Raw genomic sequence first — 69,221 nt, forward strand, 5'->3', positions numbered from 1 at the left:
AACACATATGAGAGAAACAGAAGAAGGTCGTGGGGCAGGGAGGTGGGCTGGAGGTCGTGGGGCAGGGAGGTGGGCTGGAGGTCGTGGGGCAGGGAGGTGGGCTGGAGGTCCGGGGGGCAGGTAGGTGGGCTGGAGGTCCGGGGGGCAGGGAGGTGGGCTGGAGGTCCGGGGGGCAGGTAGGTGGGCTGGAGGTCCGGGGGGCAGGGAGGTGGGCTGGAGGTCGTGGGGCAGGAGGTGGGCTGGAGGTCCGGGGGGCAGGGAGGTGGGCTGGAGGTCGTGGGGCAGGAGGTGGGCTGGAAGTCCGGGGGCAGGGAGGTGGGCTGGAGGTCCGGGGGGCAGGGAGGTGGGCTGGAGGTCGTGGGGCAGGGAGGTGGGCTGGAGGTCGTGGGGCAGGGAGGTCGTGGGGCAGGGAGGTGGGCTGCAGGTCGGGGGGCAGGTCGTGGGGCAGGGAGGTGGGCTGGAGGTCGTGGGGCAGGGAGGTGGGCTGCAGGTCGGGGGGCAGGAGGTGGGCTGGAGGTCGTGGGGCAGGGAGGTGGGCTGCAGGTCCGGGGGGGGGGCAGAAATAAGGGCGGCGGGCTCAGCACTCTATCTGGGACTGCAGCTGCCTGCGAAGGGTGAGGGTGCGTCGGTGCAGCTGCTGCATCTGCTGCATGCGGTCCCTCTGCCTCGCCAGGTTCTGGGGCATGGGGTAGCGCTGGCAGCCGTACAGGAAGCGGTAGGGGATGCGGACGTGGCAGGCGGTGGCCCTGCAGCGGGGCTGAGGCATGGGCGGCAGCAGCATCCAGCGCTTCCTCTCTGCACAGTACCGGTAGGCCTCCTTGCGGTACTGCTTGTCCATGTCGTCGCTGTTCTTCCAGCCGCCGATGACAAAAACGTTGTCGTCAAAGTGGCAGATGGCGGCGCCCTCGATGCTGGTCACCTCCGGCGGCAAGCTCTCCAGGATCTCGTCGGGAATGCGGGCGCTGATCTTCAGCTGGGCGGCGTCGTCGCGCACCGCGTAGCTCTTGGGGCAGCAGGAGGCCGTGTGGTAGAAGTTGGTGGCGGCCACGGCCATCTGGAAGACGCAGTAGTTGTCGACGAGGGGCAGGGAGTCGACGTCCTGCCACTGGCGGCTCTCCGTGTCGTAGCGCGTCGTCACCGTCTTCAGCCCGTCGTCGCTGTCCGTGTCGACCGGTGTGCGAGCCGTCACGTAGACGTAGCGGTCCTCCACGCTCACCGCCTTCACGTCCCGTAAGATCTTGGGCGCCGACTCCAGGTTGAGCCACTTGTCCTGCTCGGGCTCGTACACGCTCACGTCTTTGAACCCCGGGCTGAAATTGCCGTGGCCCCCGATGCTGTACAGGGTGTCCTTGATGCACGTGAGGCCGAACGAGTGCTTGCGGGTGGTCAGGTTGCTCACCTGCTCCCAGGTGTTGCGGTTGGGGTTGTAGCGCTCCACCGTCTTGGCGAAGCCCGGCTCCATGGAGCCCGCAACGTAGACGTGAGACTCGGTGGCCGCGATGGCGTGGCCGTCCAGGTGGTTGTGAATGTGCGGCAGGTTGACCCAGCGGTCCTCGTAGATGAAGTAGCCCACGCACTCGCTCAGGTAGTCTCCCCCCTCTGACACCCCCCCTACAACCATGATCACGTCCATGTTCTGGCCGAAGCGTGGCTGGAAAGTAGGCACGTAGGAGGACCAGAACTCCAGGTCGGCTGACTTGAGGTTCTCGAAGCGAATGGCGTGGCCCTCCACGGCCTCGGACACCAGACGGAGGCAGGCCTCGTTGGCTGACACCAGGGCCTCGTTCTTCACCACCCTGGCCAGGTAGGTAGGCTTGATCTGAGGCAGCCTCAGGAGACGGAACAGATCCTCAAAGTATCGTCCTCGCTCCTCCGTGTTCCTCTGCACCCACTTCACCACAGCCTCAAACAGCACTTCCTCGGAGTCCACCGTGATCTCTGCATCCGACAGCCAATCACGCACAAGGTGGAACGGCAGGGTGTAGAACTCTTCATCCTGGATGACCTTGTGAAAGTTGCGACGGATCATGTCTGCAGCCCGCAGGGCTAGCTGGTCCAGAGTGTACATGTGGGCCAGGCTGTGTACCGCTACACAGTTAGCCAGGCTCAGCTTCTTCTTCAGAAATTCGCCACAGAACTCCTTCAGTTGCAGTAAAAGGAACCTGTAGACAGTGGCAATTCAGGGAAAACAATCAGTCAGCATGCCAACAACTCTAAGAATCCACAAACTCCTATAAAACAGGTTTAACAAGTTAAAAGAGTGGGTCAATGCACACAGCGTATCAGGTTTGATTTTTACTAGCTACTGAACAACAGAGAAATAGCATTGCTAACCTGTCAGCGAGCTCCAATACTTCATGCACATTGCAGGTGCTAACCCGTATCTCTCCAGTGTACATGTACTGGATGACACTTTCCACCGTTTCTGCGTCTGGTCCCAATTCCGAACTCCATTCTTTCATTTCAACCCGCCCGGACAGCGACTCTGAGAACTGCCCTCCCAGAAGCGGAGTAAAATAGTCCGTTGCCGCGGCCAGCACGGAACGGTGTGCGGAAAACTGACAGCTTTGAACATTACCAGTTGCCGCGGCACTGCTAAAGGCCAGTGTAACGTCGCAGAACAACCCCTGCTTTCTCTGTTCGTTCTGCCTGCGAGACAGCTCTGAGCAGTGGGAGGAAGATGTAAAATCCTCGGCCTCTTCCGCGTCCCCGTCTCCAGCAAGGACGCTTGCTGTGCTGGTTCCGGTACTGCTTCGAGATGAATCTTCAATGTTCGGGGCTGCAGCTGCCATTCTGTTGCGGGAAGTCAGAATTCGGAATTGCAGTAAACTTGTGTGCGAACGAACACACACGCAGACACACATACATGAACTCAAGAAGACAAATTTACAGTCATGCGCACTGGGGGATGCTAGGGCGTTACCGCTTCTGTTCCGACATGTCCCGCCCACTCAACGTTGACAGACAGACTCGCCTTTTTAACCTACTCACGATTTTGTATTCATACGAATGTGAATTATAATTGAGATTATTATTTTTTTAGGTGTATTCTATTGGTGACTAAAACACCTTGATAAGACTAGAGAAGTAGGCTGACAAACATTTTAGTGTTACGTGATTCCGAAATGAGTGCCTAAATAAAGGCAATGCACTGAAATGAACTCCCCTCATAAATCCTCTTGATTCAAAGTTGAAAGCACCACACTAAGTGGTCAAAAGTAGAATTGAGTATCTAGATAGTTACATTCAGTATCTAGTTGTGCTAAGGTGTTATACTTTCACCGCACAGCCAAGGAAGAAATACATTAAATATAAATACAAATAAAGAATTATATTTGGTGGAATAAACACAAAACAAACTTGCTAATCTAATGACTCATCTTTATTGTATTCCTTCACAAAGCTCTGAAAAATATATGACATTTTAACAGAAGCACGTTGTACATCACATTGGCTTTTCAACGACATCAAAAATGAATGACAACACAGATGAACACAGAAAAATCCCCCTTCAAAACAAACTGGCCTACAGATTAGTGAAATTCTAAGAAAAGAAGGACGAGAAAACAACCCTGTTGCCCTTTGGGGCGGGCACTCTCCTACACTACTTGGTCTGAGGGAACACAAACGACCAACGTGACCAGATGTGCATGTACAGTATATCAAGACAATGATCTATTACATTCTTATAACGTTTACTTACTCTGCAGTTAAAACATCTATACATTAATAAATGACGTAACCCAAATTATTAGGCACTAGCTAACATTATTGCACTATGGCTCACCTCTAATAGCAAGCTCACGGTTTTGATATGGCACCGACAGACACACTCAAGAGAACTGCACAGACACACACACACATTAGTCTGTGATACACAGACACATGCTTTGTAAACTGAGATATGACGAATGGGGCACATATTCAAATATTTCACGGGAATATTAACGTTGACAGCAGCGATGGGAGTAGTAGTGGCAGTGAGTACCAGAATAGGGAGGCTACGTTTCCCAACTGGTCATCTTAGGAGGATGATCTCCCTGATCTCCCCAGGACTGCAGGGTTAGTGTCAACCAGTGAATTAGCTGTCTTCCTCGCCTCCTGTTACAACAGCTTTATCCTTAAATCTCGAGCAGTCTCAGATTATTACCCACCCGTCAAAGAGCTTCACAGTTCTGCAAGCTTTGTTATTATCGGCAAGGTTACAGTATTGTCGATGAACTAGCTAGCTGTTTTTAAAGATTAAAATGGCACCCGGTTAATATGGTCAATTCCACTGTTGAAATGCATGTATTCTAATGATAGTAAAACATCTATGCTACTAATGATAGACTAAGAACCCTCTCCCCAAATCCTCACACAGCATGAGGGTGACAAAGGCAGGGACGCAGCAGAGCAGAGGATGAAGGCTAGAGAGAGGGGGCACAGGGGGCTAGGGGGCACAGGGGGCACGGTCGGTGGTGTTACATGGACATGTGTTCTGGGAGCACATAGGAGATATCATCCCAGGGGTGACGATACAGGCCCTGCTTCAGCCTCTTCTGGTCCAGGTAGTGACCTGGGAGGGAGAGCAGAGAGAGCAGCATCAGCAGTGTCATACGGAGGTCAAGCGTGACCCCACAGGTTTTAGCTTGGCTGGGGTCAGGGGTCAAGACTCCTAACTCACCGATGAATCCCATGCTGCGACCCAGGACGAAGATCCCGTTCAGCGCCCCGATCTCCACAAACTCATCTGCCTCATCCCTGTGGGGGGAAGCGGATTCACGTCAATAACCAGTGCTACTGAGTACAGTACAGTACAGTGCTACTGAGTACAGTACAGTACAGTACAGTACAGTACAGTACAGTACAGTACAGTGCTACTGAGTACAGTACAGTACAGTACAGTACAGTACAGTGCTACTGAGTACAGTACAGTACAGTACAGTGCTACTGAGTACAGTACAGTACAGTACAGTACAGTACAGTGCTACTGAGTACAGTACAGTACAGTACAGTGCTACTGAGTACAGTACAGTACAGTACAGTACAGTGCTACTTTATAAAAGACCAGCCGAGCCCCACGCACTCGTGAGAGGCATAGGAAGAGGGAAGTGTCATGGACGGACGTACCGTGTGAATCCACCACAAGTCCTGAGCAGATCGACGAAGGCCACGCCGATGAAACCGTCCACATTCAGGATCAGGTTGGGTTTCTGAAACGGCAATACAAAAATTAAGTGGACACTTAGATAATGATTCAACCCGATGGGGCAACAGGGTGAATGGTATTCCGATAAGAGGTCTGTTATTGTGAATGTGACCTTGGAGGTGGTGATCTTCTCGACATCCAGGGCATAGTCTAGCAGCTGGGTGGCAGGGAAGTTCTGCTTCACAAAGTCCTTAAGGATCTGGACTCTCATGTCAGGGTTGTTGATCTAGATGCAACACAAACACAGGCATTGTAAAAGGACATTTCAGGAAAGGACCAAAAAAAAACTAAAAACAATATGGCCTGAACTCACTGATTTGACCCTGTGGCCAATGCCCATGATCAGTTTGCCCTCTTTCTTCATCTTGTTGACAAACTCCATGGGCAGCATCCCGCTGTCGAAGGCCTTGCTAAACTGCTTGGCAGCAGCATCCAGAGCGCCTCCAAAGCGGTCGCCCTGACAACCAGACGAGAAAAAAAGGTCTAAAACACTTTGCACCTGCCGCCGCATCCTGAGCGTGTGGTGGACGAGCGGGTGAAGACGACTGTGTGCAGATTAAGGACGGTCTTACGATGGTGAGTAGACCTGACGTGAGACTGGAGATGAGGTCTTTCCCAGCGCGGGCACACACGATGGTGTTGTGGGCACCGGACACAGCCGGTCCGTGGTCGGCCGTGACCATCAGACACATCTCAATGAACTGGCAGGCGTACCTGGGCAACCTGGAGACAGGGGTGGAGGGCTCGACAATCTAAACACAGGGTAGTCACACAGCGTGTGGATATGGATTGTTGATTGTTACATTTACATTTAGTAATTTAGCAGACGCTCTCATCCAGAGCGACTTACAGTAAGTACAGGGACATTCCCCCGAGGCAAGTAGGGTGAAGTGCCTTGCCCAAGGACACAACGTCATTTGGCTCAGCCGGGAATCGAACTGGCGACCTTCAGATTACTAGCCCGATTCCCCACCGCTCAGCCACCTGACTCCCTGATTGTTGTCATGTGTTTGTGAGCGTTGATGTTGAATGTCAGTATTGTGTGACTGGGAGGGTCACCTTCTCTGGAACCAGAGCAGCCCCAAGGTTCCCCCGAGTCCCATCTCTGATTTGAAGACCTCTGTGATGGGCATGCCCGCGTAGATCAGCTCCTGGCCTCTCTCGTCACAGATACTGGTCATGAAGGAGGCCGGCTTACGGATCAGACCCAGCTCCTACAGGGCACAGGAGGAGGGACAGTCACCACAACCTCCCCAGGCAGTGCTCTTCATCTGTTTCAGTTTAACCCAACCCCAAGTGGTTCACTGCAATTTGCCTCGTATGCATGGCAACGGCAAATATTCAGCTACAGAGCCAAAAGGACATTGTGATTCATCGTTACGGTAACTCATACAGGACATGCGTCAGCCTGCTAATGACTGGTTGGAAGACCCACCCGTGCCCAGGAGTAGTCCATTGGCACCGTGGGAGGAGGCACCTCCGTTGCTGGGACGATGACTCCTTTGGCAACAAGGTCATCGTACACTGACCTGCACAGGCGGACAACAAAAGGTCACAACATTTACAGGCCAAAACCCTGTCAAAACAAGAGTCTGGGAAATACCTTCTATCATACCTTTAAACTTGAGAACTCATTACAATCGGTAGAGGACACTTACCCAATGAGTACGCCCAGCTCATCAAAGCTTTTGGGTACAAAGGCTCCAGCGTCCTTCAGGGCTTGGTTCTTTGCCACCGCCGTCTCCGAAGCCTGGTTGGCACAGGCACCAGCATGCCCAAACTGGACCTGGATGAGGAAAAGCAGGAAATGACCCGGTAAACATCTCTCTCTAGCCTGCTCCAGACCTCCATGTCCCACAGCCTTGTCATGGCCGCTCCCTCGTGCCCCGCCCTCTCACCTCCGAGGAGAACATGGTGGCGCAGGTCCCGATACACCAGGACACCACAGGCTTGGTGATGCGACCCTGCTTGATGCCCTGGCAGATCTTGTACTCCTCTGTGCCCCCGATCTAACCGGGTTTCCAAATGGAGCACATTCGCAGTTAGGAATACCAGGACGTCGGATGTCATAAAAATCGAATTGGAATTTGAAAGACAAGGCTCCCTTTTCTAAATGTTAACGTGGATGATTAAAAAGCCTCACCTCTCCCAGCATGACAATCATCTTCACCCCAGGGGTGTCCTGGTACCTCAGCACATGGTCGGTGAACACAGAGCCTGGGTATCTGCAAGAGAGACCAGCAGTGAAAACATGTCCATATTCACACACACACACACACACACACACACACACACACACACACTCACCCACACAGTCCTTACCTGTCTCCACCGATGGCCACCCCCTCATAGACACCGTCGGTGGTGCGGGAGATGATGTTGTTGAGCTCGTTGGACATGCCTCCAGAGCGGGACACGTAGGCCACGCTGCCTGGCCGGTACAGCTTGGAGGCCAGGATGTTGTCCAGCATGCCTCCTGTGTTGCCGATCTTGAAGCACCCAGGCTTGATCCCTCCCACCTGAAGATCAACACGGACACTCAAAAAAATCGGACATGGAAAAACACGACACGAAAATGGAACGACAGAAATCGCAAAGGATGCAAAAGGTGGGGTTGGTAAGAAACCTACCGTTGCCGGGCCAATGATAGTGACACCCTTCTCATCTGCCACCTTAATAATCTTCCTGGTCTGGGCTTCAGGGATGCCCTCGGCTATGATGGCGATGGTGTGGATCTGAGGAGAGAGATGAACCGGAGAGGTTGGAAAGCCATACCTCCAACTTCCACCCGATGCTTATACCTTATGAAGATGTCGTGTGGCCTTTACCTGTGGGTATTGCATGGTTTCCATGGTGCTGTCGAAGGCAGAGCGCAGCGAGGCGAAGCTGATGACCACGTCCACCCCAGGGTGTTTCTTCATGGCGTCGCCCATGTTCTTGTACACAGGCACCAGGATCTCCTTGTGACCCCAGTAGAACTTCTGCTTGTGGTCTCCACTGCAACACACGCCACACCCACCCACACACACACACCGTAAGGATCAGCTAAACACAGGGCCAGACACACACACACACACGACCACCAAAGCCAACTCTCAACCTTTGTGCAGCCGTGTGGCCTTTTCTGTGTCTACGGGTCCACTACTGTGAAAGCACTGAACAGGAAGTGACCTACGTAAAGGGGTAAACCATGGCAGCCACGGACGGCTCCTCCCTGGAGCAGACGTAGTCAAAGTCCAGCATGCCCTGCACCGCCCGCGTCTGCATGCCCCACACGATGGACTTGGTGTGCTTGCTGAAGAGGGTGGTCACCTTGACTGCAGCAGAACAGGATGGAGAGGTGGTTTGGACACATCACACAGGAAAAGGGGGTTTTCAACACACACACACGGCTTCGCCTCCAAAGCTTAGATACCCCGTCAAGCACAGGAGGGAGGCTGTTGAACTAGAGCACACGGACAAGCTTTTCATTTGACTCGATGGAACGTGGTACACAACTCCAACAGGACAGACAGAGCAAGCTGTGACGACACAGAGGGGAAAAGCCACAGCGAGGGATGACACAGCTACACAGGTTTGAACCACCAGGGGTTTGCGAGACCAGTTCAATTGCGCTCTCCAATCCAGAACCCGGTGCTAAGATTGACTTATTCATATTCCAAACAGTATTTAAGAGTTTAGAAAGGTAGCAGAACATCTCTTCCAAAACCCCCAGAAAGGATAGGACTATCCAGGAGGACACAGTCTGTGGAGCCTACCTCCTGTCCTGGCTGACGACGTCTCTCTCTCTGTGTTACACCAGCACACAACAACATACAAAAGCGTTAATGTGGTTAACAAATTAATGGTTAATAGTGGTTAATAAATGACCTGAAATTCCCATTGGGGATAAACAAAGTGAACCTGATCTAAATGGGATGTTTTATGGGATCCTTTATTTAGTAGCTTTATTCATTTAAGGTTTCAAAAGTCGAGGTTCTTTTAAAAAAATCAGAAAGGGCCATGGTTGTGTGTGACTTATGCTGATGTGTGGTTCCGGTGGCTAGGATTAGTTGTTGATGGCGTGCAGTAGCCTTCATGACCCACAGGGGGAGCTATGACACATGATCTGGAGAGCACACAAGGCAGTCTGTGCTCTAGTCTAGTGCATCCTGCAAACGTGGCAGTCATCTTACGTAACCTGGGACACACCAAGTTCTTAGTCTTTATGGTTCGCTGTAAGTGATTCCCACAATCAGTTGTGAGAGTGAGTGAGTGAATATTAGAGGCTTCACCTGGGGGGCCTCCTGGCTTGGGCTTCTTGGCAGGAGAGGCTCCAGATCCAGGCTTGGTCTCCGAGAAGGAGGCCGTCCTGCTGGAAGCTGGCGTCTGCGTTGGAGGGGGAGGACAGAACCGTGTTTTTGACTAATTAGCAGCGTTGAATTCTCGTTTCATTGCTCATCTGAAAAGCACCAAAATGCAAGGAGCTCTCTTGCAGTATTTTCCTGAACTGTACAATGGGGCTTAGTGTTGTAAACCTGCGGTGATGCCAGGGACAAACTGGGGGCTTGTGCCCCGGGGACTTCCATGGTTGACTGGGGACTTCTGTCTGGTGTTTAGACAACAGGGAGTGCATGGTGACACCCCGCATTCAGTACAGAGAGGAGCTATTCAGAGTATGATCCTTGTTTGGCTGGAACTACGGAGGGATATTCTACATGAAGAGTGTATTCCTACCCTGCAGAATGATGCCAAGTCAGAAAGAGCTGTTTCAAACACACACACACGCACGCATTTCTCTGAAAAGCCGGGTGCAGCACATGCTTAATGGACCCCTCCAGGCTGCAGCAGAGTCCCATTGTGCCCTGGGTGCTATTTAAGACCTCAGCATCACAAAGCCCTGCTCTCCACGACACAGTGACCTGCTGGGGACTGGATGGATGGCCTCAGCCAGGGACACCACCAGAGCGCAGTTAGGACAGAAGTGCAGGTCATGGTGACAGTCATGGTGACAGTCATACTGACTGTGGCACACAGCTCTGTTCACTCCTGTATTAAGACGTAAATTAATTCCTAAACTCTGGTCACCACCTCGTGCATAGCAACGCATTCCCCTATCTGGTCAGACTACGTGCACCATGTGACCTACGGATGCGCTGCCGCTGGAGAGCAGGAAGTTGGCAGTGTGGGCGGCAACAGGAGGCTGGTTGGGGATTGGTCGGTGGCCCAACGCCATGCCGACGATGGCAGTCATGTGAGTCTCTGTGCCGAAGACATGGATGGGGATGCCCGTGGTCTTACCTGAGGAAACATGGAGGAGAAGGTCTATGTTCACACAAACAGGACACACATTTGCACGATGCCTCAACGACAATAATCCTAATTCACCCAAAGAGCATCCATCTGAATAAACAGGTAAACAGGGATGGACAGCGGACTCTTGTGGGGGGTGCTTACCCACTTCTCCCATCACTCTAAGGCCCTCTTGGTAATTGGGTCCACCACGACGGACAAAAATCATGACCTCATGCTCCTTTAACGGGCCTTGGTAGTCCCGAATGGCTCTGACAATACCCTAATGAAGAGAGGTGGAGAGGGAGGACAAGAGACAACTTTACTTTTAATCTCAAATACAATGAAACGTCCTGTGTGAGGGGGCCCTGGGGCCGGGCTGACTACATCACTACACCCACCTTAAACGTGGCCGCCACATTGGTGAAGTTAGCGATGCTTCCTCCAATGATCAGGACCTTTCCTGGAAACGAGAACACAGCGTGTTCACAACACTGAACACACCGCCGGTCCACGGTCTGACCTCAACACTCGAGTTCTGTGCGTTACCGTCGGGGTGCTTCTCGCGGGTCATCAGGGAGAGGATGGTCTTGGCGTAGTCGTAGGTCTGCTGTTCGCTCGGAGCTCCAGAGTACTCCCCGTAATTAGCCAGCTCGTCCACCCCGCCCAGGTCACAGATGGTGTCACTGTGGAAGGATCCCATTTGTCAAAAACCGTGATATCGATGAGGACACGGAAAGGGAAAAAACTAAATGGAAACGAGAGGAACATTTGTATAAATCAGTTCAACGCAACACATTACCAAAAAAGAACACTGTGGAAACCGTGCACAACTAAGACACACTCCTCTGCTTAGTCAGTAACACTGAGGCATTCATTAGTCACAGCAGGTGCACCCTGGCGCGACACGCACTACGTCCCTGACAGCCTGGGAAAGCAAGGAGGCGCCAGCTATTCCTCCAGACTCTTGTTAAGACGACATTGTTAGAGAATCTAATTTAACTCTCGGCTGAACAAGCAGCGTGTGGCCAGGATCAATGGGACTGCAGCATCTCTGGAGTACCCTCCTCATGTTCAACCTGATCATCCAGTCCTGTAGCTTTGGAGCCATATGTGGCTACGACAGGGAAGCTGTCTCAGTTCAAGGCAAAGGCACGCCATTGGCTCGTCTACCTGTAGACAACGGAAGCCCCTCCTCCTGCCACCATGGTCCAGATTCGTCCACGGGGGTTGAGCAGGGTGAGTTTGAGACTGGCCCCACTCTTGGCGTCCAGGTCTGCGATGTAGGCCTCCTGTGGGGGACATGGGGAAGGTCAGTCTGAGGTTAAGGACAAGGATCTCTTCACTGCTGCGGTCTAATCAGGTTGGAGCCTGGTTAGAGCACCACTCGCAATGCTGTGCACGTATTTAGGCTTCCTGTCATTGACAGGCGAGGAGCAAGAGTTATGTTTAGCTTCATTCGGGCGGGCATCCTCGCATGTTCCATCTCCCTCATGTTGCATCGACATCGCACATGTTACGAGCTGGTTGGCCAGCAGCGCTTGTGACAGCGAGGAGCACAGCTGGAGACCCAGAGTAAACACATCCAATCAAATACCCCCCCCCCACCCCTCAGCCGCCTAATTAGACTGGCCCGTCTGCTAGCCTCTGTCTAAAACGGGCTCAGTCCAGCGTCAGGCAGACGGCGACAAAGCAGCACATATAAAAACTGCCCCAACTCTAAAACATTTGTAGCAAATATCTACTTCGCATTGATGAGGAGTAACCTAGAGGACGTCCCGGTGTGTCCCTCCCTTCTTAAACGCTCGATCCAGGGTCACCATGGAAACAAGGTGCCATCTCAGGATGAGTCATGGCTGGCTGATTAATGGCCGAGCCGGCCCCTCCCCTTCTTAATCAGTGCCCCACGGTGCAGCTGGGAGAGGGGAAACTGCAAGAGGACCAGGGTAACTGAAACCCTCATATTCCCTAGAACACATGCTGACGTGTCAATTAGCAAACAGGATAAAGGAAGAAGGAAGTTGATCAGCGAGTCAAACCTGCAAGAGAAAGATGAGCAACCACCGGTATTCAGAGTTTGTTTCCACGTGTTGTTGCTTGAGAGGTCATGTGTTGTCTCTGTGGACTCTAATTTGCTGAAAGAAAATTGCCTGTATGACTCATAACTAATCTGTAATACCTCCACGTTATCTTTTACGACTTCTTAGAATCTGCCCTCAATGTCCTACTTCCTTCAATATCCCTATCAACAGACAGATGACTGTGACGTCTCCAGCAGTGGTGTGCTCCCTGTTGCAGCCCTCACCTCGGGGTAGGCCTCCCTGCCGAAGGGGGGGGGGAACTCCACATCCCCCCACTTGGCCTTACAGAGGTAGTCAGCCGTGGCGTCGATCTTGGCCGCCATGTCAAGCACAAACACGCCATCCTTGGTGACAACTACGAGAGAGAGAGAGAGAGAGGCAGAGAGAGAGAGAGACACACACACACACACACAAAGACAGTGTATAAGAGTGAGGCGTCAGCACGGCCAGGAACCACATGTACTTATTGATATTCGCTAACTCACTTGGCTCAGACTGTAATCTAATCATGGCCTCCTCTCCATCTGTGACATCACCGCACTAACATCTTTCAGCCAATGGCTTTACTTCAGATATAGATATGCACGGCTGGTAGGAATGCAAAGAATGTAATGCCAGTGTTTTCATTATCAATGTATGTTCGAAGATTCGCAAGTGTTCATTTGTGAGTATGTGCGAGAGCTTGTTTTCCCCAGACACCTCCCGTCTCCAGCAGGGATGAACTGAAATAGGAGAGAGGGAAGTGGAGAGGCCCGAGCCCACCCCTAGGGGGCGTCCTAACCCCCCCACTCCCTTTGGGGGAGGCAGGAGGGCCGGGGGGGGAGGGGAGGAGACACATCAAAGAGGAGAGGGGCGGTCTCGGTAGCCCTAACCCGTTCCACAGGAACAGATGCCACTGGGCATATACTGGGGCCCAATTACTCCGTTATAAACACACAGCACAGTCATCAAACAGGAGGACTATGAATTATTGAGCCTTTTCCTCCCTCAGCATTAGAATATGTTGCGACGAACTTCTGCAGTGGCTCCATCACCGCAGGATGTCGGCTTTTAAACTTTCTTTCTGATCTCATTCCAAATGTCTTGATCTCATGACAAAATGATTGGTCCGTGCTGGAAGGCTCGAGTCTGAATTTGGGAACAGCGACGTTGAGCATCCTGTTTGGGTGCTTGTGTTGGAGGGTGGTCTGTCAGGACTGGTGCTGGGAGACTGAGAGAACCTACCCACTGGGTTGATTTCCAGGTAGGTGAAGTACAAGTCTTCATACAGGTTGAAGAGTCCAACCACAAAGCTGGCCAGAACCCTGCAGGAAAGACAGGAAAGACAACTCATGTAAAATGACCTTATACTGTATTCTCCTCACCGCAGCAGTTATCAATGTATAACTAGCAAGATTAGTTCGACTGTGACTGCTTCCAGATGGTGCAAAGAAGCATATTTATGTCTACCAGTTATTCCTCCTAGACAGTGAGTCACACTTCTGCAGAAAGAACACTCAACGTAAAAAACATCCGTAAAGGGAAGGAGGAGGGAGGACAAGAATGGAGGAGAGACAGCACTCTAGCTTCCTCGACAACACCTGTAAATTAACTGCCAAACAGACAGCTTGCTACCAAGGAGGAAATCTTGAATTTACTCCTGCCTGCCCCTGTCAAAACAGAGATGAAGTGTGGGGGGAGGGAGCAGTATGTCTTCCTCTCCCCTGCCTGTCAGTGGAGCAGGCAGCTCTGCTGCCCCCCGTGACCATGTCAGTCTCCTGTCAGGAGAGCTGCTTTAGCAGCCAGGAGCCCACTGGCCAACCCAGAGTGACTCAGCACATCCTGACAGGCCCAGCCCCCCCCCACCCTCCTTCTGTTCTGGATCCACACCCAGGAAGGGGGGCAAGGCTTGAGGGAAGTGGGCGAGGCGGAAGGAGAGGCTTTGGCCTGAACCGGGGTGGAGAGCCATCTTCCTCAATGTCAGCCAAGACAGGGGAGTCTAGCCAGACCCCCACCCTGCCGTGAGAGGGGGCCGCCGGGAGAAAGGGAGGGGGGCCACTGTGTTCGACCCATCAAAATAAAACGCCAGGCCCCGAGGACGTGCCTAGAATGGGACAGAGGGGGGAGGACGGGGCGATGGAAGAAAGGCGAGCGGGTGGAGGGAGGGGGTTTGTCATTTGTCTAATGGAACTCAGGCCATCATTCAACCCCCCCCCCCCCCCCCCCCCAGCTCTCCCCCCCTCCCAACCCCCAGCTTAACTGTATTATCTGAAAATGCCTGGCCATCTCTTTCCTCTCCTCCCTCCGTCATCCACACTGTGTTGTGCTAGTCTTTCCTTTCCAGCCTGACCCACGTCCAGAAAAAGTCCCTTCCCCAGCCCCCCCTGTCGCTAGGCCTCGAAAGAGAGGTCGACCTTCCGGGAAAAAAAAAAAACCCCGGAAAACCTATATCGCCGTATCTGCTGATGATCAGAGTGCCTTTCTCGCCGTATCTGCTGATGATCAGAGTGCCTTTCTCGCTCTCCACTCACGCTTTCCTGTCGGCCGGGACGTGACTCAGGAGCTGTTTCTTCACGGCGTCCTCGCTGATCTTCTCGTCCACGCCCACCAGCAGTTTCTGGGCCTTGGCGTCCACGTCGCCCACGTCCACGCCGCCCTCATGGTGGAACAGCACGTAGTCGCCCTCCCGGGTGGCGTAGATGCACACGTAGAACTCCTCCTCCTGATGGCCGCACACAGAGCAGACTAAAGGTCAAACCCACTGGAGACAGCCACAGCTGACGTGGTCTAAGAAGGTCTACTGAAGGCGTTGGACTGTATTGTGGCTGGTGGTTGAATGGAACACGGCTGGGAAACCTGTTCGTGAACAGGTTTGTATTGAGAGACAGAGTGATTTAAGCTACCTGCTTATGAGCAACGAACGGCTCAATGAGGAAGTTCTTCAGGACACCCTTAGCTTTTCCCACCTGAAAAACAAGCAACAAGGAATTGGTTAGGGACTGAAATGTCTTAAGCTATTCATTTTGTAATTGGTGTGTGTAGTGACCTGGATGAGCAAGAAGTCAGTTTGAATTCACATGAGAGATAGAGTCTATGATACGGCTACATAAATAAATATAAAATACAGCTACGGAACAGCTCCGAGCCAGTGTAGTTCAGACTGTAGAGTCTGGAGGATCCATCTTAATGCAACAGTGCCCTTGTTTACAGGTCCACCCTCAGGACTGATGTGGAGAGGAGGATGGAGTGGGAGGGGAGAAGTGTGTACAAAGCATTGGAGAGAGGCATGAACGGACAGGAATCAGAACGACAATAGCGAGAGCGGACAAAACGCTCACTCAGCCAGTCAGGAGAAACTGTGGACAAGACTGAGGTGACGTCTGGGAAAGGAAGAACAAACTGGTTTTGTGAGACCGAGTTCGGAGCAGGACTTGCCAAAATACGACAACAGAAGGCTTGTCCCGAAAAGTCTCAAAGTGACATCGTCAAAATATCAAATTCTCGCACACAGCATTTAAGCTGTATAGAGACGAGGTCCTCTGAGACTTGAATTCAAATGGAAATGGTTGAAAAAGAGAGAGTAAAGTGGCTGCCATGTACTGCTGCAGGCAAGCCCCCCTCCCCCCCCTAACCCAGCCCTCTCATTTGGGCTGGCTGTCACAGCACTAGCACTAAAAGGCCACTAGGCATAAAATAACCAGGGACTGCCCAGGAAAGAAGTAAGACAGAAAGAAAATGAGAGGGGGGGGGGGGGGGGGGGGGAAGGTTGACATTTTAGAGAAAGGGACATAAAAAGAAACGAGAACGGAGAAAACAGGTCATGTGACTGAAGCCCCTCGAGAAGCGGAGGCCAATTTAGAAATAAATGAGGTGGCACTTCTCCAGCCTCCAAGATGGGATGATAGAAATCTGCTGTGCAATGTACGTAATTAACTATAATATGACATAACTGATGAAATATTAGTCAAAATGCTGAATCATTAACAAATGATATAAAATGGGGGTAAGGCTGTCAAAAAAAAAGATACATTCCATTGGTGTAACACCTCAACCCTGACTTCATCGATATGCTTAGACACAACTAACCACAACTCTAGTTCCACCCAATGACTAGAGAGCTGTACATCTTCAATGGATTTGGGCACAGGATTACACATAAATCACTATAACAGAGTAGGAGGCTGAGGAGTGAGAGAGAAGTGGATCTGCCAAACTAGATTGTTCACAGTCGCTGGTCTCTGACCCCTTCCTCGAACTAGCTAACAGTCACTTTCAGATACATAACACACACGACAGATGAACTGCAACACTCTCACAAAGTCACCTAAACGGCAGTTTAAATTTAGATTGTAAAATTGCCGGTCCCATCTGCGAAAGCTACAATTTACCACAATAACACGACACGTTGAGGAAAACACCAGTGGCATTATCAATTCAGTCTCATTAATAAGCCCCGACAGCCACTGACGTTTTTATGGAACGTCTAGTGAGAGATAGATCCAAGCTCTCCCCCACATCGGCTAATGGTTTATGAAGCAACACACCCACACACACACACCTAAGTGGCAAACAGTGATATATCTACTGCACCGTGATGGTTGTACCGAAACAAATGTTGTTTACTCCCTAGCAGCTCCCTGCCATGGCTGAGTGGGCTGACTGACTAGGACCGGACTGAAAACTCCTCAGCAATCTATGCCGAGCTGTTAGAACATTTAAACGAACGTTGGGGAAAAAATACCCAAAAAGATACAAAATGAGATAAGAGGGAGACAGTAGGAAGTTTTGTTGCAGGTAGGGTGGAAGGGCTGAAAGTGTATTCAGTGGAGATTGTGTGTGTGTGTGTGTGTTAGTACACGTGTGAATAATGAGTTGGTGGATCGCTGACTCACTGCGGTCTCTCTCATGAGTCGGGTCTTCAGCCAGTCTCTGACGCCATTCAGGTCCAAATTGACACCCACCAGACCCAGCTTGCCCCGCCTCTTGATCAGCTGATCTGGCTTCACCACCAACCTCTGAAAGTCACGAAGACAACATGGCCGAACGGTTAGCATGACATCATCTCATCTCCCCACTCGCAGACAAGGATACCTATAAAAGTCAAGACAGTAGACATAAATGATCCTGTTGAGGCCGTTTTTTAGATAGGGTTCATGGTGTGGGACAGACGGGTGATTTAATATGATCTTATTCGTTTCTTCCACATCTGGACCCTAGCCTGTGATCTTTCAGGAGGGTCTCCACCACCGCCGCCAGAGCCAGACATGGTTCCTGGGACACCTCCTCCCCCCTCCCAACCCCGTTACCTCCCAGAAGTGAGTCACCTACAGAGGGAGACTTATGAGATGGGAGCCCATTAGAATCTGGGGGCCTGCCAGAGAACCCAGGGTGAAAGTTAATGCTATTTCCTAATCAATCCTGTCCCAGCGCCTGTATCTCAGTCTGTATCTGCCCTCCTCCACTCGCCCCTCCCATTCCTCTCTGCTAATATAACCTCCCAGCACACAGAAAGAAAGCATCAGACAAACACAGACAGAGAGGAGAGAGATGTAGATCAATGTGGAATTCTCCCCCTTTAATATGTAATATACGAGGTCTACAAGAGACTGTAGATTCCAGTATATATCCACGCGTACATACCCAATGCAGGATTCAAATCCATATGCATCTACAGTACTTCTTTTCAGTGTGAAGCTTTAAGAGCTGCAGGAGATGGGGCTGCTGGCCACAACCAGAGCTAACAAGCGCCAAGAGACCACTCTCCCACTAAGTAATTGCTCCTGTTAAAAATGAGGATCATTTCAAACAAGCCACAGTGGGAGGAGCTCTTCCGATGATGGCCTTTTATGATTATCGAAAATGGAGCAGCTCATCGTGCCCTTGAAATGTTGGGGCGCTGTCATGTACTGGCCACTGATGAAAAATGTATTTAAAAAGCCCTGTTCTTGTGAGGAACCGGTGAGGGGGCACCCTCTGATGGGTCCTGTGAGGGGGCACCCTCTGATGGGTCGTGTGAGGGGGCACCCTCTGATGGGTCGTGTGAGGGGGCACCCTCTGATGGGTCGTGTTAGGGGGCACCCTCTGATGGGTCCTGTGAGGGGGCACCCTCTGATGGGTCCTGTGAGGGGGCACCCTCTGATGGGTCGTGTTAGGGGGCACCCTCTGATGGGTCGTGTGATGGGGCACCCTCTGATGGGTCTTGTGAGGGGGCACCCTCTGATGGGTCCTGTGAGGGGGCACCCTCTGATGGGTCGTGTGAGGGGGCACCCTCTGATGGGTCGTGTGAGGGGGCACCCTCTGATGGGTCGTGTGAGGGGGCACCCTCTGATGGGTCGTATGAGGGGGCACCCTCTGATGGGTCGTATGAGGGGGCACCCACTGATGGGTCGTATGAGGGGGCACCTTACCTCCGTGAGCAGCCAGGGGTGGTCCTGTGCCAGCCGGTCAAAGTCCGTCTCAGGCGTGACGTTGGCATAGCGGAAGCGGTTCTGGACAGCTGCTGATGTACAGATGTACTTGTACAGGAACTCCTTCCCTGTCTGTTCGGAGATGGCTTTGGCCGACATGGCAGCTCAGACTAGACAGAGACAGAGAGATAAGGTCAATTGTATCTCGCTCTCCTTGTAACTGGATCGGTCCACCCATAACATAGAATCAGTATGAGCTATAGAATGACACCAAAATGCAGACTTTATCTCTGCTCCGTTACCTCTTCTGTCGGCATTAATTTGGTGGCTGTGATAGAAGTGACCTGTCCTGACAGTGACGCTACCGCTAACTTGATTAGCCCAGCTGTCCAAATTCAGGACCTGCCCCACTAATGGGCTGTCTAATTAAATAATCTCTGGTTAAATAATTAAACTGCTGTGGGACTGACCACTGAATATATATATAGTTTTTGTTTTGTTTTAAACATAGCCTACAATATATTTTTGCTACACAGGTTGTGTTAGATTAACATGACATCACTGTGGCCTTTCTCGTATGCCTTGCCAGCACACCAGTGTCATCTACACAACTGGTTAACCTAAGGTGATATGTAAACTGAGGTAAAAGGCTTCCTGTCCCCAACACACAAACACACCTTATCCTACGGCTTCGCACAGGGGAGATATTAGTGGACATTGGATATCAGCCTATAGTTTCACAACATACCATTTTTGACATGTGCCCTTCCCCCCTCAACCCTTCCCCAGTAAGGTGATGAAACACTTCCAGTATTGATCTAGCCTTGGCTTCCAGCTACACTCACCAAGGCAAAGCTTATCACTGCTTTTACCTCAGACCAGTGGATACCAATGATGAGAGCTCAGAGGGACTATTATTGGGCTGCCATTGCACTTACTCTGTCCTGTATAACAACTCTTGAAACTAAGTGGAAAGGACTAATGTCTCTTATGCAACCTTGCAGTGATGGAGAAGTGAGCTCACTGTCTGCTTAATTAGGTAAAATGCCGTAATATGGGTTCCATGTTTGCTCTTGCTGTAGCCCTGGCAGCGCCTGATCATGTGGATTAACCAGGAGATGTTGGAAGTATTGATCATGCTCCTTAGTCACCACATAGCTGTCTCCTAGCCAATAAAACCCAGTTAACGGGAGGAGCCAATTCAGACCCAAACACTATGGCCCATCCATCCCTTTCATTTCTGCTAGAGAGTTGTCAGAACTGTGATTTATCACCGCTCCATACGAAATACTAGGTTCAGCTCACAGGTGATCAATATTTTTTCCTCAGCTACACAAGGAAAGGAAAGATTGGCAACATTTGCAGGTAGAATGAAACACATGTGGGTATCAAAATCAGAATTTAGTTTAATCAAGTAAGTGGTCACAAACAAGGAATTTACTTATACGTACTTAAAACACATTGTTATAATGTATCTGGAATACTAAGGAATCGAATATTCATGAGAAAGAATACCTTGCTTTTATTGTTTGACCATTTTAGCAAATGCCCTGAGTGTACAGCAATAAGGAATAACGATTCATTCGCCAGATACTATAGGCTTAATAATTGTATTACCAGTTTAACTAGTTATAGCCTATACGCTCACATCCTTTTACCAACATTCCACTGTCACTTTCCCTGCCTCTCCTCTTACACAAATGCACTCACACACGAACATCATAAACTTGTTCAACTGGCTGTGCTCAATACTCAATTTCACCAGATTGAAAATAAAACTAGAAAAATGTATCATACCTTAAAAATGTCGTCAGAGGACTTCTGGGGCTTCTGCTGTTTTAACTGTTCAGTTTATTTTGTAATTCAGACGCTTTGTCGTTGTCAGCGTACACTTCCTCACTTGTGTCTCGTTTTCCCTCTCCACTCACGGCTTATGTCGGCAGATCGACATGGCTCATATCTGGTGCTCTCCGGTTGGCTAGCGTCACCCGACGTTCCACAGAGATCACGCCCACCACCGGTTAACAAAAGATATGTTAGTACGATTATGCACATTGACTGGTTACTGCTGTCTGTATGGAACACGTTGTAACCAATCCGATCCCTTGGTTTGCATGCTCATAATAATAAAAGTTACTTAGGCCACAAAATATGCATTTAATGTTTCTTAGCCTTGACCGTTTAGATTAGTCAAATGTGCACCAAAGCCGCATTTGCTTCCCAACTGTACAAAGCCAATAAACAGCACAACAGCCTAAACCAATCTAATAGCATTGAAACTATTAAGATAATGGAAGCACTGCTACCAATTTCTCTTACGGATTTGGCATAATTCCAATATGTGTTCCAATAGGTACATTTGGCAAGAACCAATCGGGTGACTATTGCAAAAATCCATGTGGCAATACAGAAGGTGCAATGCAGTGGTGCAAGCAAGAAAGCAGAAGATGATCCAGTACAATGTAATTAAATCACACTGCTTTCCTAGGATTAAGTGTAATAAAGGGACGGTTATGAACATAGTGGGGGTTTGTCAATATGCAGTCTAAGCTGTCTCTAACATTTAAAAATGTGTAACAAACAGGGTATTTGGCTAAATGAATATGTTAGTCATTTGTATATAATGTAGAATTTCCATACAGCTCAGATATGTAGCTATATCCGTAACAGTTGTAAATTCAATTGTAACAGTTCCAAATAAGTTGTAGGGTGCCATCTGCTGGAATATATACACTTGGCTCTAGTAGGAAAATACACCAAACAAGCAATTTTGAGCGAAGCATATTTTATTAAGTGTACAAAAAACAAGTGCAAAAATAGTGAAATAGTGACTCGTAACTGCTACATACACATGGCGTTGCTCTACGTATCCTACACATCGCTCATTGAAAGTGATATGTTGAAATGTGATGAAGAAAGTTTGGTTCAAACAGCAGTGGGATCGTTCGATGGTGCAGTCTCGAAGGACACAAAGATTGCAAAATGTGGACTTGGACTCTCACCAGTAACACAAGTACCAGCTGATGAGAAAAGTACAGATTCCATCAGCACTCTCCCTTTCATAACTGCATCCATGTGTATAAAACATTTTCTAACTATGCTTGACATTTTCAACCCTGCACATAACACTAAGTACACACCTTTTGCCCATTAGCTACAATTTGTTCGTTCAAAACAGACACGCAAAGACATGCACAAACACTCAACAAGTGGCTAACTCACAACTAAACCACAGTAAACTGACCAGCGTCACAAGACATCGCTGCAAAGGTTATGTGGCAGCTTTTCAATACATTTGATTGGAGCTGATATACGGTAAAATCCAGCATGCAATGACATCCAACTTCCTCAATCACACAATATGGAAATCGTCATCTAAATGCAAATGGTTATATATGCCTAGAAACACTGCCAAAAGCAAGTTATTATAGTGAAGTGAAGCAGTCCCTTGGTCGCAGCTGTAATCGAACCAAAAAACTAACTTCGTAAATGTGGCTCCTAAATGCATGACAAAAACACTGAACAGAGAGACGAGATGGACCCAACTGTAGTCTAAAGGCTTCGTGGTTTGTGTGATGCAATGCAAGAGAAAAGGCACAAAGCTCGTGGATTTAGGGTGGGGCATAAAAACACACCACCAGAAATCCCAAACATAGCAAACACCCTCCCACCGGCTGGATCAAAACACTATAACACCAGTCATCCCACACTCATCATTTCAACCCTTCCCCCCCCCCCCATTTAGAGGATGGTGCACTTTGGCTTCTTTTTCTTCTCAGACTCCTTTTTGGCTGGGTCGACCTTCTTGGGACCATACAAGCTAGTGAAACAAGCTTGAGCTGAAACGGGCTCCCTCAGACTAAGCAGCCATCTGCCTTTGCCATAGTATGCCAGAGAGCCCAGTTCCATCTCCACCAGCTCCTCCTGTTGACCCTCCTGTTGCTGTAGTGCCAAGATCTCCAGAAGGTCGAGCCCCGTCTGAACCGGCTCCACATCCTCCGCGCAACCCAGGGTGATGTGGGCACGGCTGCCAAGGGGTAGAGGAGCAGGGGGAGGAACGCCGGACTCTGCCGTCCCCGCCGCTGCCGTCCCCGCTGTCGCCTCCTCAACCTCATCAGCTGGCCACAACACCAGCTGATTCTCAGTGAGAGAAACCCGTGCACCAACCGTGCGAGGCGTGACAAAGAGGGCGCTTAGGGACAGTTCAGATGCAGAGCCATAAAACTCCTTCACAGCCTGCAGAGAGAATTTGAGATTAACAGATACCAGGAAACAACAGATAGGGGGGGGGGGGGGGGGGGGGGGACCATGTTATGTAAATCTATCAATAACACCAGTAGGTTCCACTGGCACTATCAATTTAGACTTACCGGTTTCTCTGCATATTCCTTAGCTCCTTCTACCTTGCCATAGTCACAAAATTTGGTAGTGCAATGAAGGGGTCCTTTGGGCTGGAAATACTGTTCAAGGTCCACCTCCTTTTCAGCCTCACCCGTGACTGTAACAAAAAAACAATGCAAGCTTAATCTCACAAAACATGTAAAAAGTGTTACAAATATTAGCCAATTCTACGGCACCCCTCGATCCCTGACCACTTTGACTGATCCAAAGCGTCTGGTTCCTGAGCCTACTCACAGTCAGTCAAGTGCTTCTTGAAGGCCTCAAGGGTGTCCAAGGTCTTCAGGAAGTCCATGGCAGTGCACCTGACCTTGTCCTGGATACAGTGGAAAAGAAACCAGCCAAAGAACAGGGGCAGGGCTGTCTCCTTATACAGGTCCATCATGGCCTGAATCTGGGCCTCCTCTAAACCACGACGAGACTTCTTGGCCAGCTGTGCAAAATCGCTGTTCCACTCTGTGCGGGGCTCCAGATATATGGGCACCAGCCGATGCTGCTCTGCCAGCTCTGCCAGATCGGCCAACCGATCATGGGTATGGTTGCTGTCATCTAACACCACCACAGCCGGTCCTGCACTGCAGCGCACCGCCTCAGCTTCTTCTACTGCCTTGTACGCAGATACTTCTGGGAGCTCTGCTTTCATTATACGATCATCTGCAGAGCACACAGTGCAGAGATCCTTGTAGCTGTCAGCAATAGCTTGTGCGAGGAAACTCTTTCCACTGCCCGGCAGGCCTCTAAGGATAATAAGGGTGCGGGAGGTGCGCAAGGTAGCCATGGTCTGCTTTTCCTGCAGCAGGGCAAAGGATAGAGATCCAGGTGCAGGAACAGGCACTTCCCCCTGTGATATTGTTACAACTTGCTGCTCCAATTTCTTACTCTCTACTGTCATTTCCACTGCTACCACCTCTACCGTTACAGTCTCGGCTTCTCCTGGCTTCTCAACGTCCACTTCCTTCACGGTCACATCTTCATCTGGCTTCACAGTTTCAGATTCTGCTGGTTTCTTTGCCACCTCCTTGATTGGGCTCTCTGCCATGACCACCTCTTCAGTCTCTTTTGGTTTCACAGCCTTTGCTTCCAACTGTGGCTCGGCCTCCACTCGTTCGGCCTGAGCCGCCTTTACGATTTCTGGCTTTGTCTGAGTATCTGGTTCCACTGCCATCACCATCTGGACATCTGCCCGTTTGTCAGATTGCTCTGGCACTTTGTCTTGGCAAAGCTGTTCGGTATCCTCGGGTTTCTGTGACTCTGACAAAACCGGCTCAGATAGTTTAACCACCACTGGATGGCTTGCTGCCAGTGGTTCATCCAATGGGAGAGCTTCTAGGGTTTTCTCTGGCAAGTTCTGGATGTGCTCTGGTTCCATGTGTGAAACTGGATCCAGAACTTTCTCCACTGATCTACCTGCTTCATTTTTTTCTGGTTCAGCTAGCTTCTCAGATTCCACCAATTTGTCAAGAGACTCATGAGGTGACTGGTTTGCCACCATCTCGATTTTCTTACTTTCTTCAGCCGATTCTGTCACTGCAGTTGTCATGTCATCAACTTTTCCATTCAGTGTTTCATTGGCATTTAGAGGCAGCTGTTCAGTTTCCTGAACAGTGACTGGCACCTTCTCAGGGTCGCTGTGTTCCCCATGTAACTGTAACTTTAATGCTGGCACTGTTTCTGTTGCAGTTTTCAGCTGATCCTGAGTCTCAGGTGCAAGGTCCAATACTTGGGTCTCTGCAGCATCCATGTTTTGGTTCCTCCTTGTTGGGGCGATGAACCATGTACCTTATAATACAAACAGAGGTTTAGTCCAATTTCTTTTTGTATTAATTAAATCAGAATCTTAAGTTCTGTTTTGTTTATATTGGACTCTAGTATACTGGCGTCACACTCAAGGTACGATACAATTATGTCAGGTTACTTCTTAGGCAAAACATTTATATATTTACATCAGCTCAATATTTCACCACGAGGCAAAAAGTAGGCCTAATGAAGTTGCTTAAACAATGGTAGTATTCTGCGTGCACTGGCGGGGTGGGAAAAGAACACCTGCTACCGATGATAGCCTCAGCTAGCCCTTTGTTTGGCGAGTCGGACAACCTGGTTGAACTACGCACTTAAATTAAATCAACACGAGGAACAATAATTGTTTATGCGTGCAAAAAAAAAAGAGAATAACTGCTTTTCAGTAACGCATATGACGCAATGCAATAAAAAAAAGAGCATGGTCATCCTGTGGGAGACAAGACAAGTTATTTAAAGACATGTAGCATGCAGGATGCGATTAATATGGTTTATGAAAGTGGATATTCATTTCTAGTACGAGCATACTAAATATGTCTAATGTCGTGGCTAGTCAAGTGCTATAATGTAACAATGAAACGATGGACGGGGAGTGGCAGCGACCACGCTAGACAACAAATGAGCGTGGCATTGTCCTTCACCCTTAGAAAATAAACATATTTATATAATATAAACTATCGGTCCCTATGTCAGCGTAGACGATTGTAGATACAACTTTAAAGGAAGTTTGAAATGCATGACAAATTGGTAATGACAATAAATTAAATCTTAAAACAAATGAACAAATTATGTATAGTCCTAAATTTACTTTGAAAAACAGTATACTTTACCAAGTCCGTTATCCTGCCAAGAATGAGCGATGTGACTCCCCTTTTACAAGTCAATTCGCACAATAAGTGTGCTATGCCAACGCAGCGCTGAGAAATATGCCCTGCACACAGGAAACAAAACGGAAACTACGGGCTCTTGAGCACGCGCAAGGTTCAGATGAGGGTGGAGTATGAGTGGGGTACACTCCCGAATGCGCGTTCCCGACAACCACGGAGACTCAGATAGGCTCAGACCATGTTTCTACACAGCTGTTTAGCAAATACTACAACAGTAAGAGAGAGGGCAAGACTGGACTTGCAAAAGCTTTAATAAATGCGTCACTGCATACATCTCAAAACAAATAAACGACAGTTTATCATAAGATATCGCAGAGGATCAAATACAATCTAATTAAATATGTAAATGTATCTCTGTCAACCCCTACCAATCACCAGTATTTTTCTCCTGTAATCTGACAATCAAATGTTAATATATGCTCAGTGTGCTCAGTGCGTGTTGAATGTGACATTTTTTATTTGTATGCCTGTGATCTCCAGGTTTTGTTCATTACAGCACATTGTTTTCCAACAAGCACTCAAAAACCCAATCACGTTGTGTTGTCTGTCACTGTGCAGAATGTTGCTTTGCATCACGGAGGGCCTGGAACGACATGAAATATCTTGTTAATACGCTTGTAGGCAAGGGTAGAGTACAGACTAGACCAAACTTGACTGAGATATGGCAGGTTGATTAAACCTTATGAATAGCATCCCTGGCAGGGTCATCCTGGAGAAGCTTGGCTTGGTCCAACGCTCTCTCAAAGTGAGCAACACTAGATTTGAAGTTCCCAAGTTTCACTGACAGCAGGCACAAAGCAAAATCAACAATTCAGTTCAATTCTATTCACTGGCAGAGGAAAAGGGAACTGTAAGGAATGAGGAACTGACACTAATATGATGTTTCCAATAATACAAAGTATCAAACAAAACTCCACTCGATGGCTCAACGCGCAACACTTACACTCTGACTGTGCGACCAACACACACGCATTCAGTTGCCACTTCTCATCTGTTATTTCATCGGCTGCTAGGAGAGAACGAACGCCGTAGTCACGCGCTTCTGCATAGCGTTTGAGCTCCAAGTGGCAGCGGCCTATCTCATGAAACAGCCAGGTCCTCTCCAAACCAGCATGAGCAAGAGGGATCTTCTCCTCCCAGCTAAAACAGGTTTCAAGTTCAGAGAGGAAAAAAAGTTATTTTTCAAAACAAACGACTCCCTTTTACTGTATACTGTATGTCATTGAGTTTCAAAGTCCACTTACGCAACAAGAGCGTGATGGAACTTCCCAATCCGGGCGTACACTCTGCCAATGTTGTCAAGAGCCCGAGACTTTGCATCTGAGAGCTTGCTGTTGCGCCGAAACGCCAAGAAGAGAAATACTGATGATCCAAATAGTTTGAGGCGATATTTTTGACGAAAAGGGGATACTTACCATTGTTTGGCCAACTCCAGGTCCTTCTGATGTTGTGCAGAGCCTTGTCCATATGTCCCAGGTCAAGTAAGGCATTCCCAATGCAACTGTGTAGGTTGCCAAGCACCTCCTTCTTATTGGGCACCGTTTCTTCAGACCAGAACTGTACTGTCTTCAGAACTTCTCGAGCTCTCTTGAGGCTACCCTCTGCATTGCCTGCACTCAAGGCTAAGAGGAAAAACATACAATCATCAAAAGTTCTAAGCCATCATTTGCAGCTTTCATGTCTCTCTTACCTGTATCAATCTCCTCCAGGCTCTGGAGCACGAAATGGCTGGGGTCAGAGGGGGGATTCTGACGGCTCTTGTTCCATTTCCGCTGAGTGAGTTTACGATCCCTCTCCCGTGCATAGATGGGCTTCTGCTGTCGCCAGAACTCAGTGCGAGTGTCCAGATAAGTGATGCAGTTCAGGATGACGTCCTGCAGCCTCTCGCCACCCCGCATCTTACCTTTCACCAAGTCTGGAGACCATTTATAAAACCATCTTTAAAAGTGTAACATTGCCAAATACCCTTCTTCCTTGATTAGTATTGGCAATAAGTATGAAACGAAATTCCTTAAAGTTTCAGTAGAAGGTCAGAAGTACCATTCATGCAAGAGAGGTTGGTAAAACAGAGGCAGAACATTGTCCACTAATGAGTGTGGGGGTGTATGATTAGTATAACACAAAGAAAAACACATTGGCCCAACAGGGCGAGGCTTACCCTCATCCTTCAGTAACTTCTCAAGGTACTCCTTGTCACTATACAGCTCCCCAAGCAGCTGCTTGGCCGTCTTCTCACCCTTTGGTGTTTTCTGGCTCTGCTGCCTCAATTCCCTCCTCAGCGGGTGAGCTAGTGTCTTTTGCCGTCCCTTCTTTCCCTGTCATTCAGTTACATTTCATCATTTAGCAGATGCTCTTATCCAGAGCGACTTACAGTAAGTACAGGAATGTTCTCCCCGAGGCAAGTAGGGTGAAGTGCTTTGCCCAAGGACACGTCAGTTTGCACGGCCGGGAATCGAACCAACAACCTTCTGATTAATAGTCCGACGCCCTAACCACTCAGCCATCTGAACCCCCTATCAGTTGTTAGGGGTGATCTAAAATGATGCCCACGGGTACAAGGGGAAGGTGATGGACGATGTTCATTTTGAAACTTGAGCTCACCTCATCACTCTTGTGGAAGCAAGATAAGTCCCCTTTGTTTTCCAGTTTGACAGAGGAGGGGCCTGGAATGGCACAGAGACAGGGGTTTAAAAAAAGAAAAAAAGACAGCATCCAGTGAATTATTCAAATACAGCCATGAGCTGAAACCTGAAGATGGCAGACTTCTACAACTTACTGCCTACAGAGTTGTCAATAGCTTCTTGAGCCTTCTGTATGCCCAGTCTAAACTCCTGTAACTCTGGCCTGAGTTTGTGACCCCTGTGGAAAAACACCAGTGCAAATTCGAAGTCTCCCATTGTGTACAAGGCCTCTGCTTTCTGATACAAACCCTGGAACGATAGTACAAAACCCACATGTTCAATTAACATATTTCATGTTAGAAAAATAATGATCGTACTTTTAATCTTTGGCAAAATTGCACCGCCTTTGGTAATTGTATGTGGTAGGCTAGGAATACTGGAGCAGAAATGTGCAATCGCTCTAAAAACACATGAAGAATCATGTGATTCTGAGAACATTACAGAAACATGATTGATAGTGTCTCTACGTTTAATAAGTCCGTCTGTCTGGATTATCAAGACCGGAAAATGCTGCACCTTGAAAAATTCCTTGTCCTGTTTGAGTGACGCTTCTGCATCCCGAAGAGCATTTTCGGAGTCCCCCATCTTTACATAGCATTTCGATCTAGCAACCAGACAGTTTTTGTCGTCCGGCTGGAGAATCAATGCCTGTAACATGTAACATCAATACATTTCATGATAACACATTATAGCTTTCTAGCAAGATAGTTTGTGTGTATTATAGAGGGTAGAGCTAAGTTAGCAGGTGCCTGGTCGTCATATACAGTACTGTACCGTAGAATAGCTTTCTACAGCTTTGACATATTCCCCTTTCTGGTACAATTGGTCTCCCTCTGCCATGTATGTAGAAAATGTGCTCTTGGGGCCTTGGTCTCCTTCCGTGTCAGACATTATGAACAAATCGTTCTTAACGTTAGGCAAATAGGGCCTTCTCTATGTTAGACGGCGACAGCAAGGATCAGTGGTAAGAAACAGCAGTGTGTCCCATCAGGGTATCCTAGCAACCAGTCAAACAAGTCCTGTAGTTGGGAAAACATTTGAGCTTGTAGACTTTTATCGAAGGTCATTGAACACATATCTGCCCAGAGTTGCAAAAGCTGGACATGCACTGGCTTTTGATTGTAAAATATCACCGATCAACGTGTAATTTTCAGTCCCCTTATGCAATATAAGACTATAGTCTCAACACTGCCCTCTTAAGTCTAGTTCGAGTAAACTATAGGATTGGAATGAGTCTGAGCAAAATAGAAAAATACAACTGAAAATGCTGCTATTCCGTTGTCCCAGACGACACATGGAATAAAGACAAATATGATACATTTCATGGGAGGAATCCAGAGAGGCTAACTTTATTTACATGACTGTGTGGTAGTAGTTGTTCCAACTTATGATGAGAGATGAGAATGCTTTTATTTTCGAAGTGCACCAAATGGACAAAATATCCTACTCAGCATGTTAACTTGATTAGGTTTTTATGTCATCATGTAATCCAGATGACCGCAATACGTTTGTCAATTCTTTACTTTGATGACTAATTAGCGCTATATATTTAACACGATTTGTTTGCTTGATGTAGTTGACAGATGTCAGTTTTTCACAGATGCAGTTTAAGTGCAACAAAATTTTCCTGAGTTTGTGCAATTAGGAAGCTGGTCCTTGGTTGCATTTTCATAATATAAGCATTCTCATCTAGAGCTTAGATACTCTATGAAACACAACATTTACATATTACATATGTATAAAATAAAATAAACAGTTATCAACTATAAACATAAATTAACACTTTACATTCCAGTAAAATATACAATGCAGCAACCGGTGAATGGCAACATCGAACATAAAACTTGAGGTGAGAAAGCCAACCACACAGAAGGTGAAAGTGCTAGCTTTACAAGCCAACAAAGCCATCTCTTTACTGCACATGAACAACAGTCCATGAACAAATATGATCTCCAGCAGTTGTGGAAAATCAATGCTGAACCTTAACAGTTCCTATAACATGGGGACAAGTACACAGCTGTCAGTAAGCATATCCACAGCTGGTGAATTTTGGTTCTCGAGTATACTGGTTCAGAGGGGAGGTGTTGGGCTATAGCAATATTACAAGTTGCTAAGTAACCCATGTCATTTCCTCCTTTGGAAACGACCGGGCAAGAAACTAACTTGCATGCTTTGAATACTTCCAGGAGAGCGGTTTAAGAGGCATGCTTACTGTCCCAAAGCTTCTCAGAGGTTTCCCCATGGGTCACAGATGCTCTGGGCTTCAACTGCTCAGACTCGGTAGCTACACCATCACTCTTAGGAAACATTGCATGATTCAGGCTCGTACTTGGTTTGGCCACCATTCTCTTTAAAACCATCATGTAACCAGCTATTAAAGACTTCCAGAATGTTTTTTTTCTTTTCTTTTAAGGAAATCAACTCAAAACCAGTAATAGGTGTACTTTCAACTTGCTGTTTGAGCACAATTTGTTTGTTGCATGGTGTCATTGGATAGCATTCATTTAGTCAATGGCATAGACAGTCTGACTGAGAAACAGTCAGACACGTTAAAATGAGGGTAGGTACGAGTTATAGAGGGTTGAATTTGTTTATGTCCATGATGTTGGAACGGCAGAGGTATTGGATTCCCAAATTAACCAAACTGGAAAAAGAAATTTCCTGGTCCAGATGCTATAATACAAAACACACAAGATCATTATTAGTTTGTTTTAACATTCTTTACCTAAATGACTAAAATTTTTGGGGGATAGGATAAAAAGAAAGAAGTGTTTCCTGGTATACGTACATGAGTTACCTTCGAAACTATAGCCTCCTGGCCCTCCGAAGAATGCCTTGAAAATGTTGTTGGCATCAAAATCTGGGAAAGACACGAACACATGAGTATGTCCCTGACAATCAGACACAACACTCCTAACACACTGAAGGCAGTGACGACCCCCTCCTTCCCACATCCCTAGGTGCTAACCTCCCATGTTCACGCCATCATCCTCCAGGTCCTGACCGTTGTCATAACGAGATTTCTTCTTGGGGTCGGAAAGCACGGTGAACGCCTCTCCGACCTCCTTAAACTTCTTCTCCTCCTCCTTTTGCACCTCCGCACTAGCTGAACTGTGACGGTCTGGCGGAGCAACAGAACAGACCCTTAGCGCGGCGGCGTCCTGCAGCTCTGAAACATGTTGATCGGTATGACCAGTCCCCTAATTCCTACCTGGATGATGCATGAGGGCTCGTTTACGATAAGCCTTCTTGATTTCGTCCTCGGTAGCTTTCTTGTCCACGCCCAGCACCTTGTAATAATCTTTCCGCTTGCTTTTCTTCAACTCCAGCTGTGCATTCTTCAGAAGGTGCTTGTGCTCTAAGACAATGAGTTAAACCAACATAATAAACCATGAGATAAAAGGGGGATGTAGAGGTAAACTCAAGATATCAGTTCTCAGAGGTGCACTCCCAACAAGGAGACAATAGGTGGCGCTGTATTGTAACAGAACCGTCTCCTTCACGACAGTGTAAACGACTCTCAAATGCATGTGAATTTAGTTTGGTGAAATAACAGTGAATAATGAAAGGAGATTGTTGAGAAAATAGGGCATCGTGTTCTAGACAGGAGAGGGTGAGTCATTGATGGAGACAGATACCTTTTGTCTTCTCTGTTTGGTAGACCTTCTCATAATCCCGCACTGCATCCTCATGCTGCTCGATGTCCATGTAACTACAGAACGCACACACACACACACAGGAACAATCACCAATATTCCCATATCGGAAAATCTCAGCGTGAAGAAGAAAACAATATTTACAAAGTCCTGGATATTAAGCAATGGAATCATGTGAAAGGCACTTGCTAAATGACCTTAACGGGAATGTAACATAAGATAGTCTCTTAATTTCACTCGCACTCATTCTGAACTGTCCATGCATGTAGTCGCCACGCTCAGGCCAGACATTGACCTACCATTGCGCTCTCCGTAAGTAGGCCTTGATGTAGGTCCCGTCCAGCCTGATTGCCTTTGTGCAGTCTTCGATGGCCTGCTCTAGTTTTTTCAGCTTTCAAAGGAAAAGGAAAAGAAGAGTGAGACTGAGATGCTGGCCCACTTCTAGTGGTTAGATAGAGGGCAACAAAACAAAAGAGCAGACTCAGATATATAACAAACCCCCAAAAAAACACACACAGTAAGTAGGTGCTCACCAGAAATCTGAACGTGTATAAATTTACAGTATGTCATTGTATGAGTATGCATATAAACTTACTGGCTCAGAAGGCAAACCTTTTGACAGGACAGTAGCTTGTATTGTCTTAAGTTCATCTGTCAATTGCTTTCAGAGTGTGTGACTTCCTCGTGGATTTACAACTGATAAAGATTGGGGATTTTTACGTGTATACGTGTATGCATCAGTTCTATGCTGATGAAAAACTCATCAGTAAATTTAGGGAAACGGTGTCTATAATATGAAGCCTTAAAACGATGGATACCAAAACAGCGCAAAGAGTGGATACAGAGACAAGAGAGATGATCTTCCTTGTGCTTCACCTTGGATCCAACGGTGCCCCTATTGCAGTACAGCTTGGCGTTGGTTTTGATGTTGTTGGGGTCTATTGTCAGGGCCTCAGAATACAGCTCATAGGCTGTCTCATAGTTCCCCTCCTTGAAAGCCTTGTTGCCCTCCTCTTTCTTGGCTTTAAGTGCTTTGGCATTCTGGAGTAGAAAAGAAAATACATTAGGGACCACTGAGAAGCACTCTACATTATAATCAAGCCACTGAGAATGGAGATTTTTTGTCATGTGTGATGGTTTAATGACGTTTTGTGGTATTCTTCAACACATGAAGACTGAGGGCACATATCCATATAGAGTTTTTCTCTGAAAATCGCTGGAGGAGTGCTGAGGACCACTTCAACTCAGTGCAAGCCAGTAGTTTAAACAACATATTCTTGGATAAATTAAGCTCATCATTATTGGACATTTTCATCTCTCTGACTGTTGAGTGGCTAGCAAGCTGAAAAAGAGCGCCTTTCTCTAAAGTTCAGAGATTTCAACTAGAAGCGCTCGGAGCGGCAGCCATTTTATTCTCAAGGCAGCCGCATGCACCATCTCCTCATTAGGAACAAGTGAAAAAAAATACCGGCACTCAAAAAAAAAAACGCTGTATGGACACTCAGCCTTACTCTGCAGGCGAGGCGAGCCTTCTCGTGGTCAGGGGCCATGCGCAAGGCCTGGACAAAGAACTGGACAGCCTTGTCAATGCAGTCCTCATAGTACAGACAGAGGCCTCGCACGTACAGAGCATCCCCATTGGTCGAGTCCATCCTCAGGATATCACTGTGGCCAACAAAAACAAGACACGTTTCTCTGAAGGAGAGTCGTGCATAGACTTACTTCTAAAATCGCAATCCGGATGTCATTAAAGCGGTTACCTGGCTACGGATTGAGCTTCCGGGTAGCGTCCCAGCAAGGCCAAACACTCTGCTTTGAGTACTTTGAATCGGTGGCAGGCGGAAGCAGACTCCAAGGCACGGTCCATACAGAAGACAACCTAGAGCAACCAGAGCCACAGAGACACAGTCATGTCTAGAACCCGGGAAAACGTGTCATAAAGAAACTGAGAACGACAACTGCTTACCATTCTAAAGTCGCGCTTTTCGAACCCAATTTCCGCCATCTTCTCATACTCTAGGATCGAGTCTGCATTCTTCAACTGGATTTGAGACAACACCTCTCCATAAGACATGCTTGATATAATAAATCACTGTCATTTAGGTATTTGCTACTTATTAATAGAGTGAGCAAGATTGCGAAGGGGCCAGTTTGCTGTGGTTCATGAGGTAATGCCCAGCTAGTCTGACGCACCTCCTGCTGTGCCTGGCTGTTGTCAGGTTCAAGCTCTAGAACCTTCTGGAAACAGCGGCTAGCAGCCATGGCGTTGCCAAGAGACAGATGGCACTTTCCTTCTCGTAGATGACCCTGTGGGACAATTGACTCATAGTTCTCATTTGGAGCTGTGACACAGAGATATGAAACACCCAAGAAGTCCAACTCTCCCAAAAGCAATTATTTACATGCTCAAATTTACCATTTGTCTTTACTTCTAATCTACCATGAAAACTCTTCGAAATACTAGCATTTTAGTAAGAACTAATTGCTTACAAATGAGGGGTAGTCTCCTCTGTAAAGTCTACCTTCATAAAAGTGTCATCCAGCCGCACTGCCTGCTGGGAGTCTTCCAGCGCCTCTCTATATCGGCTTAGCATCATCAGTGTAGCTGCACGGTTTCCGTAGTAACTGGCATTCTTGGGACACATGTCTATCAAGAGTATACAACAACTTTCAAATGAATTTCTTTTTTTTTCAAAGTTAATTTTGTTTGTTACTTGCCACAGTTCACATAGCTGTTCATGTGAACAGGACAATAGTACACAGTGAATCGTTGAAAACTTCACAAACTTTACCTATTGCCTTGGTATAGTAGTTAAATGCTTCAGAATAATCCTTTTTAATGTAGTAGGCATTTCCTTGTTCTTTGTAGCCCTCCGCTTCTCTGACACATACACAAGAAAACAAAAGTATTATGACATAGATTAAAATATATAAACTGGACAATGTTGACAATAATTATGTCCGAGAGGGCTTACGACAGAATTGAACAAGAGGACAGAGTTTAAATGAATTGTGTTGAATGCTGTCTCCGAATAGATCAGGACTGTCATCAAACATTAGGTCGAGACCTAACCTATATGTTGATAGTATGCTTGTCACATTAAACATTCAAAACACAAACCTGATCTCAGTAAGTGACACACATATGCATACAGTAGTAGTAGCAAGGCTGAGGTTTGTGTCAATCTGCGTCTAAACTGAGCTTCTAAGGCACGGGTGAGTTATCTTTGGGTTGAGGTTGTGACAGGTCTGCTACACAAAACCAGACTATGTATAGAAACAGCCACCACAGCAGCACAGAATGCTAGATCCAATCCCAAGAAAGTCTCGAGACGAAATAGACGTGCGCAGTACATGAAACACATGACACCCTGTAGGGCACACTGACACCGCTGGCTTTTTTAGGAAGCTCCGCCATCCTTCACACTCCTTGATGTAGTTCAGATCATAATTATAGATTGAACACATAGCGTTAGACAGCTGTCAATGACTGAATCAAAAATGTATTTAAGTTGATGATATGTCACTACATATTCGGCCTGCCTATAGCTTAGTCAGAGTCCAATAATTGTCAGAAAACGGAATGAGGCCAAAAGAAAAGTTAATTCTAACGGTACCAGCTTGCTGCTACAGTGGTAGCTAGCTGGAAAGCAGGGCTAGTTGTGCTATATAACGCGTTGTGGCTAGTGTGACAGTATCAAATCGCCAGAAAAAACTCACACTGGGTATTGGCACTATTATATTACATTCAAGGCGTGTGTTGTCAATTGTATTTAGCTGTGCCCTTATGGTTACGTACCTCTCCAATTCTTCGTCACTAAGTAATTCCATCTCTTGGTCCATGTTCACATCATCATAGTCCACATTCGCCATTTTGCCGAGACAGGGGGCGGGGCTGCAAACAGCCAATTCTCGATTTTTGACAGTTGCTCCGCCTTTCTTTTTGGTTACGTCGTTACGTAGACAGTAAACAGGAAGTCCCCAGTTTCCCAGCCGTTTATTTACTTCTTTTTTTTCCTAAACGACAATCGCTTGAGCTTTAAACAGGTAGTAAAATTGCTTTCACTGACACACTCATCAGGAAATTGTTCGAGGTGAGACTTTATTGTAAACATCTAGCCAATGTTCACTGGTAAATACAACTATCAATTTTTCAGAAACTAATGGCAGCGACAGTACCTAGCTAGCCCATTGTAGCACTGCTGCAGCTAGCTAGACTCTTCTTTCTTAAAGTAGTATGTTTCTATCGTATGTCCCCATTTTCATGTTCATTGTACTTTACGTTATCTGCAAATGGCTTGTTTTACAATGGCATTCTTAAATTACAGATTGACCATGGGCAAAAGTTGTAAAGTGGTAGTGTGCGGTCTTGCCGCTGTTGGCAAAACTGCTGTATTGGAACAACTGCTGTATGCCAACCACATTGCTGGTAGGTTAGCGGTTATTTTTGCTTGTTGTTATGTCACACTATACAAAAACAAAGGGTGAAATTAATTCAATCATTATGAATATACATAGTAATTTGTATCTGCGACGCACTTTTAGGTTCTGAATCCATGGAGACGTTGGAAGACATCTACATAGGGTCTATCGAAACTGACCGTGGCACACGAGAGCAGGTGCGCTTCTACGACACCCGGGGACTGCGGGATGGACTCGAGTTCCCTCGCCACTACTACTCATTTGCAGACGGTTTTGTGCTTGTCTACAGTATTGAAAGTAAGGAGTCATTTAAACGAATGGAGGCCCTCAAAAAGGACATTGACCGCCACAGGGACAAGAAAGAGGTCAGAATCTTAATCCATTTGTATCTAGTTTATTGTGAATGTGTTTACACAGTGTCTAACTGAGATCCCACCTGTACGGTTTGAGGCTAATGAATGACTGTTCGTTCACAGGTGACTATTGTGGTTCTTGGGAACAAGCTGGATATGCAGGACCAGAGGAGGGTAGAATCAGACATGGCCCAGAACTGGGCCAAGACGGAGAAAGTTCGTCTATGGGAGGTGTCAGTAGGAGATAGACGCAGCCTCATCGAGCCTTTTGTCTACCTGGCCAGTAAAATGACCCAGCCGCAAAGCAAGTCCACCTTCCCTTTGAGTCGCAACAAGAACAAGGGGAGTGGGTCTGTGGACAGCTGAGGCACTGTAGGATGTGGGGTTAGGAGGTCAAAGAGGAACAATAAAGGAAGCAGTGGTGAGAGGAAAAGAGGAGGAGATTTTGATTAACAGTGAAGGAGAAAAAGGAGGGGTGACTGGTAGATGAGGAACACAGACAGTTGATGATCATATGTACAATCACACATGATGCACAGATTACAAAGACTGCAAGAATGTACACAGACTGAATCAGAACTGATCACTGATCTGTGATGAAACTTAACACTGATGGCTAGCCTAAACTCATATTGATTGTTAAAGAAGTTGAGTGCACAGTACAGGGAGGAAGGAGCACAAGGGATTCATGTACTGTCAATTAATCAGGAGATTTGTTACACTACTGACATGCTCTCCCATCAGAGAAACTGTGGAAGCATGTTCTGTCATTTGTGTTATTTTTAAATACTTTATTTTTCAAAATGTAAAAAAATACATTCCTCAGTTTTTGTACCCCACTTGTATATGCCAGAAAATATATACCAAGGTTTGTTATAGCTGATCAGCTAAAATAACTCCCTACTTTTCACTAGTTTAAGCTTTGTTAATACTCACAGATGACTGATTTGTTTGTGCATCTTTATACCACATTTCAACTGAAAACCGTAGTCCGAGTCAATGTGTGCAGTATTTATCTTTTAAGTGTGTGAAGACCTGACCTTTGTTTGCTTGTTTTGTAAACAAATAAAATAGATTTTTTTCTGCGCCTTACTTTGAGTTTTGAGAATTTGAGAAGGAATGGACTACTAAATTGTCATTATGGCATTTTATATTAGTACTACATTCTCAAGTCGCTTCTTTTTTATTTATAAACATGCAACACATATATTGTGTGTGTTTTAATTGGGCATCCTTCATATTTTTTGAAATTCCAAGACTATAGGATGTGTGATTACAGTAAACTTTATACCTCTCTATTCCCAACACATCGAGAACGAAAGGAAAGGATCAAATCAGTGTGACAGAGTGACTTTGAATCATACATGGGATTCCACGGGTAAAGTTCCGGATTATCTTGAGTGACATCAAATTACTGTGACCAGCAGAGGTCTCTCCTCTCCCTCAGGATATAAGGAATCCCTCCACCTTCCTATCATGGGAGCGGGTAGCACATAGGAAAGGAAGGGTGATTTTCAAAGCCTAATATAACAACATGGAGTAAGAATTCACGAAGTTCAGGAGGATAAAACACCATGCAGTTCACACACCATAGCTCCCGTGTGCCACCTCGCCCCCACACACCCTTTATTATCACTTCAACACCTGACACGTCAGCTTATCCAATGTATAGCTCATGTATGACACATAGATCTCAATACCATGCACCCTGAGCAGGTTTTGGGCTCACTGTTTGTGTTCTGGTGGCATATTCATCTCAGGCAGCAAAATTCAAGTGCAAAGAAACAGATGTAGGCTTTGGGCCCTGTGGTAAATGAAGCAGGGCCAAATAATAAGAAAGTCAGAGAAGTTTAAACAGAATAAATTAATCTGCCAGTAGCTCAACGTGGAGTAGCTGACTGCAAAGGTTAATGTAAGCTAATGAGAAAAAGGTAATGAAACGTGTCTGAAATAAATACTTCACTGACCTTCCTTTTACCAAAGAATGATCATGTTGTTTTTGTGACGGTTCACTTATTAGAAAAAGGTGTGCCTTGGATCGTTGTGAAACAGAGCAACACATTAACACCAATGTCAAGTCTCTACATGTCAAGTTCAAACTGTAGTACTGGTACATGGGACTTCAACTCTTAATATATTACCTGCTTATGTGTTGCACATGTCTGCACAATAAAGTGTTTCACCTGCTATATTGACCTTCGGAAGAAATATGACACTAACGGTGCCATTTGATGTACACGCCCTGCACATTACAAAGCAGAGAGCAGTGACTTGTCCCTACCATGATTTATGATCCAGCTTACCAGAAAGTCCGCAGCGGCCACAAAATGAGTCATTTCCCCAAGGATGTTGCCTAGAGAAAAAAAAAGCAATGTGCTGTTATCTCTAGCCTGACAGTTTTCTAGTGCCATTTCAAAAACACAAAACCCATAGCCATGATCCCAGCGAAGGCTCCACCCCTCCCTTGGGACATAAAGCTAATGGGATTGCAACCCCCCTACCCACCTCTATATAGAGACCATTTATTTTCAACCTGTCAGTTCCTCCAGTGACCCTCTAATCGCACTGTTTCTCCCCAACACTAGGTCATCTGGAGGTTTATGATATGAGGATTTATTTGGAGTGAAGATGATGCAGCCCTCGCTGGCCTGTTGATGATGAATATCCATCTCTACGGTTGGACAGTTCTTTCAATCTGACCTAAAGTGATTAAAGGTTAGACTTCCATTATTAAAAGATACAATAAATCACTGAGTGATTGTTCTTTTTTCTCAACCTTAACCACCACCTAGAAAATAACAATACCGTTGAAGACAGGAGGCAAAGTTATGTAAGTATATTGGATATTGTTAACCTGTGTAATTATGAATAAAAAAAAAACGTAAGTTACTTTAAATAGTGTGACATTTGCAATCCAATAAAGCAATAAATAATGACACCGGAAGTGGAAGATCGAATTGATTTATTTCACTCTCGAGCCTGTCTTTTTGTCTCTCTCACATTTTATGTTGAACTTTGCATTATCTATACATACTGAAATAAAAACATTTAAGCAAATAACATCTTATCAAAATATCTTCCCTTCACCTTACAATTCCTGTGGTACATCATAAAGTCATGGTAGTAAAATGTACAATAAACACGTGACAAAGGCAATACAATAAATATTGGCCATGTCCCCTTATAAGTTATTGTTATTTTCTTCTACATCATCATCACCACCATTCATGTTCTGTAATGCCTGTTTGCTTTGAATTGAACACAACCAGTCACAGATATTGATTTGTACTGTACAGCTGAACCCATGTCCTTGTAGAAGGAGAACAGAGAGGAAGGAGTGAGGGGCGGAGCCCTACAGCACGTGTCACACGTCTGTGTCACACAGAGTCGTTAGACACATCAATGACACTGTCATTGAAAGGAGAAGGTCGGGCAAGGTCATCGTGCTCTTCTGCCAGTCCAGACACTGGCTTTAGTCACAGTTATGGATTATTTGAAGAAATGTTTCCCCTGTTTGACACCAGGGGAGATTTTGTGCTTATCTGATGTTTCCACAAGGGGAGCATTGGCATGAGAACAACACACTGTTCATCGTCATGGGGATGGGCTCACCTTCATACGAACAAGGGCGCAGAACGCAAATAAACAAGCTAATTGAGAAACGCACAGAATGATTGGATGTTACAGCACATCACAGTCCAAACAGTAGAGTGACAGATGCTCATTTGATTGGCATTATCATAGCAAGGGCAGCAGACGCGCCTCAGAGACAACAAGAGCACATTAAACTAGAGGGAGGGGCTACATCTGGACACAGGGGACAGAGCAGGGGAGAAGTACAAGCTAGAAGGTACAACACTGACATGGGATGTTCCGGAATCCAGTTGGATTCCATGGCATTGTTCGGAAACTAATCTCTCTCTCTCGCGTCTGGATCCACACCAGTCCAAGTGGGATGGTTCAGTATAGCCATCTGTGGGGACTATGCTGCAGATAAGGAGATTATGGAAGGCTCTTAAGTATAACAGCATCTTAAGTGTTCCTTGGCACAGAGATCCTCATGTGTCAATGCTTCAAAAGCACTCAGCTAGGACAGAGGCAACTGTAGAAGATCTCGACAGTGTGGAGATTTTGCCAAAAGTAATAGAAGAGAAGCACTGGGGTAATTTCTGTCACCTCCGCAGATTTAGGGACGAGGGAATATCAAATATACACAGGCAGCCCCTTCCGACAGGCCGTCACCCAGCGAGCAACGTGGAGCATCCATGTAGCCATTCAAGATAAATAACTGGGCCAGCAGAAATATGCAAATGCTTTCTTGACACACTCCGATTCCTTTTTCAGAATCTCAAATCATATGCAGTTCTTCATCATAGTAGTACCATTAAATATCCTTCTTACAGTGTTTTCCCCTTCTTAAGACTCCCTTTTGGCCACACACACACACTTTTATTGCTAAAATAACATCAAAGTATAGCATAGAACTATGCTGCCACAAGGCTTTGTTTTCATCTACTGTGCCACTTTGCTTGGAGTATGGCTCTCCAATTGGCTTCAAGACAGAGCTGTACTAGTAGTCATCTAGCTCCCACGGTACCGCTAACTGTACACAGTGATCGAGTAAAAAGGTGCAATACGCACAAACCCATGACTCAAATATATACTGTCCTAAGAGCGACATAAAGGATATAACCAGCCACATCCTGTGTCCTGCTGCAGGGCTGCATGGCTGTTATTTGACCCTCCGGAGTGAGCAGACCTGCAGCTACAGCCTGTATAGGACTTCCTGAATGTATGGTCCTAAAGCAGAAATGTCCAGTACAGAAATGTTCATGTACTGCTGAAGGTGGAGCCCTGAGAAGGCCAAGGACTTAACAGAGTTAGAAAATCCCATTTGAGGAGGCCTGTGTATTCCATATCTGATGTTTCATTGGCTGTTAAATCAACCTTTAGTTCAACTCCAGAGACAAAATAAATCACCCAATCACTTCGTTTGAACATTTGTCTCTTGTAAATAAAAAGAAAACAAGTAAAAAAACAAAAAACAATTGCAAACAAGCAAAGTATTTTCCTTTTCCTTTTACAGCATATTCCTACTGTACATACGGTACAGTACACAGACAGAAAACTATTCTCCCCCTAGTATAGCATTTCATCATAATACAGATAGAATAATAGTATTATTCACTTTAATAAAATCTCTATAATTACTCTATAGATTCTACATATACAATTTGACTTAAAATGTCTTTATTTCAGAGAATTTCCCATTGAATGATTAAGAAACAAATAGAGGAGACCATAGGCTGGTTCACTGAGAGGTGAGACTGGGGGAGAATCACGACGCTATGGCAAGGAGGACTTGGTGGCTTCGTATTCCCAACTAACTAAAAGCTTCTGAGATGTAGAGCAGCACAACTGGATGGCTATTACAAGGTCTTCAAGACAGATGGCACTACTGCATCACACACTATACAACGCACTGAGGGAACAACAGAAATGCATAGGATTGTTCTTCATTTCAATGTCGCTAAAGCAGAGAGCAGAGGAAATGGATACGTGTGGTGTTTGGAAAGAAAGACTTGGTGTTTGTAAAGGGTTTGAGATATTTGGTGAGACAGGGAGGAGGGATTGAAAGGGGTAGGAGGGAGGGGCATGGTAATATGTGTCGATGCAGCACTTATCCTTCCATAATGTTGTTTTGTCACTTGAATCTATATGAATGTTCTCCCCGGGTCCTCTTCAGAAGGTAAAACACAGCAGCGTCGACAGATCAAACTGAAGCATCCTCTCCACCGTACAAGAGCCGCTATTTATGGATCAGTTGAGCACAGCTGCACACCATGAGATTGTGATTGACCATCAAGAGCAGGACCATCAGAACATTGTACATGACGCTTAAGTGACTTTCCGCTGTGTGGGAGTTTAATGGAGCCAAGATTCAGATAGACTAAAGCCAACTCTCATTATTGTCTCACACTGAGAAAATATTAAAGTAAACTTGTTGGATGTATTGCTTAAAATGGACACAATATGAAACTCATGACCTGCCCGAATCATGGTACAGATTTGTAATTACAACTTGATTGTTCTGTTGATATCAAATGCTTTGTCAAATATGTGAGATTATCAAAGCACCCAGAACAGCTTAAAAGAAGAGAAAAAAATAACATGTATATATATTTTTCCATTGCTTTTCTAAGTAACTACACTTTTTGTTAAGGTGCTTTTTAATGTGGTTGCCATGCCACTGTGCTTAATCCTCATCCCTGGCTGGTGAGGAGATTGACATGGGATGCCCATCAGACTTACTATACCCCAACCCTCCATCACCCACATACATCTGAACCTCGCAGGGGGAGTGTGAGGAGAGGGGGGGGGGGGGAGGTCTGCCAAGTCATTTCCTCCCCTTTGTTTTGTGGTGGGGAGAAATTGTCATCCTTTTCTTCTCATCAGTGTCTGCTGAGGCAATAGTGGCAGAGAAAATGAATGGCGAGGATGAGGGGAGGACAGTAGGGCGGAACAAATATTCAGTTTAATCACCAGCGTGGATGAATGCAGTCGCGGTAGATTCTAGATCTTAATATACCGCGAGACATCTCCTTTTTTTAGACTGGCAAGGTGAGAACAGAGACAGTAAGCGCACAGCAGCGGCTGAACAACAGAAATCATACAACAGAGCAAAAGTCTTTATCAGGCCACATCTGCAGCTTGAAACAAAATCAAGTTGACAACCTGACCTTTTCAGGACCTTAATGAGTGCTTCATCCAAGGGATGCAGGGGTAAAATGAGTTATGAAAGGCCATGTTTGGATGTGAGTCAGAGCGAAAAAGAGAGGGAGAGAGAGAAAGGGCTTAATCATCTAATCAGCACATTAATTCAGGGCTGCAAGTAACAAAAGAGCCCAAGCAGCAAGGTTGGGAGAAGGATGTTGCTGCAATATCACCTCTGTGGTCGAAAAAGCTGTTGGCTTTAGTGTCAGCACAGCGTGTACAGTGTGTTCTTGGAGTCATTTAATCACGGACGCGTGTGTGGTGTTGATGAAGGTGTTTCAGTGTTTCTGTCCCTTCTGTCATGGAGACAATTCACGAGGACACCAGCCTCACCGCCATCAACAGTCCTATGCTATGACATTTGCTTGTCTGCTATATTCATGTGTTAGAAATCCCAAGACCACGACCCTGATTGCTTTAAGGATCTGAGGAAGAGTTTGTGAATCCCTCTGGACAAGATGACATACGTCTTCACTGAGACAGAAAGATGACTTGGGCTCACTTGCCCTCTGTGACAATGCTTGTAAAAAAAGGGCTATACAAATAAAATGTGATTTGATTTGACTCGCTTCCATGACCTCAATAATGTCAACCTGTTATAAAAGATAACTTAGAAGACAAAGAAAAGTTACTTTGCCAGGCATCAAGTAAAGGGACCTTATTTTGTGGCAACCACACTAAACATACATCTACACTTCTAGATTTTTGCTCTCTAATAAATTACACAATAATATGAATCATCCAAACCATTTCAACCCATGAAATGGCTGTAAAAGACACTCCTTATACCGCTCACTTCCTGGAGGTGTGTCCTGTGTCTTGGGCCACCACAGAGGGCGTCAAGGGGAGGCAGGACTTTGGCCTTGGGGGGGTGTCATCCATGCCAGGAGCCACCAGTCGGTCCCATACCCCTCTGGGGCCCAAGGTTTGTGTGCTTACTTGCTCCCTCCATCCTGGCTCTGGCAGGCTGCATAGTTTGGCGGTGGCCCTTATCGTGTGGGTCACAGTAATGGAGGCTGGGGGCTGGTAGAGGGACAGGGTGGAGTTCAGAGGGACAGGGGCCATGTCATTAGTAAGGAGAGAAGATGATTGGGGTGTGAGTGGCCCTCAGGGGCCCCGGGGCAGGCCGGAAGAGGGCCGGGCCCAAGAAAGGTGTCTGGATGAAGGTTGCAGTGCCTGGGTGGCGGAGGGCGAGTGGATTGGCTGCCATTGTGCACAGAGTGGGTGTGTTGAGGGGGCTTGGCAGAAATCCAGTGGTCAGGCTCTTGGCCAGTTGCTTCTGCAAGGCCAGTTTGGTCTGGGGGAGAGATAGATATAGAGAGAACGAGAGAGAAAGAGCGAGAGAGAGGAGAGCGAGAGAGAAAAGTAGATACACAGAGGCTCATTTCCATTCCATTTCACATTTGCTCAAAGAAGTGTACACATTTACTCAGCAAACATGTTTCCGACAAACCTAGCTCTTCTTGCACACAGTTACCTGGGCTAAACACACTCATGCACAAGCCCTCTCGACTAGCATCCCCACGCCCCCCCCCCCCCTGGGTTCTGTCTGAAGACTTCCCTCACAAACACAACCTCGTAGACACACGGCACAGCGCTCGGAGCATTCAAAAACACATGATTCAGATTTCCATAGCACTATGAGCCTTGCTCCTTCCCTTGCCCCTGACCAGGTGTGCTGGCTGGCCAGCCTAGTCCAAGCCCCTCCCTCCCTCCCCCGGCACTGACCTGAGAGGAGAGGGAGGCCAGGTTGTACTGGCTGAACACTTTCTTCATGGCAGACACGGCCCCGCCTGCGTAGCCACTCCATCTCACGTTCTGTAGGGTCGCGGGCAGGAAGAGGAATAATGAGGAGGACGAGGAGGAAGATGGTCGTTGGGAGGGAGGGAGGGGGGGGGGGGTTGGGAAATTCACACAGAACAGGAGCACAAAAGTGATTAGTTGACAGTGCTGATTCAGAGTGCTGTTGTGGGCGCTCGTCAGCGGGGCTAATGGCGGGGTTATTTCAGCCTCGCTTGAGAGGCAGGGGACTGATTCGGCACGACAGAGCAGTGTGTTGAACCTCTCTGATACACAGGCATGCTGGCTCACCAAGACTGGCAACCCCTTGAGGGGGAAGGAAAGGAGGAATGTGTGTTTGTGTGTGTGCGTGCGTTATGTGTGTGTGTCTGAATGAGTGAGTGGACGTCAGTGTTGGGGGGTCAGTTCAATTTGTTTTAAGTCAATTCTGCAAACTGAGAGGAATTTATTTGAGAATGTATACATTTTTATCAAGTTAAAATGTGATACTATAATACGTGAGCATATCCATGAGTCTGTCTGCCAGCATTCAGTATTTGCAAGTGTATGTGTAGATGTGTGTGTGTGTCTCACCGCTAAGCTGGAGCTGGGCTGGGTCTTAGTGTGGGGGCTGAATTTGGGTTTGGGGGGCTTGCCTGCCAGCCGGTCCTTATGTCTCCTGCTGTTCATGTGCTGGGGAGATCAGGAGAGATGACTAACATCAGTCTGAGGCACAGGAGAACCACACCGATCAACAACCTTAAGTCGTCACTTCTTGTGTGTCTGACTTGAAGTTCCGATGACTAATGCATACATGGCCATACATCCAACACGTTGAGCTGTACTGAAAAGCATTACTTTTACATCCTCTCTGACAGTACGTTTCTGAACTATATGTCACTCCTCTTCCAGCTAACACATTGGATCGCACATTGGATCGCACATTGGATCGGACTGTACTCAATCTTTTCCCTGACCTGTGTGAGCGAGCGTTCACATCTTCACAGACCATTCCACAGCACAGAAGATGGATTCAGTGACCATCACAATGATAGCAATTATCAACATGGCAACTGGATGTAATTAACGTAAATATATGCCAATGGAAACACATCATAAACACTTTTGACGTCAATATCTTACATACTGAAAGATTGAAAGCCTGAACAGTCCTTATTAAAATTCATGATACCATCACACCTTTATATCTGTCTAATGTGGCAAATGTAATTACTCTATGAAAGTATGCCATTTTAACATGATCCTTCAAATAGCTTTAAGCTTCAAGTCAATGTCAATCAAACTGGGCTGATTCAAGCACACACATTTCCATTGCTGGCTCATTTCAAGCACTGCCAGACCCTTACCCTTCATCAGAACTCTGCATGAGAACTGAATGAGATTATTGCTACATTACTCTCCTCATTATGGGCGCTCGGCTATGTTTTAAAGGCATAGAGCTGGGGGAGTGTGACATTAGAGATAAGTCTGTCTTTGTACAAAATGGCGCATGATTAGACCATGAGGATGTTAAAGACAGAGGGATGAGGTAGTTATGGTAACTTTTTTTCAAAATTTTCCTCTCAGACGCAGCAGAACGGCTATGTATGGAGCCATGAGATTGGAGTCGTCTCAGTTTAACACTCTCTCCCAGGGGGAAACATCTATAATCTCTAACACAAGCTACTACTCAACATCTTCTTTCCAAGCTGCTAACTTCAGACGCACCAAAAGAAAAGATGCTATCTAAGTCCAGCTTCTATGCTCAAAATGCTTTTTCAGAACCATTCATCATTTTATTCAGAAAGGGACCATAAACCTACCACTATGCACAATACTGTGTGGAGGAGGATTTAAACCCCAAACTTCTCTGATGCTATCCCCTCGGAATAAATGTAGTGAGCCAATGAGAGATCCTTCTTCTCCCCCTCTCCCCCTCTCCCCCTGTGCCCCCAGCCTCCCTCCTCCCTCTCCCCCTGTGCCCCCAGCCTCCCTCCTCCCTCTCCCCCTGTTCCCCCAGCCTCCCTCCTCCCTCTCCCCCTGTGCCCCCAGCCTCCCTCCTCCCTCTCCCCCTGTTCCCCCAGCCTCCCTCCTCCCTCTCCCCCTGTGCCCCCAGCCTCCCTCCTCCCTCTCCCCCTGTGCCCCCAGCCTCCCTCCTCCCTCTCCCCTTGAGCCCCCAGCCTCCCTCCTCCCTCTCCTGTGCCCCCAGCTTCCCTCCTCTCCCTCCTTGCTCCTCACCTGGCTGAGCTGGGTTTCAGAGTTGACGTAGATCTCGCAGACCTCACACTGGAAGTTCTTGCTGGGCACCCCCACGCTGCCCTTGCTGCCCAGGCGCTTGGTCTTACAGGCCGAGCGTGCGGCCACCACCTTGCCCCTGCGCCTGGGCTGCACGCTCTGCCCCTCCAGCATCAGCTTGTGCTTCGTACCTGGGGGATGGAGGGAAGGGGGGGGGGGGCAGAGGGGTGTCACTCTGGGTACCAACGCGCAGTCCAGTGGCGTTTTCTTCAGCGGTGATGTATGGTACGTACCGCTGTTGTGCGCCTCCAGCTGGGAGGTGGAGTTGACCGTGACCTTGCAGACGGGACAGTGAAGGTGGAGCTTGTTCTTCTTGCTCTCCTTCTCTTCGTCTGTGCCGCGCTCCCCGTCTGTGCTCGAGCTGTCTGGCTGGCTGGCGGACTCCAGGGCGGGGCCCGGGACCTCGGGGAGGCTGGAGTCGGAGGCGGTCTCCGAGATCTGGGAGGAGGGGGACACCTGCGGTGGGGACAGGGTGGCCAGCTCCAGGGTTGACACCTCCGAGACGGGCGTCAACAAGACGGAGCCTCCAGGGCTGTCCTCCAGCTTCCCCACCAGGCTCCTGGGGGGCTCCTCCAGCACTTCCTGCTTGGCCGGCTCCAGGTCAACCTGCAGGCCTGTGGGGAGAGGGGAGACGTGGAGCGGATTAGACACATCTAAGTCATATAGCTCTCCTCCTCTCCTCCTCCTGACAATGTGTTTGTATTTAACACGGCACTTTGATAAGGCAGCATTGAGTTTTAGATAAAAAAAACATAAAACATTAAAAATAATTCTTTAATTATGTTTTTTTTTTTGCTTGGGAAATTTACAACAACGAATACCTCACAATATGGATCTATCTTCATATGCCAGCTTTGTGGCATTTCAGATAAAATATTAGCGTTTGTTTTAAACCATGTGGAACAGACTACATTAATGCCGCTAGAGTAAATGCCATCCTAGCTCTACCTCCTCCCTCCCCCTCTCCCTCCCCCTCCCCCCCCCCGAATCCGTACAAATATCAAGTGAAGGTCCCAAGGCACGGTCAATATAAACAAACCTATCAACTGCATGGCACAGCCGATAACTCACTGGAGCTCCATTACCCCCATCTTGGCTCCCCCAACACAACACACCATGCCCTCCACCCCCATGGGAGTCACACCCTTTCAGCTTTACCCCACAGCTCAATGGATCCATGTCATTTACTCTCCCCCCCCACTCTCTCTTCACACCCTCCACAATCCCACTAGGTCGATTGATTTTCTCTTTTAAGCCCCAGAGTAAGTTCATCACGGAGATAAGGGTATTCCTTTTCTCATTTCTGGTGGAGAAAAGGGGGCCTTATATGAGGTTGAGATTAGACGGTCCTGTCTCCGTAATGACAGAGTGACCCCCCTTTGAGGGTTCAGGCACCCCCAGCAAGGAGTTGGTACGATCCGGGACTTATATAAAAGACAAAGATCAGGACACCTGAGAAGACTCTGGGGGGGAGTGATGTTAATCCGTGGAACTAGCAGGAGTCCTACAGAGGAGGACATAGAGACATGTCCCATTGGCAGACCAGAGGTCTTAGAGCATGAAGGACTCCATTCAGCAGGTAAATGGTTTATGTTTCCATGTGCAGGACTTTTCTCTTTGGGAAGTTGTACTAAAAACCGAAGCGGTGAGTGGTAAAGCCCGTCTCTGAATTCCACTTCAAATAAACGAAAGACGTTGAAAAAAGCTAGTCACGCACAAAAGGGGTGTAGATACAGATGCAGCTATGTATGATATGATAATGCTGTTGACAGATAGCGGCCCGGCGTTATGACACAGACCGTCTCAGATAAACACCAGGGCTTTTCTCAGACAACACCTCCACACTCTCTGTGCTTGTCACTCAACCCAAATGCTCCCCGACTGGGTGAAGGGAATGGCTGCAACTATGATTGGCAGACTGTCAGCCCACAGGCCAGAGTATCTGCAACAGAAAGCCCCCCCGTCCCCCCCCCGTCCCCCCCCCCCCCCCGTCTGAGAAGTTGAACTCTCCTGCTCCTGCCAGGCAAAACATCGATGTTCAGATCGATCGTCTTGTTGCGAGTCATTAGCTTAATTTTACCATGAAGTGCTTGATCAAAGCCTTAACAGTCCAATTAAAACAGATAGGCTTAGAGTGTTAACGTGGCAGTATTTGGAACGCCTGGGGTGAACAGAGTATATTGATCAAGTTACTGATTCAACATAGGCTACCATTAGGCTGTGTACTGCATTCGTATATTAATACTGGAAGACTTTTGAACATGCACGTTCTCTTAAGAGTGAAGACATTCAAGCTAATCGAGCCACACACACCATAACTCACACACCAACTTGACCTAAATGAATGGTCCAAGGTAAAAGCTTCCTTCCTTGAAGGATTTTCAGACAATAACTGACTGCTACAGTCAGAAGGCTTTGCGGTTAGGGAATCGGACTAGTAATCTGAAGGTTGCCAGATCGATACCCGGCCGTGGCTAAATGACGTTGTGTCCTTTGGCAAGGCACTTCACACTTCTTGCCTCGGGAGGAATGTCCCTGTAGTTACTGTTAGTCGCTCTGGATAAGAGCATCTGTTAAATGACTAAATGTAAATGTAATGTAAATGCTACAGGGAGTCATTGTCTCCTAGGAAAAACAGGTCAATCACAGCAGGAGGTGATGGTTGTCACTGATGATCCAGGATCAATGTGGACCCCCCCCCCCCACCCCACCAGGATCCTCTTTGTTTCAAACAAAGTCTGTACAAGTCTGTTCGCCTCTCAGCTACCAACATGCACACCCTGATCTCTCCCCTCTGCCCTGTCCTTCCAGACCATTTTGCACTTCAATGACTTTTTTTGTTTTGCACCGCTGCCATGTTTACAATGGAATTTGCGAAGCTCTACTACATCTACACCTTCATACATAATGCAAGCTTGTACACATGAAGATCGTTTGATCTCAAGAGTGTTTTTAAGACTGTAGGCATAATCATATTACCACACAGCATATGGACGATATTGTGTCTTGCTATGTGTGTGTACTGTGTTTATTTAACGCCTCGCCTGTCCCAGCGTGCCCTCTGCGCTGCATTGTTTTCATCAAAGCAGCAGGTCTCCTCTTGTGGCCGCACGTTGTATAATGACACTAACATTGAATTGAGTTTCCCTTACCTTTCAGACACAATGAGTACTGTTGACTAAGGGGCTGGCCCTTTCTTCACGCTCAACCACAAGGATATAAGAAGGCTGCCTTGCTGATTGAGGTGATGGGCCTGACCTTGTGACACCAGAGCTATCCTATCTACCTCCCAGTTTTCAAGAGGAACTTTATCATTAGTGCTTTCTAGGTCTTTCCAGGCTCGCGCTGGCGTTTAACATGGCCCCACTGTCTGTCATCAGGCAGTTTCATGGCACACGCAGCTAATTTCATCGTGTTCATTTGGAACACTCTCCCATTACAGGTTGGCATTGTGATGTGCGCCACCACTGGATCGCTCTGCTGCCTTTCAATTTCACATCAGACCAATCACACAATTGGGCTTATTAAAGAGCGTTCCTCCTCGCAAAATTGCCTTGGAACTGTAAAATTATTCACAACATAAAAACCAGCTACGGCTTATCTACTCCCTCTTTCTACCCATCTCCCTTTCTCTCTATCCACTTTCAGTCTCTCTCTCCCTCCCTCCCTCCCCCTCTCTCTCTCTCTCTCTCTCTCTTTCTCTTTCTCTCTCCCTCCCTCTCCCTCTCCCTGTCCCTCTCTCTTTCATTCATTTCATCTTATCTCTCATTTTTCAACTCATCATTTCTTTTCCTTCCCACCGTTGCCTCCCCCCCTTTCAGACCTTGCTTTGCGGCGACGGAATATTAAAATGAGATTTGATGAGAGCGTTATCTGCCTCCAGCCTTTTGTCCAGTCCCCTCTCTGAGAGGAAGGGAGGCAGTTAGTGTTCAGGGTGGGGAGGTGGTAAAGTATAGACTCTCTCAACCCACTACCTTCATATCTCTCCTCTAATATTCCCTCTAGCATCACAGGGCCTTTTGAAATTCAAGTCTGATAACTCCTTCTCTGGGCAGAGGAGCTGAAGAGGAGAGAGAGATAGACAGAGAGAGAGATAGATGGATAGAGAGGGTAGAAGAGGGTTGAGAAAGGAGATCTGTCTACCATCCTTTAGCCCATCATTGAGTAAATGAGACCTGGCAATCTTAATGTGGAACATGGATATAGAAGCACTCCACTGGCATCATAGAAAAGCAAGTGCTTTGATGATTCCTTCAGTGTTTGTAAGTCTTGTTCAACAGACACCACCCTTCCATTTATCCAAAGCATTCAGATCGAGGAGGCGGTGGAGGTGGACAGGGGGCAGGTATGAGGAAATGGAGAGGTTAAGGGCAAAGGAACCAGCCCAAGAGAAGCTGGATCGCTCAGCCCCAGTCTGTGTGTTAACAGAGCGCTGCTGCCCCAAGATGTCACACGACCCCCCCGGCCATACAGCTTCCATCCATCAACGCCACTGCCGAGTACACTCCCACACAGGGGGGGCCTAGGGACCACGAGGGGTTACAATTGGATATGTGGGGGCAGTGCCATCACTTCCTCCCACCGCGCTCCTGATGTGTGTGTATGTGTGTGTGTGTGTGTGTGTGTGTGTATGTGTGGGTGTGGAGGGAGGGGGGGCGGGCGGGGGGAAAAGGGGGCTCCTATAGCTCCACTTTCTCTTTGAGCATCAGACATCAAAAACATAAGACACATTGTAGCGGAGGGGTGGTGTGTGCGTGCTTGTGGGTGTGAATGTGTGTGCGAGAGTAAGAGGGAGAGAGTGCGAGAGAGGCAGAGAGCGAAAGAGAGAGGAGGAGGAGGGGAGAGATGAAGCGACAGCCTCCAGTGCTACGACACGGCACTGGAGGGAAAGTGATGGAGGGAGGAGAGAGGAGAGGCCAGGTGGAGGAGAGGATGGAGGGGTAGGAGACGGATGGGAGGGGATTAGATGGATGTGGGATAACTGGAGAAAAGTAATGGGGAAAAGAGATGGATGAATGGCGGGACAGCAAAGAGGAATGGGACGGGGGGGGGGGGGGGAGAGGGTTACGGTTAGCTAGATCCAAGAGTGTAGCGTCGTGGTCATCAGAAATGGGATGAGAAGATTAACACCCGAGAGATGGATAGAGTGATGGGACTGAGCAAGGCTCGTGTCACCGCGGTACTCCAATCCTCATCCCTTAACTCACTTGTTCCTTCCATCAGGCTGGTGTCCATCAGAGAAGGCAGAGGCAGGCACTCTCCGGCTCCGGCCTTGCTCCTCTCCCGCTCCCTCTCCCTCTCCCTGCCCATGGAGGACGCCTCGACGGCCCTTCGCTGCCGGTTCTTCTGAGCCTCCATAGCCTTGAGCTTGCGAGCGTGTTTGTGTCCCTTATAGTGGGCTTCCGCCTGGTTCTGGAGAGGCAGACGGAGGGAACACAGACACGTGAGCCCCTCCACTCAAACCCATCATTCAGTCCCAGAAGTGCCCATTTCTTTCTGGTACATCAGACATTGGTGATGAATGAGCAGACATGCGCGGACATAATGACGGGGCGCGTGTGCAAACATGCGCACACGCTCCGCCAGTGAGGAGGAGGGTCTGTTTTCACCTGATAAGAGCATTGGCCCCCTGGGAGGCCAGACGTATAATTGCATGTGTAATATACAGCGAGAGAAAGCATCCCATTGCCACAACTAGCTTATTAATGTGCGCTGCAGTGCAAATGACAGGCGCACATGGTAAATCATGCAAAATATGCTCATTCATACACACGCTCAGGCCAAAACCCACACATTCATACACAGACACACATGCATTCTCACAAAAACACACACACACACACAATCACAATGATATACAGTACTTTGAATAAAAAAACACCCTGCTTTTCTTTGCAGTGGAATTATTGGATGATTCTCACAGCCCTGGCTGTCCCCACAGGTGAGAACAAATAGACATGGCAAGGAATCAATCCAGAGAGTTCTCATTAAGACCTGAAACAGGCTTTGAGGAGAACCTCTTCATCAGAGGAGCTTTCTGTTGCTAATACTGGGCAGGGTCTCGCTGGAATGATGGATGGAGGAGGACAGGTAAATTATCTTCTCACTATAACCAGAATGACATGCCCTCAACCATAAACATAGGCTGCATAGACCCCTCTTCGACACACACACACACACGCACACACACCACAACACACACTCATCAACACACCGTGTTACTCCTAATTATGTTTCTTTCACACAAACTGTAAAAGAAGTGGGTGATAGGGGTTTTCAGGAGTTCAATCAAGGCATGAATATCTCATCTCAGGCACCAGATGATGCTTGTTAGGCATTAGTACAGAGGCAGGACAGACTGACGTCAGTTCCTCTAAGAGTAAGTACCTCACTAATGATCGGAGGAAACTCCTCTTTCACCATTTAAATGCAAATAAACCACGAATAAGAAAGTCATCGGTGAGGAAGGACAAAGAAACTGATCTTTAACGATAGTTTCAAAAAAAAATTGGAAATGAGATGAGATGAGACAGTGTGAGATATATATTAGTGACCATGTAACCACAAAGTTACATATGAAAGTGCCATTGCAGTGACAAAGGAGATGCAGGTTTTACTATGCAACACATGTAAAAAGTAATTCATCCATACTTCAGGTGACCCATGTTGGGTCCATCACACTACCAATCCAGTAAACAAAACGTGCCCTATAACCTTGCCTTGTAGGTCGTTTTAGTAAAAAAGTGCCTTAAGCATGTCATTACATCTGTCGAGACCTCGAGAGCGTTCCAATTACTACCAAGTGTGACATTAGTGCACCTCACCCCATGTAGAGAGAGAAAGAGAGGGGGGGGGGGGGGGGAGAGAGAGAGAGAGAGAGAGAGAGAGAGAGAGAGAGAGAGAGTGAGAGAGAGTGAGAGAGAGAGAGTGAGAGAGAGAGAGAGAGAGAGAGTGAGAGAGAGAGAGAGAGAGAGAGAGAGAGAGAGAGAGAGAAAGAGAGAGAGACCGGTAGAGAAAGTTTCCCTGGAGCCACTAAAGAGGCGTTAAGCCCCCAGACCTGACGCTGGCTGCTGTGTGTGTGAAGGCTGGAAAAGGGATTTGCTCTGCTGTGAGGGGAGCACGTCTATCTGTTCAGCTCCTCTCTCCTCTCTCCCCCTCAGCTCAGCCGCTTTGGGTCTCCGCTCCTCTTTGAAGATTGTGTGTGTGCGTGTGTGTGTTTGTTTCTAGATGTGCTTTTGCCGAATCCTTAGGTGCAGTATGTGCCTTAAGATTTTTTTATCCCATTGTATGTTTGCTAATGTGAATGTGGATTTTGCATTGGTTCTCTGATAGTGTTTGCAGCAGTTGTGTGTGTGTTTGTTGTGGATATGTGTGTGTGTTGTGAGTATGTGTGTGTGTGTGTGTATTTGAGGTGGCAGGCATGGAAGAAATCAAAAGAGGAGCAGAGAATGCAGCTTCCTACAGCGGCTGCTGATTGTTTCTGCTCTTTGCTGATAAACGGCAGCTCTCCCTGCTGTCTAATCCCTTACACCAAAACAACCGCTATGTTTCTCTCTTCCTCTCTCTCTCTTCCTATCTCTCTCTTCCTCTCTCTCTCTTCCTCTCTCTCTCTTCCTCTCTCTCTCCCTCTCTCTCCCCCTCTCTCTCCCCCTCTCACACACAGTTTGTAAACAGGTACGTATACAAACAGACAAACATTCACACATTAGGAAACACATTAGGAGAAAAAAAAACATGCACAGAAATATCAAAACAAATAGGAACATTCGGATTCCAAAGTAAGAATTACAATGACACAAACACACTCAAACACAAAGAGAGAGGTGACAGATAGGAGAGAGAGAGAGACTAAAAGCACTACTGGACTCCCTATCACTCGGCACAGATGAGCTGCAGTGAGTAAGAAAGGCCGATAAGAGCTCAGGTAATTTGGAGCAGCAGTATCTTCTAAAACAACATTAAAAAAAGATAAGAAGCCAAGAAACAAAGACAAACATGTTGTTGTAACAGCAAAGTTTCACTTTTTGCCAAAAATACAAAACCCATGCGGGAGACAGACAAAACACGCACACAAAAACAACACGTCTCAGTTCAGTGCTGTCTCACCGTGGAGTTGAAGCGCAGGTGGCAGATGTTACAGGAGATAATCTGTTTCTTCTTGAGGGGCTGAGGGACTCCAAACGTGTGGTTGATGACAGCCTTCTGGACGGGGTCCATCTGCAGGAGACAGACACAACTCCATTACCATTCAATCTGTGGCCTCTGACCCTGACGCCTCCCAGGCAGGCTGGGCCACCACGCCTGACGCCGTACCACCAAACATAGAGGGCACAACCTTGATCTTACCTATGGTATAGCAAGGAAAGAGTATATAACTGCAATATTCGTAGGGAATAAATTCACTTTCTAAGAGTAGGCAATAACAATGATGGAATGCCATTACACACATCATTTATTGAAATGGTAGCAAATATAGGATGAACATTGAACAGTACTTAAAGGATATGTTCTAGGTTCAGAGGTCCAAACTTCAGGAAACATATCCTCATGTCCATGTATTCTATATAACATCGTTATGTATCTACAAAATATGGATCACTAGTTTTTATTATTTTACCATCTGCTGGATAGCAAGCTTGGCTGACACAGCCCTACGGCAAGGGAAGTTCCATTCTAACATCAAATTCAATCAACACAGTATAAAAAGACAAGAATACATCGTCACACATCAATTCCTTTTATGCTTATGCCCACATAGCAGTGTGGTCCTTTCATGTTGATGAAGTCTGTTTTTGGGAAGGGTCCTTTGTCTTGGTTTTCCCTCCAAAACGGAGGAGACAAGGGTTGATGAATGCAGATTTCGGACACCTGGGAGGCCATTTGGTCTGATGTGGTGTAACCCCTCCCCACCCCCCAGCCTATTCTTGCTAAATGGAGGTGGGCCTTTGCAGGGGTGGACGAGACAAGCTGGCACAGTGGTCTCTGGTTTGCGTGACTCCGCTACGCTGATTAGGATGGCTTGATTTCATAATGACGGTTGATTTCACTGCAGTCCCCACCAGCACAGCATCAAATATATGCCCCCCCCCTCCTCTCTGCCCCCCCCCTCCTCTCTGCTCCCCCCCCCCTCCTCTCTGCCCCCCCCCCCCTCCTCTCTGCCACCCCCCCTCCTCTCTGCTCCCCCCCCCCCCCCCACCTGAGGCCTGGCACACTCAGTGTAACTAGACCTGTACCAGAACTGGCACACCCGAGAGCACCAGGGGGTATGTGGTGTCGGAGCAGTGGCGGTCTGGATGGCATGGTCGCTTTCTAAAACACAAGACCGAACAGTGTTGGGTCTCGAATGCCCGAGGGGAAAACCCTGGGCCTTGTGTATTTTGGCTACTTCAACAAAGCAGCGCAGCGCCGCAGAGCTGCTTTGCCTCTGGGAACAGACGACCTTTCCCTGAGAAGCCGGGGCAGTGCCATGGTAACCCAGCTCCTCTGCTTCCTGCCCTCTGGCCACCTTAGCAGGCCACGCTGCACACAGCTAGTTGTTTTAGGACCTAAAGAATGTGTCTATTGTCTGCGGCAGCCATCCCAAACAGACCAGCACAAACGCACCTATTGTCCGCTCCCGCCTCCCCCACCCCCCCCGTCTGCAGACAGGCCCTATCTACCGCCGTGCTGCCCGGACGATGATGGAGTTTCAGGGGAGGTGCAGAGAGAGAGGGGGTGGGGGGGTTGGTGGGTGGGGGGGGGAGGGAAGCTAGGGGCTATTTAGTTACTGAGACAGGTGCATTCATCTTTCCCCTGCACACGCCCCGAACCACGGAAGCCTCCAGGAGACCGAGGGAACACCCGAAGGGAGGGAAGGAGAGAGAGAGAGAGAGAGAGAGAGAGAGAGAGAGAGAGAGAGAGAGAGAGAGAGAGAGAGAGAGAGAGAGAGAGAGAGAGAGAGAGGAGGGAGGGAAGGAGAGATGAAGAAGGTAGGAAGGAAGGTGGAGGCTCCCTGATTAATGTCTCAGCTGCACAGGCTGCTGCTGTGCGTTCCGGTGGCTAGGTCACGCAGCATACTCTGCACTAATCATAAATAATAGGAATCTAATACTACTCATGCTAGTTTAATGTGTGCTACAATTCTCACCGAATGACGATGCGTCTGTTCTACCCGGTGGAGAGTAATAAGCCCCGAGACAGCCGAAGCTGTATGCTAAGCCACCCTGATCCCAGCCTACACTGAGCGCCATCTTAATGCAAAGGAGTTTTCTTTTTCTTTACACTACACATTGTTATGATAAATCTTTCACACTGCTACAACTAAGCACCCCATCCCCCACTAGATGTCTTTGAAGTCTGATTGGCTGGCTTCCTACTTGGTGTGGTGGACTGGGCAGGCAGGATTTCCCACAGGGCTGTGGGGGGGGACCCAGAGATCTGTGGGTGGCAAATGACCACACACACACACACACACACACAGGGGAGCTTGTAACCCCACACATGATACAGTGCACGTGCTGCATTTCCCCTCCTCAGCTCTCGTGTGTGTGAAGCAGTTCCTGCTCCTCGTCTCTGTGTGGCCTTGCCCCCCCCCCCTTCTCATCCCACCTTCTTCACCCAGCACCAAGGAGAGAAGAGAAGAGAGCGCTCAGGCTTATGTTTCATTTAGCGGCTGTGGAACTGGAGATGGTTTCACAAGGAGTGGGGAACACAACCAAACCCAGGGGACAACACACACACACACACACACACACACACACACACACACACACGGTTCACTCATCGAGTGTGAAGGAAGGATCAAAGGGACAGAACCCCCCACACACACACACACACACCCACAAACACGCCCAGGTCCACTGTCTACGTGAGAAGGATCAAAGTGAAGCGAGCTTTTAATTCCCGGCACAGGAGCAAGGTAAGCATCGCACAGAAAGTACACTAAAGCTACATGGCTTAGAAGGAAGGTTGAGAAATAAAGAAATATGTTGCGGCCTGTGGGAATGCTGATACCGAACGCAGCCATGCTGAGGTGATCAGAGCTCGAAGGCCAATGCCTGGAAATCCAAGCCTGGAGTTTGAGAAGAGGGAAGGAGAGGCTGGGGTGAAACACTGGCAGCTGTGTTGTCTTGACTTGTCGGAGGATTTCCGATGGATTTCTGGTGTTGTAATCTATGCGCCTGGGTGGATTATGTGGACTCGCTTTGCTTGTAAAAATAAGTATACAAACAAATACACTCGAATACCTGGATTTAAACCAGTCGGCTTTTAAATATGACATCAGACATGTTTTAAACCCAGAAATCCAAAGAGCAGTTGCCATAGTGCATGAGGACCATTCCAGTTTACCACAGCGGGCTGATGTAACCAGGCAAGGCTGGGCCAGGCGTTGACGTGGCGACGACTCACCGTGTTGAAGTTGGGGAAGAGGCTGAGGGGGGAGGAGCCATTGAGCCTGAAGGGCAGGAAGTGCTTGAGGTCGAGCTGCGGCTGCAGGGCCCGTCCGGGGAGGGGCAGGGAGGCCAGGAGGGGGTTGCCCTGGGCCGAGGTACCTGGACAACACAACACAACACAAACACCAGGGTGAGAAAGCTGTGGACGGAGGAACACAGGTGTTTCCCCTCTCTCTCTCTCTCTCATCTCTCTCTCTCTCTCTCTCTCTCTCTCTCTCTCTCGCTCTCTCTCTCTCTCTCTCTCTCTCTCTCTCTCTCTCTCTCTCTCTCTCTCTCTCTCTCTCTCTCTCTCTCTCTCTCTCTCTCTCTCTCCCTCACACGCTCTCTCTCATTTAGTCTCCCTCGCTCTCACACTCTGCACCTCTCTGTCTGTTTCTGTCTGCTGGTTCTGTGATTTCGGGCGCTCAGAGGTGTCTGGAAAGTCCGACTTTGATTTATGGGATACCAACCGTGACACTGGGGGCACCTGCACCCCTCCCCCAGACCCCCTGCAGCCAGGCCGAGCTGCTCCCCACCCTGTGGTTGAGGACTGAATATGGGGGCTGGTCACCCGGGCAACCCGGCGTCACACCCAACAGCCCGGTGCTAATCCGTCAAGGACGCACACCTGGCCCTCATGTATACACACACATCATTTAATTACTGATTTATTGGCTGAGAGGGGAGTGACTGTGCGAGGGGAGAGATGGGAGATATCGGATTTCAAACGGACCAGGGATGAAGAGATTTCTAATTTTCCGCCTGGCTGCCTTTCAGTGCTCACCAGTGCACGGCCACTTATCCCAGCGCCAGGATCAATCACAGGTGTCATCTGGGGGTCGCCAAAGCAACCCCGAGCATGCGTACCCCGAGCACACACACAATGGGAGAGAGGGTATCAGGATGTCATAACACACACTTTAGAAGAAGAAGAAAAAGAGAGTGAGCCCATTTTAACACACACCTTGGATGGGAGACTGGCTTCGTCCTAACACATCCTTGTGAAACAGGATAGAGGGACCAAATTAGAGCACACTGGGAAAGACTAGTTCAGGCCTTTAGAGAGAAAGCTGAACCACACCAAAGACCGCCTCAGCAAGTGAGATCCAATTGTTTCATTCCGCCGTATAAAACACTGGAATATAACACGACGCCTCCTGCGCCACACTTCGGAAAAAGCAGCTTTTTATTCAAGGGTGGACGACATGTTCCCTCCACCTGCGCTCTGCCCCCAGGACACGTGTGCTGAGTGGACCCTGGGGCTGAGGGGACCATGGGGCTGAGGGGACCATGGGGCTGAGGGGACCATGGGGCTAAGGTGGTTCCCCAGCATATGCTCACCGCGCTGGGCTCAGGCCCGGCTCTGCCCGGCCCTGCTGTGTGTGGACAGCCCACTGTGTCTGTCTCACTCCCACAGACGCAGCGCGGATGGCCAAACACACATTCGCGCGGGTCCCTGGGCGGCAGCAGAGCTGAACACACGCGCGCGCGCACGCACCGACACACACGCGCACACGCTGTTGTGTGGACGAGCGGAGGTTTGTCTTGGCGGTGCTATCAGAGAGCCGCGCTCGCAGTGAGGACAGTTATCAGCTGCATGCCTGCGTCTCTGTGCCTCCCTAGGCAGCTTATTAAATCAGTGGCTGTGCTGTTTGGCTGTTTGGCTGGGCGGATGATAAGGCTCCCACGGCGCCACAGCCCGAATCCAGAAAGGTTTGACAGGCAGTATGGGATATGTGGACCTGTACTGTGTGGAGGACAAGCACATGCGCTAGGCGACTATCACACAAGATCCATCCGTGCGAACGCACTGCCACCCACACACACACACACCCCTCCCAACAACAAACGGAACCCAAAAGGGAGTAAGCGTGCACACACTTCGACCCTCAGCTGGCTTTCAAGACAGGAGGCGCGCTGCTCAAGCCTACGATAAACACGTTACACCAGCAGCAAAACAGGGATCCGACATAGGAGAAACAGGCAATGTTTGGGCGCGCGAGTGCGCGTCATCGTGTAAGTGTGGGCATGTGTTAAGAAGGGGGTTGGGCTGTTTGGCCCTGAAGCCAGAGATAACCTCTTTCTATCATACTGTGTCATTCTCCACTTGTTTATTGCAGCGTGTGTGTGCGTGTGTGTGTGTGTAAACATGTGCATTGTCTGTACTGAGACATGCCTTCATGAAGGCTCTGATTCGTTTGCGCATCACCAGTGGTTCAGAGAACAGGCTGGCTGTTCAGACGAGGCGGTGCTGAAGAGCTCTGTCCAGCAGCTCCCCTAACTCCGCCTCACTTCCTCCACTGCTTCCTGTCTCTCCTGCGACGCTCACAAGCACGCGGCTCAGCCAGTGAGTCAGCGGGGCTGGTTATACAACATCTAGTGTTACGTTTCCTTGTGCTTAGCTGTTCACACAGCACGGCACTTAGTCAGAATACATATGTGTCCCTTTGGTATGGGGTTGGTTGGTTGGTTTAAGATAGGCCAAAGGAATTGTCACTCCCTTCTTCCCTAAAGTAACAAGCCCGCTTCATCCTTCATTTAAGGTCCTCGCTCAAGCCTCATTCAAAGTTAAAGAATCAGCTGTGCGCCCCTTCTGTCCCTATAATGCTCCTGTCATCACACTAGTGGCTCCCTCAGGTGTCTGACAAATTGCCTCGCTCACTTCTAAACACCTCCACCCCCCTCCTCCAACCCCTGTTGAGCGGTGAAAGAGGGTAGGAGAGGATCAGGGAGGAGAGAAAACTGAATTTCTATTTGTAGCCCTGTGTAATTATCTGGGATGGCTGGCACAGCAGGCCTTCTTCAGCGCTGGGTGATTGGATCTCCACCCTGTCCTCTCTGCCCACTCTGCTTAGCGGGAGCAGGCGTCCGTTCTCCAGCCTCCAGCCTCCAGCCTCCAGCCTCGGTCCCAGCTCCAGCCCCTGCCTTGGGGAGCTGGGGCCTCTGGATCCAGCCTCGACCTCGCTCCAGCCCCGCCACGGAGAGCTGCAGCAGGCTGCAGGGACAAGGCAAGGACAAGGACAGCGTGCGGCTCTTGGAGAGCTCCAAGCGACAGGGGACCTTAATCTGGCTGTGGTGGGGTGAGGACAGGTGTGGTGGAGGAGGGCTGGAGGGAGCGGTGGATGTGCCCAGTGGATATGAACACTACTGCTGTGTCCTTCACCAAGGTCAACAAGAAATTGACTCTCAGAGCGATTACTTTTAGTCCACTTTGATGGCTGACTGTGGAGCCTTGGAGCCAGAGAATAATAGAAACACAAATCCATGACAAAGCGAAATGTTTTAATCCTCGTATCCAGTTGTCAAAATACCGTGAAAAAATCCAGTTTTGGACATAGTGCTATGTCAAGGGAATGATACCAGTCAAGTGCAGGCATAATCGAGTCGTGTGTGTGAGTTGTGTGTGCATGTGTCCTTCTTTCTGTGTCAGAACAGAAAACCAGCAACGAGGCGAATGGCACGGTCGTGCCGTGGCCCCTTCTCGTGAGATGTTTTCCCATCCCACAATCCCCGGCGGAGTTGTCCATCATCACAAACCAAAAGCACACGCCACGTCTTGACATGCACAATCACAGTCACAACATGTCGCCTGCTCACGCCATCCTCCCCAGGGCCATCCAGAAGCGCCCTTCACCGATTGATGGGACAGGATGTGACAGCGCAGGAAGGAAGACCCCAGAACTACAACTCCCTAGATAAACACAGAACCCGCGAGCCGAGGAAGCCTCGATGAGGAGGCTGAGGGGCCCACCACGGTAGAAGGGGAGGAGCAGGGACGTGGGAGGGTTGGGGTTGGCCGTGAAGCACGCCGTCGTCTCTCGTGCTAAACAACTCCGAGATGTTTCTAGATTCCAACCTTGTGTGTTTCACTGGCATGGCGTAGCGAGATAGCGCCAGTGTGCAGCCTGGGGTCCTCCACAGTGAGAGAAGGGGGGAGGAGGGGGGAGGATAGGGGGAGGAGGGGGGAGAGGTGTACAGGAGGAGAAGAAAGGGAGTCTTAACAGCCAATTAACTTGTGCTTGATCCCGAGGTTGTGCGAGGACTACCAGGGGAACCATTACAGGCTGGACGGAGAACATTAACCACAATCAGCTTTAATTAAAGACGGCCGCACTATCTCTACCTTCCACCTCTCTCCCTCTCTCCATCCCTCTTTCTCTCTCTGGCCCTTTTTCCTTTCTCTCATTCCCTCTCTCTTGTTTGTCTCTCCCTTTGTATCTCTCTCTCCCTCGACTCTCTCTGTCGCTGTTCACTCTCCTCCTCTCCCAGTCCCAAAAATTGGAGTTAAAAACACTCTGATGTTGATGAGATGCAACAGGGCATGGATAATGAAGAGGATTTAATAGAAGTGGCTGGCCAATTGATTACTGTCTGAGCATGAAATGAACAGAATTACATTTGCTTCTGTTCTGATACTGAGACAATCTAAACCATGGTCACGCTGGAACATTGTTTCCTGAGTCCTGGTGGTTTTGTTTGTGTCTAATCCACAGCTTGGCCCAGAGGATCCAGCCTGGAGAACACAGCACTCTGAATGACAGGCAATTTGAACTCCCTTTGGAGCCGAAGAGAAGAAAGTCAAGGAGTGTCTCTGTCCCTCTCCAGAAGAGACTCCTGCCGTCTGATTGTATCGAGCATGCTGCTCTCGTCTCCCTCTGTAGCTGTTTGTATAGATTTCATTTTCCTCTCCTTTTCTGGGTCACTTGTCGAGGTTGTGTTTGCGCTGCGACCGGATCTGGACTAAATCGCTGCGTGTGAGATCATGTGCAGGCCCGTGACCGTGCGTGTCGACTTCCGACAGTCGGTTTCGGTCTCGCATGAGTGACGGCATGTGCTCAGAATGTTGGAGCACAATTGATTTCCTTTTGTCTTTAATTTGAAAGCCATTTAATGAAGTGTCACTCCGACCCCTTAGCCACAGAAAACACGACGCTGTGAGGAACCTCTCTTTTAGTCACTTTGTCAAACTGGTGAAGACAACAAACCTCCAGTGGATACAGAGAAAGTGTACAAAGGATGTGCATTTCCTGGTGAGCGTGGGTGTAGTCTTGTTGACATGCAGGCATATGCCATATATCCACAATGACTTCCCGTATGCCCACAATCAAATTTGCAGTAATACATAGGTGGATGACTGTATGGGTAAGAGGGGGGGGGGGGGGGGGGGTTCAGTACATTGACAGTATGCCCACTACCTCCTACTAAACAAGTCTACTGCTGATGAGGCATTATAGTATGTACTATTTAGTCTACCTGAGGAATAATTTTGGTTGGCTGATGTCAGCTGCTGGTTTCTCTTGTGGCGTTCTGTCCTCGTTTCTCCGTCCTTAAGGAGAACTTATTTTTCTGCAAGCAGGAGGTGACAGAATGCCTGATTTAACACTTAGCTAAGCACAGTTTGACCTACGACAGCAAAAATAGGGCATACACAGGAGGGGTGAATACATAACTTTTGTCACCAGGTCTTTGAGAAAATATTTGAACAAATTCAGATACACAGTCATCTGAATCCACCTCAGTCTGAATGTACTTAGTAGTAGTGTGGATAGTCTCTCGAAGTTGTTGATGCCCTCGACCTGTCATTGTTAAAACAAGGGGATTGTGGGAATAACTACGTAGCCTGGGAAACGTCAAGATTCACGTGGACTACATCCGAAAATATCTTTACACACATCAGCACATAACCAGCTAAAAGGAAGGTGTGGAACGGGGAGTGCTTTGTGTAGCGTGCGCATCATTAAAGGCAGTAGTGTGAGCCGGGAGAGCAGATTATCATCAACACGAAGGCTGTGTAAACAGACATTACACTGCGCCCCATTTATAATCTCCACACCAGAGAGGAACACTAAAATGGGAGATAAGAGGGAAGAAGTGAAGATCTAGAGCGAGACAAGGCCCCAGGCAGCTCCATCACTCCGTGGATAAAGGTGCATAACAACATTTACAGCCGATGAATAAAATATGAACTGAGACAGCAGTTTAATTAGGATCAATACACAGCCTCTGGCCTGAGATAGTGTGCTGGCGTTATCATACAGAGCTATCAGACTCGGCTGTGTTACTGGAATTGACAAATCATAAGGTTATGGCTCAAATTCAATTATGAGAGGCGAAAAGAGAGGAACGAGCAGGCCTCGCTACTCAGGTCTTTGAACGTCCGACCGTGATTTTGATCACAGCTGTCTTAAATGGGTCAACATCCCGATCGAAAATTGGATTTATGCGAGAGGAGCGATAAAGTATCGCCGTGGTTCAAAATGCCTCCTTGGAAAGTGAACCCGCCGACCATAGCTTGGTCCTGTGGTTCTGGATCATCTCTGTCGCTGAGGTGGGGCTGCTGTTGATCTGAAAGCACCAGGAGTCTCGGACATATGGGTCCACCGCTGAGGGCTCAAGCTAAGACTAAGAAAATTGATTTCGAGTGTGGGTCGCCTGTTCTTAGATCCGTGGTGAAGAGTGGCGGTTAGTCGTCAGTGACGAAATCACATAGAGACGTAAGCTCTCCCGGGGAGAGTCTGTAATGAGTTCTGTCAGGAACGCAGGGAGCAACTCGTGCCGAAACTCAACGTGCGGCGAACCCAACTTCCGGAGAAGCTAGCCCATCTGTCGAGCGGAGACGATAAGCCCGGAGCCTTCCAGAAACAAATTACCCCGCTCCCCCCTGCGAAGCCCCGTGAGGAACCCGGGCCAGAGATATAGAGACGCTTATGATTTCTAGCACTAGACAAGAAAGTGCAGGAGGAGGGAAATATCAAACACATTCATCTATGCAGATGGTGCCGGCGGCTGGCTACCGCTCTGCAGCTGTCTACACTGAAACTCAGCGTGCCCATAAACAGAAAAACAGCCCTGCAAAAAAAATCTTATTTGGTGCTTCAGGGCAAGAAACTTAAGTAAATGGTATATCCTTTACTTCCTTATCTCTTCTCTCCTCATAGAAAGATAGAAAAACGTCTTTATCTCCAGGCAAGTCCAGATGATCTTATAAAATATTTAAGCTCTTTAAAGAGCCTGTAAAATCATCAAAGGTATGCTGTATTTACAGACTTCAGCCTTGCCGAGGTGCTACTGCTTGCATCCTCATAACCATCACACAAGGCCTGCAGTACATTAACGGCCATCGCACACTATATTGACATATCAACATTTAGAATACAAACTCAAAGTTTAATGGAGATGGATTAAGTCGAGTAGGAGTTGATTAAATGATCCATGACTGGATAGGAAAAAAAACATGTATATTTCCCTGTATAAATGTTCTGGCAGTGCTCTGTGCTACAGAATCCCCAGGGGATTGACAGGGGCTCAGATGAGGTTCATTTCACCAGCAAATTGAGCCATTTGTGGAAGTGACATTAACGGCTACAACGCTTTTTTACATGAATAAATATCAGGCTGGTCGACCAACCGTCAAACGGCCTTCATGCCAAGTGTGACACCTTATTATGAGTTGATTGGCTGCGTTAGGCCAGTGGAGAAGAATGAACCGAGTGAGGACCCTGTCTGTTTGGAAAAATAAGCATCTGTCAGAGGTTAGCTGGCTAATTTGATCTCAGGCTTGATATGAGAAAATAAGTAGAAAGTTGTGTAAATGCACACATTAGGCACATACACACACTTGCACAAAAGCAGGCAACGATTGGGTCTAGAGAAGACGATGAATAAGGAATGTGCAAGAACAATCATTCAAGTCCAATATATGCACTCAAATTCATAACCGACCAATTCCGACAAATACAGTCAGAAGAAAAAGGCAATTATTGAACATTCTTAGAGTGTACTGGAATCCAAACACCCCCGCAGAATTTCAGTGTCTTACAGAATGATGACAAGCCTTTCCCTTAAATACCTGCTTTCACACAGAATGGACATCTAATCATTAGAAAAATTGTTTACGGTACAAAGCACATTTCGAAATTGTTTAAAGGAACTGATTTGTGATCAAAGAACCCGCTCTGTGAAGGCGGTCTGCCTATGGCTCTGTCCTTGCTCTCCATTCAATCCCATTTACACTCTTTGTCTCCCCCCTATCCGGTTAACACTCTCAATTTACAATTCCTCTCTTGGGCGTATGTGTGTCTGTGGCCAATTATAACCCTTAATGGAAATGTGTACTCACTAAGAAAAAGCTTTGTTCGTTTTAAGTCATACTACTGTAGCTGCAGGCAAAGTTGGTTTTTCTCCATTTTCTAAACTCAGCAGGAAGCTGGCACGTGGAAGATACCAGTCCCCATGTTCCTCATGCAGACCAACTCTTACTAAACTACTATGTGCTACCATCAGGCCTCCGGCAACAATCAAGCAGAGTGTTGTCAATATATGAATAAACTGGCTATTAATTGGACATTTCTGTCAGGGAGACGGGTTGGGGGCAAGGGGGTAACACGACTGGGAAATGGACCATGTAAATATCAGTCTCATCCTGCACTATTAGGTTGATTATGGCTTGTATATTCACTCATATATTGTGTGGTGGACATTCTGTGGTTGAAAACCAATTACCTGACGTGTAACCTGGCTGCTTTCTAAAAGGACTTCATTCTCAATCAACACGGGAGTGGGAAAAACGAAGGAGCTCATTTTGACCAACCTGGGACGTAATTGTTTCGAATCAGCCTCATGCCTCAACGTCGGAGGAAAAATAATTGCTCATGAGCGCCGAGATTAATCTACAGTCACACATCTGTGGAAGGTGATTCATGGCCACTGGCTGGAGGAGCGTTTTATACCCGCCACATAGTTTCATGAGCCTCATTTGATTTTCACTTTCCCAAAGCATATGCAGCAAAACAAAGGTGAGATACCGGTGGTGGCCAAACGCAGGGCAGGACCCATGGAGTCCACCCTGTACGTACGCTCCATGTTCCATTGCTGAGGGCGTGTGACTAGGCACAGAGCGTATGTGCACACAAACAAGGGAGTCAGGTGGCTGTGCGGTTAGGGAATCAGGCTAGTAATCTGAAGGTCACCAGTTCGATTCCCGGCTGCGCAAACTGATGTGTAAACAAACATGGACACACAAATACTGTGTCAACCCCCTCCCCCCAGAGACACAGACACACATACGCACGCACACAAAGAGATGTTTAGTGAATGTTGTAATCCCTGATTCTGCACTGCAAAAAGGTCTGCTAAAATACAATACATTTGAAGAGAAAATGACTTAATACTCGTGAAATTATCTTGCTGCATGGACAGATAATTTTACCCCGACAAGATATCTTGTCGTGTTGGTTCCTGTCTAGAAATAGAAAAAGTAAGCTTAAGAATATACCCCAAATTAAAAAGGTAGGAACTAGTAAATAATTTGTGAAACAAGATAATAAATATTATATTTCCAGAACTAAGATTTTTAATCTTGGCAGGCAGAACAATTTGCGGTATTCCACAGCTGGAAGGAAGAAAGCTCCTCTGGTTTCCTGGCCCTGCCTTATCACGTCCACGTCTGAACACCTGCTAACTAAGCTGAACACCGCTCAGGTTAGTCAGACACAGCCGTCCAATAAAGGAGAAGTGTTATCTTCTGCCAAACGCTGGCCTCCTATCAGTTCTGAGCGAAACTGGCAGCCTGGATTGTGAGACTCTCTTCAGACTGAGGAGACAGTCCATCCACACTCCTGGAAGAGAAACAGCTGCAAGCTGCAAATTGGCCTGCCTCTGAGCGCTTCTGCCCTTTGTTGTTTTTGTCTCCTCTTTTCCTCAAAGCGTTGGCATTCGTACCTCTCCTCTCATTCCTCGTGTGTCATTACAAAGACGGGAGAAGACAAAAGGACACGATTCGACACGCTAGCCACGGAACCATCAGCTAGGCAGCCATCTTTGTTGACGGCTTCAACAGA

The 69,221-nt window shown here is 47.8% G+C and overlaps 6 protein-coding genes across 8 annotated transcripts; 1 reads left to right on the plus strand and 5 right to left on the minus strand.

Moving 5' to 3' along the window:
* Positions 1-487: 487 nt before the first annotated feature.
* On the minus strand, positions 488-2,923 carry LOC124479894 (kelch-like protein 11). Its single transcript, XM_047038840.1, has 2 exons — positions 2,335-2,923; positions 488-2,162 (listed from the first exon to the last, which is right to left on the minus strand). The coding sequence occupies exons 1-2, from the start codon at positions 2,862-2,864 to the stop codon at positions 578-580; spliced, it is 2,115 nt and encodes a 704-aa protein (XP_046894796.1). The 5' UTR covers positions 2,865-2,923; the 3' UTR covers positions 488-577.
* Positions 2,924-3,364: 441 nt separating this feature from the next.
* Positions 3,365-20,879, minus strand: aclya (ATP citrate lyase a). 2 transcript variants are annotated; one of them, XM_047038334.1, is made up of 29 exons: positions 20,727-20,879; positions 18,930-19,099; positions 17,415-17,537; positions 15,426-15,488; positions 15,054-15,244; positions 13,768-13,847; positions 12,768-12,898; positions 11,636-11,754; positions 11,012-11,148; positions 10,864-10,925; positions 10,628-10,745; positions 10,320-10,471; positions 9,466-9,559; positions 8,950-8,979; positions 8,367-8,508; positions 8,020-8,188; positions 7,822-7,926; positions 7,514-7,710; positions 7,335-7,416; positions 7,090-7,200; positions 6,850-6,977; positions 6,627-6,720; positions 6,251-6,405; positions 5,764-5,914; positions 5,505-5,648; positions 5,304-5,417; positions 5,113-5,195; positions 4,667-4,743; positions 3,365-4,558 (listed from the first exon to the last, which is right to left on the minus strand). In XM_047038334.1, exons 2-29 carry the CDS (start codon positions 19,086-19,088, stop codon positions 4,464-4,466), a joined length of 3,306 nt encoding a protein of 1,101 aa, XP_046894290.1. In that variant the 5' UTR covers positions 19,089-19,099; positions 20,727-20,879; the 3' UTR covers positions 3,365-4,463. The 2 variants fall into 2 exon arrangements, with proteins under 2 accessions (XP_046894290.1, XP_046894291.1); XM_047038335.1 differs by lacking the exon at positions 8,950-8,979.
* Positions 20,880-24,685: 3,806 nt separating this feature from the next.
* Positions 24,686-29,690, minus strand: odad4 (outer dynein arm docking complex subunit 4). Its single transcript, XM_047038732.1, is given in 13 exon segments — positions 24,686-25,106; positions 25,955-26,594; positions 26,691-26,791; positions 26,955-27,151; positions 27,256-27,342; positions 27,427-27,463; positions 27,466-27,633; positions 27,702-27,926; positions 28,170-28,326; positions 28,613-28,674; positions 28,788-28,941; positions 29,209-29,340; positions 29,467-29,690. Coding segments are annotated over 12 exon segments (1,473 nt in total). The 5' UTR covers positions 29,584-29,690; the 3' UTR covers positions 24,686-25,106; positions 25,955-26,558.
* A 321-nt stretch (positions 29,691-30,011) lies between these two features.
* dnajc7 (DnaJ (Hsp40) homolog, subfamily C, member 7) lies at positions 30,012-36,254 on the minus strand. The gene is made up of 14 exons (XM_047038722.1): positions 36,148-36,254; positions 35,141-35,229; positions 34,871-34,995; positions 34,542-34,655; positions 34,315-34,389; positions 34,109-34,227; positions 33,860-34,013; positions 33,225-33,389; positions 32,648-32,739; positions 32,331-32,404; positions 31,904-32,050; positions 31,661-31,813; positions 31,481-31,552; positions 30,012-31,365 (listed from the first exon to the last, which is right to left on the minus strand). Exons 1-14 carry the CDS (start codon positions 36,219-36,221, stop codon positions 31,328-31,330), a joined length of 1,491 nt encoding a protein of 496 aa, XP_046894678.1. The 5' UTR covers positions 36,222-36,254; the 3' UTR covers positions 30,012-31,327.
* A 39-nt stretch (positions 36,255-36,293) lies between these two features.
* On the plus strand, positions 36,294-38,215 carry nkiras2 (NFKB inhibitor interacting Ras-like 2). 2 transcript variants are annotated; one of them, XM_047038725.1, is made up of 4 exons: positions 36,294-36,442; positions 36,677-36,777; positions 36,894-37,135; positions 37,247-38,215. In XM_047038725.1, exons 2-4 carry the CDS (start codon positions 36,684-36,686, stop codon positions 37,487-37,489), a joined length of 579 nt encoding a protein of 192 aa, XP_046894681.1. In that variant the 5' UTR covers positions 36,294-36,442; positions 36,677-36,683; the 3' UTR covers positions 37,490-38,215. The 2 variants fall into 2 exon arrangements, with proteins under 2 accessions (XP_046894681.1, XP_046894679.1); XM_047038723.1 differs by having other exon boundaries at positions 36,415-36,480.
* Positions 38,216-40,107: 1,892 nt separating this feature from the next.
* Positions 40,108-59,554, minus strand: znf385c (zinc finger protein 385C). Its single transcript, XM_047039157.1, has 8 exons — positions 59,360-59,554; positions 56,078-56,188; positions 53,179-53,383; positions 48,205-48,585; positions 47,915-48,102; positions 46,271-46,369; positions 45,626-45,715; positions 40,108-45,194 (listed from the first exon to the last, which is right to left on the minus strand). Exons 2-8 carry the CDS (start codon positions 56,186-56,188, stop codon positions 44,967-44,969), a joined length of 1,302 nt encoding a protein of 433 aa, XP_046895113.1. The 5' UTR covers positions 59,360-59,554; the 3' UTR covers positions 40,108-44,966.
* Between the last annotated feature and the right edge of the window lie 9,667 nt (positions 59,555-69,221).

Source organism: Hypomesus transpacificus, chromosome 17 (genome assembly GCF_021917145.1).
Source record: "Hypomesus transpacificus isolate Combined female chromosome 17, fHypTra1, whole genome shotgun sequence".
Classification (NCBI taxonomy): domain Eukaryota; kingdom Metazoa; phylum Chordata; class Actinopteri; order Osmeriformes; family Osmeridae; genus Hypomesus; species Hypomesus transpacificus.

Bases quoted from the DNA above. Each gene is read 5' to 3' on its own strand.
- LOC124479894 (XM_047038840.1), bottom strand. From the start codon at position 2,864: ATGTGTGTCTGCGTGTGTGTTCGTTCGCACACAAGTTTACTGCAATTC. The intron at 2,163-2,334 runs GTTAGCAATGCT...CACTGTCTACAG, and splicing joins GTATTGGAGCTCGCTGACAG to GTTCCTTTTACTGCAACTGA.
- aclya (XM_047038334.1), bottom strand. From the start codon at position 19,088: ATGTCGGCCAAAGCCATCTCCGAACAGACAGGGAAGGAGTTCCTGTAC. The intron at 11,149-11,635 runs GTAGACGAGCCA...ATCCTTCCACAG, and splicing joins GGGGCTTCCGTTGTCTACAG to TGACACCATCTGTGACCTGG. The intron at 10,926-11,011 runs GTAACGCACAGA...TCTCGTTTCCAG, and splicing joins CCGCGAGAAGCACCCCGACG to GAAAGGTCCTGATCATTGGA.
- dnajc7 (XM_047038722.1), bottom strand. From the start codon at position 36,221: ATGGCGAATGTGGACTATGATGATGTGAACATGGACCAAGAGATGGAA. The intron at 35,230-36,147 runs GTACGTAACCAT...TGTATGTGTCAG, and splicing joins AGTGACGAAGAATTGGAGAG to AGAAGCGGAGGGCTACAAAG. The intron at 31,366-31,480 runs GTACGTATACCA...TTTGTATTATAG, and splicing joins TAGTTTCGAAGGTAACTCAT to CATCTGGACCAGGAAATTTC.
- nkiras2 (XM_047038725.1), top strand. From the start codon at position 36,684: ATGGGCAAAAGTTGTAAAGTGGTAGTGTGCGGTCTTGCCGCTGTTGGC. The intron at 36,778-36,893 runs GTAGGTTAGCGG...ACGCACTTTTAG, and splicing joins GTATGCCAACCACATTGCTG to GTTCTGAATCCATGGAGACG. The intron at 37,136-37,246 runs GTCAGAATCTTA...GTTCGTTCACAG, and splicing joins GCCACAGGGACAAGAAAGAG to GTGACTATTGTGGTTCTTGG.
- znf385c (XM_047039157.1), bottom strand. From the start codon at position 56,188: ATGGACCCCGTCCAGAAGGCTGTCATCAACCACACGTTTGGAGTCCCT. The intron at 46,370-47,914 runs GTGAGGAGCAAG...TGATCTCCCCAG, and splicing joins CTGAAACCCAGCTCAGCCAG to CACATGAACAGCAGGAGACA. The intron at 45,716-46,270 runs GTGAGACACACA...GCGACCCTACAG, and splicing joins AGCCCAGCTCCAGCTTAGCG to AACGTGAGATGGAGTGGCTA.